Here is a 72089-nt window from a genome sequence, read left to right on the forward strand (position 1 = left end):
CTGCATATGTAAAGTTTCAAATTTAATATATGAACAACTGAAAGGTCCATTTAAGGTCACATGCTAATGGAAAACTATAAACAAATACATAATGAATAGAACATATCTTAATCTACATACATTTTCTTTACATGCTCTCTGGGCCACAAAATTAAAGTGGACCACAAGCCAAATAAAAACCATCTATCTTATGCTCCTCTGTACAACACAATTAACATAATTGCCCTAGCCCTGAGCCAAACAAACTACTATTTGTAGAACATGATCATTGGCCACTAGGAAATAATAATAATTTACATTTATATCAGAATAACAATGATTGCCTTTCATTCACTTTGCCTCCATATGTAGGACAATCCTCCTAAAAGTAGCAAGTAACCACAAAGAATAAACTAGAATGCATATGTAAAGTTTCAGATTTATTACATGAACAACTTAAAGACTTATTTATGGTCACATGCTAATGGAAATCTATCAAAAATGCTTAACAAAGATAAAACATCTTACTTCACATACATTTTCTTTGCATGCTCTCTGGCTCACAAAATTAAACTATGTCCAACAAGCCAAATAAAAAAACATCTTCCTTATGTACTCCTGTGCAACACAATGGAAAAGTGACCTATCAGTGAGCTACACAAACTGCTATATTGGGGACATGATAATTGTCTATTAGGAAAAAAACAAATCTTAATTTTGATAACAACTATGATTGGCTTTCAATAACTTTGGGTTTCAAATGTAGCACAATCCTACTAAAAGTAGCAAGGAAGCCCAAAAATCATCTAGACTGCAGATGTAAAGTTTCAGAATTACTACATCAGCAACTAAAAGACACATTTATTTGTCACAATAGAGAAAAAGAAACAAAATACATTAAATCTGATTGCCACTCTGAAGTTATAGTTAGTGTTCCCAAAGACAGACATTCCTCAGATATTAGCCCCCTAATAACTTTCCACTTGTTTGACAAATTACTGTAAAACAATTCAGACCTATAGCATATTCTACAATTTGAGATGATGTAAATTTTTATGGTGAATCCTTAAAGGAGTGCAAAGATAAAAAGGGGGTCCGGTCCTAAAATGTTTTTTCCACCAATACATTTTCTATAGACTATTGTATTTCATGTAGCGCGAAAACGCCTGAATGGATTTACATGAGAATAGGCAGAATTATACATTATGGTACAGAGGCGATCCTTCTTGGGTACTGCAGTTAAGAAGGGTAAGTATTTTGTAAGGTATGAGGCTTTCCACTCAGAGATATTTGTGACCTCTGTACTTCTACAGAATTCTGCAAACTTTTGTGAAACTACCACGGTACCCGGCTGTAAACTTATTTAAAAGTATATAAAAAATAAAAAATATCCTTACCTATTACCCCTTAGATAAGTGGTAATGGGTACGGACCTCCTGCTTACCTATATCTAGGGCCCTAATGCTGAACACAGACAAATTGTAGAAAAACAAAATGTCTGTCTTTTCATTCTCTAAAAACAGCCTTAGCCAACTATAAACTGGCTTGTGATTGCCATATGCCACGGTATACTGCAAAGTTATCACAGTATACCGTGGCCAAAATGTAGCTAAGGCTTAGCTATATCACTAGATTGCAGTACCCTTGCATCACTCATGGTGTCACATGGGCGAGGCAAAACTTGTGCAAGGACCATCCTTGGCCCTGTGTTGACTGGTAAATCTGGAGAAACCAAAGCAGAACAATTTACTGTTTTGCATTACTCTGCATACCATAATTTACACTGTTGCCAAATTTCACATACATCTGAATGCTATGCCACTGTAGCCACTATACACTATTCCACTCTACACCATTCCACTCTAAGCCTCTCCACTGTATGACGCTCTACTCTATGCCACTCCACTATACGCTATTACACTGTACACAATGCAGTACCTTACTGCAGTCTATCCCACTCCACACTATGCCACTCCACTCTACACCACTACATTGGAAACTAGTCCACTACATACTATTCCACTCTATGCCATTCTACTGTATGCCACTCCACTGTACAACACTCCACTGTACGCTACTCCACTCTACGCCACACTAGTGTATGACATGCAATTCTATATCACTTCATTCTATGCAATTCTATTGGACCGTGCTCCAATGTACATCACTCCACTGTATGCTATTACACTCTACCCCACCCAATGTACACCACTCCAGTCTACACCACTCCTTTATATGCTGCTTTACTGTATGCTACTCCACTATTCACTATTATACTCTATGCCATTCCATTATACAACACACTGTATAACAACACTCCACTACGCTATTATACTGTACACTGTACACAACTCCATTCTACACCGGTCCACCATATATTATTACACTCTATACAACTACATTCTACACCTCTTCAGTGCATGTCAATTCACTGTACACCACTCTGCTATGCACCACTCCAGTGTATGCTATTACACTCTATGCCATTCCACTGTATGCCGCTCCACTCTATGGTAGACCACTCTATGCCACTCCTTTGTACACTACTCCACTCTACGCCACTTCATTCTATGCTATTGCAATGTACACCACTCCTGTGAAATCACACACATTTACAGTTTCTTCAAATCATCAGTCCTCCACCTAATTCGAATCATCACTTTTAATATTGACTAGGCATGAAAGACAATCACCAGAATAATTCCTAGCGCCTGGTCTATATTCTTCCGCAAAACTGAACTCCTGTAGTGATATGATCTATCCTATTATCCGGGCTGAGATTGAGTCAAGTCCCTTCTTCCTGAATACTATTTCCATGGTTTGTGATCAGACCAGAACATGAAGTATGTACCCCACCAAAAATTTCTGAACGTATTCAATGTCAAATAAGTAGCTAGTGCTTCCCTTTCAACTACAGAGTAATTGTTTTCAGAATTTTTCAGACCCCACAAAGCACATGCTATTAGCTTTTCAACTCCCTTTCTTTTCTGAAGTTTAAACCACCCCAAGACATTTTAATCTAGCATCTGTCACTATGCTAGTCACATCATTAGGAACAAATGCTTGTAATCTCCAGCATCTTGTAGATTTTGTTTTCAATCTTTAAACTCCATCTGACAATGAAGACTCCTCTCAAATTCCACCTTCTTGCATTGACATCCGTGTTATAATATTCTATAATCCCTATGAAAAAAATTAACTCCTCTTTGTTTTTTTCATTCTTCTAGTTTCATCATAGAATCTACAAACTCCTTTGTTGGTTGAATTCCCGACCCCGTAATGTGATATCCAATATAATCTACTACTTGTACACCATTTCTTTTCAGGTCAAACCAGACCTCTTAAAATTTTCCAGTACTAAACGCACTCTGTCATTATGTTTAGCCTTATCTTTACCAAATATCAATAGATCGTCTTGATAAAACCTGACTCCATGCAGACCCCTCAAAACATCCAATGTTACTCTTTGAAATACAGAAGTTATGGGTGTTAAGCTAAAGGGCATTCTTTTGAATTTGTGTGCCCCCATTGGTATAATAAATGTTGTTGATTCCTGTGGAGCAATATCTGGTCCTACTTGATAATGTGCTGATGTCATATTAAGCGTTGTGAATATGTTTGTATCAGCCAACATTGTTACCATCTCTTAAATGTTGGGTAGGGGAAATGTATCTACTATAACTTAATGGTTTAGCGTGCTCAAGTTGACACACAGCTGAATCTCACAATTCTGTTTATTATCCGCTACTGTTGGTGCTTGCCACTCCGTAGCCTTAACAGGCTCATTCACTTTCACACAGTTTCTGTAATTCTTCTTTCACACTCTCCTGAATACTCCACAGAATGCTTCTCACCTTAGCTATGAGAGACACAGCATCTCTCTTTAGTTGTATGAGGTGATTGTGCCCTTTTAAACATCTCCACTTTCTTGAAAAAGTTGTTGAAATTCCTCAACAGAACTTGTAGTATTATTTTGACCATCTTGAAAAACAACCTGAGGATCTGAACTGGGTTCTAGTTTAACATCTAATATCTGTTGATGAGGCCACCCAATCAAACTATCACCCTTGAAGGGTACATAAATCTTCCCTTCCCAGAACTAGCCACTCAGTTCCATTTTAGCTACAAAATAACCCAACATTTCAAAGGGTATACCTCCATGCCCTCCTGGATGTATATTTCCCCCTACACAGTTGTGTTTGATTTTAAATTTTCTTCACTAAATACTTCTGTAGTCTGTAGATATGATGGGTAAATGAGAGGAAGAATCAAAACTCATGAACAACTCTCCAGAGTTAACTTTCACTATCGCTGAGGGATGTTCATGTCTGGAATTTCGACATGTACCGCTATAGATCAATGTTTCCTGAATTTGAAATACAATGTCTTGCATGACCTCTTGTACTGCTTCTCCTTTATTTTATTTTCCTTTCCTTTACTCCTACAACATTTTACAAAATGACCCTTCCTACCACACTGGTTTCAAATAACATGTACTGCAGGACACTGGCATTGGCTTTGTGACCTTGTCTGCCACATCTGAATGTCATCTTCTTTTTTTCTCAATTTCACTATCTTTAACAAACACAAAGACTCTTCAGTTTTCACTCTTGTCACTTCTTGTTCGAGCTGCTAACCTTTTCACACAGTTCATCATGTGCTCCATTCTTTTCACTATGATTATGACTTCCTCAAGAGGTGGCTCATCTTTAAGCCATAGCTCTTCTTTAACATGCCACTGCCACAGTTCAACACAAATTGATATCTGATCCTTTCATCCATGGCCCCACCAAACTTTCAGGTTGAAGCAAGTTTCCTTAATATAGTAATGTGTACCTCCAGCAATTCTTTATTACATTGTTCCCTAAGGCCAAAATGATAATCTTCCATTATACTCACTCTTAGGAAGGAATAACTATCTAACTTTGCTATACATATCTCATATTCATTTAAGTTCCTTTCTACCTCAGCACTCAATTCAGATAATGTCTTCAACATCGCTTCACTCTCTCCCCCTAAGCGGTGTAAGAATAATGAATATTATCTTTCTGGACTTCAGTTAATTCCACACACTGTCATACAATTGATAAAAATATTTTTCCCATTTATTCCGCCTTATAGGTGGGTTCTCTGGGTTTTTCAAGAAAAATTGTGGTGGAGTAACATTCTGCATATTTTTACCTCTAAAGAGAATGGAAAATGAGAAAAATAATTTACGGTTATAACCTCGTTATACTAGCTAAAATAGCTGTATCTCTGTATTACAAAACTGTCTATATGAATTTAACTTTAACATTCTATTAAATACTCAACGCAGTCATAAATCATAAGATGGATGTGCCTCATTAACATGCCATGAAATACATAAAACAGTCATGAGATGGTTGTGCCAATCATCGTTGTGTAGGCAACTATCCATTGTCAGATTTGAAGTGTGCCTATCACTGTTGTTGAAGGATGGGTGTGCCAATCACAGATGTGTAGGTACCGATTTAAAGTGTGTATATTACCTTAGTTCAGGCAAATAATACATTCATCTGTGTGCTAAGTGTTCCTGCTTCAGTAACAGCCAGAGAGATGGCACTATCCTAACATAGCCATGGGTGTGCCTGTCACCCAGATGAATGTTAAATAATTCAAATCAAAGCTTTTTATAAAACTCCTTCAGTCAACAGGCTATGTTCTACTCAACCATTATTTTCAATGGAAACCTTCCTAACCCTAAAAAATGGCAGCTGAGTGTGGCGTATGTCAAGTCTTTTTAATGACAAGCCTTTACTTAAGATGGTCACAATGCATGGGTGGTTGGAGAAAACGTCCTCCAAGCTGGCCACTGCCTGTTCAGACCCTTTTTATGCACAAGACTGGCACACTATCCAGGGAGCGCCCACTAGTTTATTGCATTAGCAGCATGCAGGTGTCTCCTTTTCCCTTTCCTTCACAGTTTTTGAGGCTCAAAAATCTGATTTCTCCTGGGCCACTTTTACCAAAATTATTCACCACTGCAATAGTGTATAGCGCGTTTCCTTCTGATCCGCTTGGTACAAAATTCCTTTTCTCAATCAAGCAGCCATTGGGGTGTTTTTATTCAGGGTTCAAAACTTAGCTCATCACCAGGGTGAAATCCATTAACATATATGGATTTAGGTGGAAGAAGACACTTCAACCACAGACGAATAGTAAATACTTTGGCCCTCTTTACAACCTCGGCGGTCTACTGCGGGCGCCAGAATACTGCCATTGCTGCTGGTATTTCTGGCTACGTATTTTGACTTTTCCGCTGGGCCAGCAGACCGTAACAGTGTTACTGTCAGCTGGTCCAGCGGAAAAGTCACATCAACATTGCTGCCAGCTCGTAATAGAGCCAGCGGGCAATGCTGATGTGCACCAGGTGCAGTAGCACCCATTGCGCATTTCACTGTCTGAAATTCAGGCAGTGATATGCGCGATGGGGCTATGCCAGGAGCACCCCAAGTCCACCTTACTGCCAGCCTTTCCATGGCGGTGTTTACCGGTGTGGCCAGGCTGGCTGTTGGGGATTATGACCGCCAGGCAGAAGCCTGGCAGTATAGTGGAGGGGCCAGCTGTATGGCCGTGGCTATTGCGCCATGGTCATAATAGCTGGTGGAACACTGCCAGCCTGTTGGAAGTATTACCGCCAGCTTACCGCCGGCCGCCAGGGTCATAATGAGGCCCTTTATTCTCAACACCCTACCCAGCCACTAGTTCTCTCCAACTGACATTTACAGAATCTTTCCTGCACAACATTCTGTAACCATGGGTTCCATGCAAGGAGCACTTGAAGTAGTAGACCAAACATGGGCAAGCACACAACATCCCAACTCCACTGTATGCTATTACACTCCACCCCACGCTACTGTACACCACTCTAGTCTACACCACTCTATTATATGCCACTCCACTTTACGCTATTCCACTAAACACTATTGCAATCTACCACACTCCACAGTAGAAACTTCATCTCTACACTACTCTACTGTGCACTATTGCACTGCACAAAACTCAACTCTTTGCAGTCCACTATATGCCATTACACTGTATGCAACTCTACTCTATGCCTCTTGGGTGTATGACACTCCACTGTATGCCACTCTGCTATACGCTGCTCCAGTAAATGCTATTCCACTCTACCAAATTCCCCTATATGCCACTCCACTGTACGCCTCTCCACTTTATAACAGTTTCCTCAACTCAATGGCAAACCACTTCAATGTATGCCACTCTACTCTACACTAATGCACTGTACCCTGATCCACTCTATGCCACTCTACTGTACATCACTTCATTCTAAGCTATTCCACTCTGTGCCACTCCCCTCTTGTACACTTCACGTACAGTATTCCAATGTTGGCTATTCCACTGTGTGCTATTCCACTTTACGGTAATTCACTCTATGCCACTACAGTGTACTCCACTCCATTCTATGCTGCCATTTTGCATGACACTCATCTGCACTTTGTGTAACTTTATTCTGTAAAAGTCTACCACAGCCCATGTCACTCTATGACATTCTACTCCACTCTATCCTGGTACACTCCACTGTCCAACTCTGTACTCCACTCTATGTCCACACACTCCAACATATAGCACTCTAATCCACTATACAACACTTTTCTATATGGCACAGCACTCCACTCTACTGCATGAGGCCCCTCTACTATTAATAACAACTCACTACCTACACTACGCAAGTGCACTCAACTCCATGCCACTCCACTCTACGGCACACCAAAATACTCAATTGTACTTTATTCCACACCACGTTACACCACTCCACTTGACTCTACTCCACTGTAGGAGACTGTACCTCATTCTACTCTATTTTACAAAAATCCACTCGACACTGCTCCTCTGTTTCACACACTACTGTACTCTATGCACCTCCAATCTACAACACTCTACTGCACTGTGTGCCCTCTCTGACATTTTACTCTGGTCTGTACCCCTTCATTCCACTTTATAACACTGTACTATCCTATATGCCACTGTACGAAACTCCACTCCACGCTACTGTACCATACCCTAGTCTACTATACAACACTGTACACAACTGTACTCTGACACAGTACCCCACTCTACTGCACTATTCCATTGTACATCACGCTACACCACTCAATGCAATTGTACTCTATAACAATGTATGCCAACCCACTGTACCACACTCCTTAACAGTGTGCTGTAGTGTGCACCTCTCCGCTCGAAAAAAAACCAACTAGACTGTATGTCACTCTACTCTACTGTAGTCTACATCACTTTTCAATGCTGCACAACATCCAACGACACTCTGCTGTACAAAACAGTACTCCACTGACACTTTCCTACACTGTATTAAACACCTCTCCACTCTAAGCACTCCATGCCACTGCAGTCTACAGCAAACCACTCCACTCTACGACACTTTGGTCCATCCTACACTACCCTACTCCAATATACTCTACTCCACTATACTCCACTCTACTCCACTTTATCCTACTCTGACACTGTCCTATACTTGCCTCCATGCCACTCCACTGTCCGACACTCTATTCCACAGTATGCAACTCCACTCTACAACACTGTAAAACACTCTATGCCACTCTACTTCACTCTATTCCCATCCACTCTAGCCAGTGTACTACACTGCTTGACACTTGACAACACACCACTCAACTTCTCTCTACAATATGCCACTCCACTATATAACACAGCATTCCACTCTACGACACGCTCCTCCACCCTACTCTGTGACACTCCACTTTACAATACTCCACTCCACGACCTGCTACTTCACCCTACTCCACTTAAAAAAACTCTACTCCACTCTAAGAAAGTCTATGACATCCTACTCTTCCGTTCGACATGCCATTCCACTGAACAACTCGCTGCTCTTGTCTACGATACTTGACTCCACAATATGAGACACCATGCCACTACACTATGTAACACTTTACTACATTGTATGATACGCTTCTACACTCTAATCTACTCCACTCAATTCCAATCTACAATACTCCAGTTTATGACAATAGACTTTACAAGTCTCTCCTCCACTGTACTGCATGACACTCCACAGAACAACTCTCCACTTGTGACACTGGACTCTTTGATTTGAAACACATTTTTATTAAAAGTTTTAAAAAACATTGAAATTCAATGAGACAGCCAAAGGTTAAAGCTTTGTTATAGCTAGGAAAATGTTTTTCCGTACAGAAACCAAGTTTAAAGTACACAAACTTTAACCATTCCAAAGTTATAGTTATAACTTTCATTTACAATTTAGCCACCTCCTTCAAATTATTATAAGTAGCACAACTTGTTACAAACTATTTTCAGCTCATTTACCAGACAACACTAACATTTGCATATTCACATACCAAGCTGGGCATATTGAAGTTTGGTTAAGCATTGGTTTAAAAAATGAAAGTTGAACATTGAGCTCACAACATCAAGTATTTCCAAGGGGTTTATGAATATGGTCAACTTCACATGAATAAATGACATGTGATCATTTAAAGTCATGCAGGTTTTTTTTTAACATGCTTAAAAATGCTCCCATCAGCAATGAAAATTATATTTTAACTCATTAAGAAATATCTTTACTCTAACTTCTAAAGGTAGGGAGTACTTCAAAGCGTGTTCGGATCCTTGCTTCCAAATAATTGTTTTAGCTCTAGTAAGAATATATAAACCTATACATTTAGGCATTTTAAAATATACTTATCTTTGGCATTAGTGGATGTTGATATCTGGATAGATGTGCCACCTTATGGAAACCATATTTTTGAGTCAAAGAAAGTGATAAGGTTGGATGTGTAAGCAAACATTGAAGAGGGGTAATCTGTTATGTCTAGCATTATAAATTAAAACAATCCAAAATCTATAGTCGTCAGTGTGCCGTTCATTCTCATAAAATTATCCCAGTTGAGTTGCCACATGAGTCAGTGGGCCCAAACTCCAATTCTGAACTACCCTCTTTGTGCAAACAATGGTGCTAATTTGGCACCGTGCAAACCATGTAATTCGGCTCATATTTCCATTTCTGACCAGATGGCGAGTGTCATATTCTCCCCTTCCTTTAGTAACTGTTACCTAGACCATTGTCAAGTCTTTTGAATTATGAAATCTACAGTTAGAGATCCTACAATTAAGAGCTCATGATGATGGTTTGGCACAATTTAGTCTATCTTTCAAGTTATCATTGTCGGGTAGGGTAGCGGGGGATGAGGAGGTAGTGGGTGAATTTAATTGGGTAACTCCAAAGGGGCCTATTTAATGTAGAATATAGGTGGCACGCTAAGGCCCCCATGAGAAATGAGGAATTACCAGGTAAATCTCTAATTTTGACTATTGAAATTCCTTATTCTTCCCTAGAGTTGAAGCCAAAAAAGTGTCTACTTTAAGCAGCTGAAATCACTGGGTGATGCAAAACAGATCGTATGTGTTTTCGCAGGTCTTATAATTCTAATTGTCCAGAAACAGCTGCTAATATCCCCATTGGATTTAAAAGGGAATTCATAATGAGGCATTTTCCAAACGGTTTCTCCAATATGACTTGTAATCAATGCTCGGTATGGTACTAAAAAAAGGGTATAAAATGCAGATCGTATTACCTTTGGAAGGACATTCAATATCTTTTCTGTATAACAGTTCAATGGGCTGCTAGTAATGCTTGCTTTTCTCTTTTCTGTTAAGTATTGATTGAGGCGTTTGCTTGGAGAGATCTAAAATAAACAGCAACACAAACAGCACTTTGGTACACATTTCGGAACTAATTTTATTTTTGTATAGCTAAGTTATTTAATCTTACAATGATAGACATTGTAAAGGCTTCAGTGTTGCTAAGAAGCACATGCTTCACCATTGAATAGGTACATTCCGAAACTGCAGATCAATAAAAGGTATTATTAGGCTATTACGCTCAGAAATTGGTTACTACTATCATAAGTCGTCAGGCAAGTGCAGGGGTTGTCTGTGTATGAAAGTGATATGGTTGTTTAGGAAAACATCCTGAACAACGAGGTCTAAACCACTACTTGCATGAACCACTACTGCTAAACAACTAACAAGCCTCTACAACTAACTACTGAACAACTACTGTCTAAACAGCAATTGCCTGAACAACTAATTTTAAGGTAAGTTTTCTTTTTTGTTTTTTTATGGTTTATTATTTGCTTAGAATTTATATATATACATATATATATATATATTATATATATATATATATATATGTATACATATATATATATATATATATATGTATATATATATATATATGTATACATATATATATATATATATAAATATATATAAGTTATTTAGAATATATATATATATATATATATATATATATATATATATATATATATATATATATATATATATATATATATATATATATATATATAAAAATATATAAGTTGTTTAAAAAACAAAAAGAAAACCTTACCTTAAAATTAGTTGTTCAGGCAATTGTTATTCAGGCACAATTGTTGTTTAGACAGTAGTTGTTCAGTACTTAGTTGTAGAGACTTTTTAGTTGTTTAGCAGTAGTGGTTTAGGCTATAGTTGTTTAGGACCTAGTTGTTCTGTCCCATATTCGGTTGTTTATACACCGCTACCCTGTCCATTGGTATTACATAATGTATTGAAATCTGATATGTAAGATTGCTTACTATTGCACCTCCTGCCCTCCACATACAGGCATAGAATGACAACATCCCAATCATGAGGTCTTGCTCTCTATCCAGCTTAGTAGAAGTACAACTAAGGAAGTAGCAACAATAACATGGTGGGTTAAGACTCAGGCAGATGGTTTCCAGTCATCCAGGTTGGCGAAAATCAGGTCTTCTTCCCCCCCGCCCAATGGTGGTCCACCTAGCGTATTTAGAGAACATTCCTGCTTCTGTGGAAGATAAACTGTAGGCACTGCCGGATGATTTTTGGCCTGCTCAGACTTTCATTTTATTTTTAGAAACAAGATCCCAAGTGATGGTTTGTAGCAAAATAACGCTAATAACAATAACACTGATGCTTAGCAAGTTTTCTCCCAGCATTTTAGGGTCATTGTTTGTTTTCCCTGCTTAAGTTTGTCATTATTCTCATGCAGACAAAGCTAGAGAAATTCTTTGGTGGTAGCCCTATAATAAATAGGACATTGTGACCACTACTGTGAGCAGGCCAGCTTTTGGCGGTCGGACGAACAGGTCAAGGTTTTCCGATGATATAGACAACTGAGCTTCCGCCATAGGGAAAGCAGCATTTCTTCCATCTAAAAGTGAGAAGGGGTAATTGCTCAGTGAGGATGGCTTTCACAGCACATGAGCCCGCTGAAGTTAATTTAAGTTTGTCCCTGGTTTGGAGGGTGAAGAGGCCAAGGAAGTTGATACCCACCAAAAGAAGATGGACTGAGATTAATGCATGATACTCTCAGCCTCATTGCAACAGAGGTATAATTTGTTTGAGGATAGAAAAAACAGATTTCAGAACTACTTTTCTTTAGCAAGTGCTTTCTAATCTGTATAGTTTTCAATGTGTTTACAATACTCTGTTTAACACAGTATTGTAAGCACAGCTCTTGGTAAAGAAACACAGGTCAGATCTGCAGCTCCTGCCCATTCGTGCCACAACAGCCTTGAGATGTGTTTCTTTTCTGTTTGTCAAAGTAACAAACGCAGAAATCTGAGATCTGTTAGTACAGTTTTTTATTAAGACATTTGCCTCAGTAGAGTGTAGGTCTCCCTCCATTGTGACAAGGTGAGCTGATATACTGCAGATGGCAGGAGTTGCTTTCCGCTGCTTCCCTCCCTTAAGCCAATAACGTGACACCCCAGCAGGCAGTCGCCTTTCCCTATTTGTGTCACATCACATTGAGAACCCGCCACCCCAAACTACAACTGGATCTGCTCCCATCAGCCAACATTAATAGCCCCCATGGAGTCCAGACATAGGGTAGGGCTGCTCTCCATAGGTGGCAGTGCCATCCTGATGGGTCAGCACTCTCCCACACTCCCTTCCCTTCACCGTAACTGAGATGTGACTGACAAGCTGGAAGCACACCAAAGAAAGATCATACTTCCAACCTACCTTAAGAGCACTGGTGAATTACTATACATTGGGCCTCCCAACATCTAGTGGCCCCTATAACTGCTGAAGGACATGTGCCCCCTGAAAATAGCACCACTGACCCACTGGGAGACACAACCACCAGTTTGAAGAAATCTGCTGCAAGGCATTAAGTTAAGAAGAGTGCTAATAGTTAAATTCAGGTTTTGTCGGAATCAGTCTGTGTGGTTTTCAAATCACAAGGTCAAGTAAGGGAGCGTTCCAAAGTCTGGGGCCTGGGAGTTCTGCCTCCGTGTCCCATCCTCTTGAATGAAACATGGAGGAAACATTACAATCAGATTTGAAGCAAGCCAGAGTAAGAAGTGTTAAATTTGAATGTACTTTACACAGCAAAATCTGATTCACATCGGAAAGTAGCTAAACTACCGCAAAGTAGTGGTCCGTGCTAATTTGCACCACTTTGCCTATTGGCGGCGTTCCATGGATGGCATATGGTGTTCCCATGCAACCATCTAGGTTTTTGACACTAATATCTATCTACTAAATAAAGGAGACAGGGGGTTGTGTAAAATCTTCAAGACACTCAGAACACGTGTGAATAGGTTTCTTTTCTACAAACATTTCTAATTGTATAGCACACGTACAAACCTTTTGGCTGTGACTAAGGAAAGGCATGTTTTTTACAGGAAGGTACCCTTCTCTGTACAAAAATAAAAGTTATGCTTGACATAATGCAAAAACCTTTGCAATGTTTACCTTGACAGGTGCTGTACTGAGCTTTCCCTTTCATGCTCTGAAGTGCAGCAACTTTAGTTGCGGCGCTGCCATACACCACTTTTCAGAAATCGACCGTACTTTACGCTCATTCGAAAAGTGGTCGGAATAGTAGATCTCGAGGCTTGCGCTTGACTGTTCGATAGGTTGGTGATATGTTGGAGTTCTCAGTTAAAATGGCGCTTAACGTCGGCAAGCGCAGACTTCGACACAGATTTTGACCGGAGACATATTTTATTAACAGTTCTTTTCCAGTAGTTTAACCGACAAACTCAAGGATATTTATTTGCACCGAGGAATGCAGTCACAGTAAGTTAGACAAATAATACATAGTAAATCAAGAATAAAATTCGTAACTCTTGAACGAGTCCATTGTTTTTTCAGAGTATATTATGGCTGTCCACCAAACCTATCCGGGAAGAAAGTACTTAATAATTCAGAATACAAATGTTGGGCCTCTTGCTTTTCAGCTTCTTAGACTGTGGGGTGATATAAATAGGGTGACACCGAAATGCTTAAGTGGGAGCTGGGATGTGGTGACAGATGAAGATTCATTCCTTCTCAATAGCAGCATCTCTTACAAAGGGAGAATGACTGAGAGAGACAAACTTTATTTATTTTGGGGAAGTAGTAAAAGTTTCCTTTTATTTTGCCCAATATGAATGATCTTAGTAGCTATGCAACTACTAACCTATGTTGACACTTGAGGTTTAGACACATGTTTTCAAGGTGCCAGGGCCTACTTGTGTCAGGGAAGGATTTTGGCTCTACTGATTTATGAGGGAAAATAGTTCTGCTCAAACCTAGCCATAAATGCAGTGTGTTTTTGTGCTCTGGAGCTACGAGCCTGGCCCAAGAATATGTTTGCATTCCTTTGCTATGTGAAATGCTGCACCCTGCCACTGAAGCTCCAAATATCTGTCACCCATCCCATTGTGCTTAGAGGTTACATTATATAGAAAAAAAAACAATATGGTGGAGGGAGTTGTCCGTTTTTTCAATGAATTCAAGTGTGCATCACCAAATTTAGATATTTAAATTAGCTCAGCTCATTGTGTTTTTTTTTGCAGTTTTATATAGCGTGCAGTCGACTTGAAGGTGTTCGAACATTTTACATGAGCACCAGTTGCATTACACAAGGAAGACTTCCTGTTTTTTGTAGGCAAAGGAAGATTAAGCGGCAGATTTATCATACTTTCACACAAGCACAACATAGCATGACAACTTGCTGCCCAAGTGAAAGGGCAGGAACGCATGACATTTACCAATATATGGTGCATTACTGCTCTCTGCCTGCGCTGGCACACAATATGCTTTCTGCCTTGTGTCAATGCAAGCCCCCTTGTGCTGTGGCGCAAGGGTGCCTGTGTCGTAGGCAGGATTGTTTTTGTGAGTATCTTCTGCACAAAAACAATCCTAAAGGCCTTTTCCTCTTTCCAAGTGTGCTGCAGAGTGCAGAACACTTGGGGCCAGATTTATTTTCTTGCGCCCATTAGTGCCTCTAACGCCACCATGTGTATCCTGTATCTAAGATATGGCGCAACCTGGCAGTAGTTAGGGAACTAACCTAAAAAACGTTTACGCTAGTTCAGAGCTTTGCATGATTAGCGTAAAAATTGTTAACCCTAATCCGCCAAAACCCATTGAGACCCATTGAAAACAATGGTGTGTCATTAAAAGTGCAGAAAAAAAGGACACAAAGAAATTGCACCATTTTTTGGGCACCCCTAATGGGGGAACGCCCCCTTTGCATACATTATGCCTGGCGCAGGCATAATGTAGCACAAAGGGTTACAAAGTGGCGCCATGCATGCACTGCGCCGCTTTGTAAATTTGGTGCGGTGATTTTGGCATCTTTGGGCCACATTAGCGTAAAAAAACAAATGGACGCTAATGTGGCGCAAAAAGGTGCTAGGGGGTCTTAAATCTGCCACTTAGAAAGAGGAAACAAAGAGGGAAAATAAATATGTTTCTCCTAGTTGCGCCTCTGGTGGGAATGCATACAATTCTGATTCATTCCCAGGTCTACCCAGTGTTGGTAAATCTGGGAGTGCATCAGAATGTATGGGCAGATCTGTGGGAACACCCATGCACCACCATTTAACATTTCCACTACAGATGGCCTTGTATGGGCTTGGTAAATCTGAAAGTGGGTTTTGCATTACCTTGTATCACCTTGCAGGATGCAGCGGTGACACAAAACTATGATGAATCAGGCCCTAAGTGATTTGCTCAGAATCACAGGATGTTGAGCCAATGCTGAGACTACAACCTGGCCCCCCAGTCCAAGGTCAGCAGCTCTGACCTTTACACCACATCCTTCCCTGTCATCTACTCTGCTTCTTATGTAAAACGTGATTGGTAGAATTTAGTTTACTGAGTACCAGGGAGTTGACCAGTGCTTTGCCAGTGTGGAGTGGATTGAAAGAGTGGATCAGTTGTATATTTAGAGCTTGGTAATGATCTGCAGTGGCTCAGATGGTTTCAACAGTTTCCAGAGGCATGAATGGGTTGCAATGAACACCAGCACTTGTGGCTGAGGAGGCAATAGTCAGGGAGTCAGAAGGGAAGTAGGTAGCATTAGGTAAAGGTAGATGAAGAAGTAAAATACAGGACCTCGGCTTTTCAGTATGGGCTGTAGGGATATCCAGTGGTAAACTGCAATGAGACAGTTGGTTATGTATTCCCTGAAGTGGGAGCAAAGATTCCAAATGAGAAAAGGATGTGGATGTCATCAACTTAATAGATGGTAAGTGAAGTCAGACAAGGAGATGATATTACTCAGAGAGACCGTGCAGACATTAAAAATGAGAGGGCCCAGGCCTGGTCCTTGAGGGACTCCAACTGGCACTGATGTGGATTTAGGTTGCTTGGAGACCTGAGCTACTGCGAAGGAGTAGTCAGAGAGGTAAAAGGAGAACCAATTGAGGGCTGAACTGGTAATATCTACTGTGTTGGGGAGATGATGGTGAACAGAATTGGACATTCTCTGACACAGGGTTCATGAAGAGACAATGTCAGCATGTCTTGTTTAAAACCCTATCATTCTTTTGAATAAATAAATATTGTATTACTTGCATCACCATGCAGTACCAGATTCTAGAACAGGCTTTCTGAAGACAGTGCACTCGGTGCAATTCACACAACTATTCGAGGACCACAGGGCAGCTGGTGCACAGAGCAACTGACAAAATGCTGAAACTTGACTTGCAAATGTTGTTTGTGCCCCATATAGTTTTATCAGGAAAATCACGTTTGTGAAAAATTAGTGGCCACATCAATGGAAATGTGTTGTCTATAAATACCACACCGTGCCTCAGTAATATATTTGTCACAGTAAGCTCCAAAATGCACGACCGGCTAAATACCACAACCCTACGACTATCCTGCTGAGTGAGTGTGGCTCATATGTTACTCTTGTTTTTTTGTGCAACACTTTTTTTCAAAATGCATATAACTTCATGTGACATTGATGCCAGCACCTCCATTGAGAAAATTGTTCCAGCACCACGGGCTAGGTATCTGCATTTAAGTTTCTTCATAATTACATAATCCCACTTGACCAACATATACAAAATCAGTTAATTAACTAAACATTCCCTCCATGATAAATAGTGAATGTGCTGACTTGCGATATAAACTTTCTAAAATTGAACTACTTAAGCTATGTTATTTTCTCTGTGACATCACCCAAAGAAGACATGTCTTGCAGGTATCTAGGCCTGGATGTCAAAGTTCAAAGTTGCCACTCAAACTGAGAGCTTTTCCTCATGTGCAGCTTCAGCAAAGAACACCAGGTCCGAAGATGGTTGGGTGAAATGAACCTGGAAGATTAGTAGCTCCAAATTCCTCAGTTTTCATACGGAAATCAATCTCATCCTTTCAGGAAATATTGCATACAGACCCAAGACTACATGACACCAACTCCCTTTGTTTAACACAGTGAAAACTTTCGTGATGGAAGCTGAATTCGTAATGGCGGTTCAAGCCACCATCTAGTCCCACCTTAATGGAAATAAAGTCCCACTCACTAGCATTCCTGAGTCACCTATATTCACTGAAAACTGTTCAGTCTGCTGCTCATCTGATCATAGCACTTCAAAACCTCGACGGTATCACACCTACGCTTCGAGATCTCCCATGCCTACAACTTGTGCAAAGCCATCACAATGATTTTCGACAGAATCTGGATTCAGAAATCTAGACTTTTAAAAATCACCCCACAACAAGAAGAATCGATGCCATGCATTTTCCTACAATGCAGACATTTTCTCAACATAATCCAGTAAATATCTACTACAAATGGAGAAAAGGAGCAATACAAATGTACCCAACATAACATAATGCATTACACATGCCCAATCTTTCAGTTCTGGATAGGAAAGGACACAGTGCATGGACATGTCCTTATGCACTTTCTAAACGATATGTTTTGCTTTAATTCTGATCCATAGTATCTTTTTTAAGTGTGAAATGCACCCAAAGGTTGAGTAATGTAGCTGTCAAATTGGCATCTTTGTATACTGTACATGATATTTGCCTTACTGAATAACATACATACTTGTTCCTGAGCAGTTCTCTTGTCATGTACAGCCAAATGGCCCTGTCATTGGACTTGAAATAGCCCTGAAATAGCCTTTGATACACCAGATTACTTTGCAAACGAATCCTTGTAAGATCACTATTGCTAACCATTGCTCAGATGTGAATCCTTTGTGTCAGTTTAGCCAAGGTTGACAGGAAGTGAATGCAATGGTATGTCAAGATTCAGAGTTGAACAGCTGGATTCTTTACTTTCGTTGTAGTGCTCAGAATAACTGCATGTTTTAGAAGGAAGTGGTGCTTTATCATTTCTTAAACAAAAACATAAGAACGCATGAATACTCCAGGGGAATATATTATAATTCACTATACAACACACCCAAAATAAGATTCAAGCAAACATATGTTTTTTTTTCTTCGTATTTCCGAGTCTAATATGTGCCGAAGTTTCTATCCACTTGTACAGTGTATGTTAAGAATCATCATCAGGGGCAGCGACTTAAAAAAACTCTTGAAGCAGAGTATCATTGAGGAAAGAGATCATATAACATGTTGTAGATGAGGCCTTGAAATTTAATTAAAAGTCTGTGTGCCAACATCTTGTGTCACCAAGTTAGAAAACTGGGCAACATGTTTGTACTTTGAAAATGGCACTACCAGAGAGAGCAGCAGTGTACAGCTGATTGATGTTTGTTCTGTGTCTTTTTTTTGCTTTTCACTTATTTTTGGAAACGTTCTTGCCCCAAGGCCTGAGGTTGTTTGAATGACTGGGACCTCAGCAACCCCCTGCATCTCTAACTTGCTTTAATAGTAAGGCTTCAAACGACTATAACCTAGAGACAAATCCATTGGTGTACAAAGACCCCAAGGTCTGTTATTGATTGAATCCTATTCTAGGGGTAAAAAACAAATATCTGCTGTTAAGATATAAAAGAGATGCCAGAAATATGGATGAAAAACTTCCTTTATTAAGTATGCAGGAACAACCCCTGCCAGGGTTCACAGAAAGCGCCTTTCTCCATCGCCGACTCCGTCTTCTTCCACAGTCACCCTTCAAGTCATAACATTCCAACTCACATTCCTAACAGACCTGGAATGGTTACTAGGATACAACATCTGCATTTCAGGAAACTCCTGGAAAATTAACCTCTTAGACTGGCAATTACATAATAATGCTCAGAGGAGAGTAGCATTTGAAGAAGTTAGAGGTTCTCTCGCAATTAATTAAGCTCTAATTACCACGGACAACTGCTACTTAATATGTATTTCCAATTATAATAACTAGCAAGTTCCAGTGCTCTAAAGAGACTACAAGTGGACTTTGTAGAGAATAACTACAATATGTAAATAAGCAAATAATTAATTCCTAAGCTGGGGGGCCTGACTGAGGAGCTGAACATGGCGGCCGCATTCTGAAACCACTCTGTGCTGTCCCTCTACATTGGCCTGATATTCTGCTGCACCTCGGTGTGAAGGTGCTGAAGTCCTCCTGCCCAGGACCCCCTGACCCACATGAGTGATGCTTGTGCTTTGGGCACCCCTGGCCCTAAGGATTGCCACTGGTCCACTGGATCTGGTACCAGACCTCGCAGGCCACCAATCAGGGGCGCACATCCTGGGCTGTGGCAGGTGGTGACGCTTGCTGCATGCTCAGGGTGTCTGTCGAAGCCTGGTGATCTGCGTTCTGTGATGGGGAGATCCTGGCTCGGAGATCCTCCCTTTCTTACCTGGCCCAAACTGGCATCCATCTGCAAGGCAGTGCATTGACAGCACCCTCTGCGCTCCGGCCCTCCGGCGTGTGTAGAGGGACTGTAAGTGATCAATGCCAGGGCCACTATAGCTACAGCAACATATGCCCAGCCCTGCCCCATGGGCCCTTTCTCCCCGCTCCAGGAGTATGGGTGATGTAACAGTTGGACACATAACATCTAGTTCCTCCTCTAGCTGGTTAGTGGGACCAGGTTTTTTTTTTTACATTTTACTCAGGGTGTGGGCTGGGCGGACCCCTTTTGCCACAGATACCTTACCTCCACCACATACCCTCCCCCAGAGACTTGGGGTGCGGCAAGGGGCCATCTATGGGTCCCACCTTTGATCCCACCCCGGGGGGAGTGTGGTCTTTGTGGACTACAAGGCCCTAGCCATGGTTGCCTTCTGAGGATCCATTAATTGCCTGGGCCCCACTGTGAAAGGGATAGGGCCCTCTCCCTGGGTCCGGAGGCACAGATTCTGCAAGAGGAAGCTCCCCGGCAGCCCCAAGGACTATTCGGAGGGATGGCCCCCACCTCATTGGGCCCGCCATTAGTGTTGATGCTGCAGGCTCCCCCAAGTGCTCCATGTTGCCCTCAGCTGGACTGGTCCCGGGCCTGGACTGTACACAGATACAAGTTGTGTTCTCTTTAATCAACACACTTGTTACCACCATTATATCCAGTTTGCTGGCATAGGTGTTTTAATAAAAATTATTAATGAGTGTTCATGTAATGTATTCTGAATAAGTGATTTGTGTAGAAAATGTAACAAAGTAGAAAAATAATGCACGCATTTGAAAATGTGATTACGAAGAGTGACCGCCAATGTTCACAAAGTGTACTTACTAGTGAATTAATATGAAATGTTGAATATATGTTTGACTAATGTAGTAGAATGTCATATTAAGGGTTATGCAGTAAGCTTTAGCTTTATTAATTGTAGACCTAACCTAACAAATGTCTTGGCCTAGTGTGCCAGGCCTCATGTCAAAACTGTATTTCTTAACATATAATAAAATGGTTGTCCTAGAGAGTTAAACTGTGATTTCTGTTGTATTGCTTAAATGTGCTCATAACGGAAGCTTCTCATAAGAACCGACTGCTAGAAGATGCTGTTCCTGCTAATGTAACATTTTGTTTATAATGTGTGTGAGACAGACTTTCCCAGGAGGAGAACAATGGAGATACTAACTGGAGGGGAAGCTGCAACAACATTGTTACCTGACAAGCCGGATGATGAGGACATTACAGGACAAACTAAATGTGAACGGTGTAATAGTAGAATTCATAGATTTGGAATTTTAGTTTTATTGGAAAAAGTGAGAATATACGATTAACTGACCAATAGGGATTTGGGAAGTAGTTTATTAGTTTCAATTACCGACGTTGCCCTGAGAGACGACAGACCCATTGCCCTTTTGCCTGCTGGCAGTAAGGTCAATATTTCTTGTGCGTCTTGACAAGAGGTGTGCTAATCTTTAATGCTTAGAGACTTTGCATTTTCGGAACTTTGATGCTGAATCCTGATGCCTTGCTGATCGACTGATGTCCTGAGGACGAAGACTGACTCTGCTTGCTGACCACACTGAGGATCGGTATTATAAATGATATTGTTGATTATTATGCAGATTTGCTTTTTGTTTCTAGGTACCATATGCACTGTTTTGATAGAGACATTGGCCCTCATTCCAACATTGACGGGCGACCTTCCCACCATGAAGCCGGCTCGTAATCGAGCTGGCGGAGTGGGAAGGTGCGACGGGTGCTACTGCACCCGTCGCATATTTCACTGTCTGCTATGCAGACAGTGAAATACATTTTGGGGCCCTCTTACGGGGGCCCCTGCAGTGCCCATGCCGTTGGCATGGGCACTGCAGGGGCCCCCAGGGGCCCCGCGACTTCCCCTCCCGCCATCCGGTTCCCGGCGGGAGAACCGACAGGAACTGGATGGCAGGAGGGGGAGTCGGAATCCCCAAGCCGGAGGATTCCTTGGGGGCAGCGGGAAACCGGCGGGAGACCGCCGGTTTCCCTTCTCTGACCGCGGTTAAGCCGCCGCGGTCAGAATGCCCCGCGGGGCACCGCCGACCTGTCGGCGGTGCCACCGCGTCCCGCGGCCCTGGCGGAAGTAATCCGCCAGGGTCGTAATGACCACCATAGTTAGATGTTTTCCATATTTGTGTTACTAAATGTTTTTGCATGAAGTTCCACATGCTGATGCTAATGTGGTGTTAGTTAAGGATCCTCATTAATGAAATCATGCTAATAGGGATTAATGCTAGATGTATTTCTCTGCTAAACTTAATGTATGTGATTACATTGACACAGTTGACTTTGTTACTGATTTGCACCATAACTTTAGAATGTGTTGTAGTTCAAGCTTTGATTAGATTACCTTTCTTTCACCGCTTTGGACAGCCAGTATTGTTTCTCTATGTGTTTCATTTGATTTTGAGATTAATCTACATGACCTTAGTATTGTTAATATAGGGAAATAAATATTCTAACTTTTACTAAAAGGTGTGGTTATTCATGACTGAAAGATCATGGTGCGTGATAACTACTGGCTTCATTGATTATTGATAGTACTGATTGCTAATGATTATTGATTATTGTGTATTGATTATTGATTATTTACTGGAGCTATGGTAAGAACATCTTAATTGCAAGTCAAAAGTTTAATCGGCCTATTCGCGTCCCCTTGTAAGTTTACTTATTAAGGTCAGATGTGCTAACAGACGTGGTAGCAGACTGATGGTTAGTCTCCTCAAGAGCTTATCATAGACGTCTAGTACAGAGTAACAGGTGTTCCCCAGAGATGGTAGCAGTTTGAGGAATTGGACCTTTGAGAGTTCATTATTATTGAGATTTGGATTTTATTTTTCAATGATGTTAATTGGAGAGAAAATGTTCCCTTAAGTCCAGAAATGACTTTTCCAGAATCCTGGATCTTGCTCATGGTTGTTTGAGGATGTTCTCGCTGTTCTAGTGACAGTGTGAATGAAGTAGGTTGCACTTGCGCAGCTTATGCAAATCGGAGGAGAATTGTGAGGTTTGTGAGGGTTTTAGCTAGTTTGCGTACTCCAAATGAAGTTGTAGAAGGAGTGTGCATACTCCGCGGTGTGAGAGTAGGGAAGTCTTCGAACTTCATATGTGTGTGGCGCTTTGTGCTCAAAAATTGTCAACGTGGTTGTTGATGGATGGACCCTGCGTGGTCTAAGAGTCCGGAGTATATTGAAAAGTGTATGAGACATTTGGTTTTATGTTGTAATCTGTTTGGTTTAGTAGGTTGATCGCTCATGGTCGACAAGTCAGAGTGTGAGCAAAGTGAGTGAAAGAAATTTTCAACTGAGATTTGGTGAGTCCTATGTGCACCAGGACAGACCCATTGATCAGTTGAGAGTAAAATTTGTGGGTCGAATTTTGCTTGCGAATATGGGAAACCGAGAAAGAAGGAGTAGCTGTAAGTGCTGGAAGAGCCATCAGTGAAAAATCCATAAGGTTTCTGAAGCGATTGTGTTACCTTTTCCTGTAGTAAACCAGCAGATTTGTTTTTGGTTTTTGGATAAGGGCTTGCAATTTTTTGCAATAGTTCGTGTGAATCAGAGTTTGGGAGGACAAGCCACAAGACTTTGTCAGCCGCAGTACGTCTGAGTGTGATGTCACTGGAGCCTCACTGGGATAGGTTGGTTAGTGAGAAGGGTCGCGCACGGATTGGCAGCCGTCCGTGAGAGGCAATTGGTTGAGAATGTAGGTGAAAGGAATCTTGGGATTAGAAGTCACTTCCTGATTTGATTTTGAATAGCAAAAAGGTCGAAAAATTAAATTTTTCAAAGCTTTACAAAGTGCCCTAAGGGGAGAAACGTATATTACAACAAGTGTAGGCGAGGCTACACCACCAGAATGTATACCAGCTTACATTGTAATAGAAGAGAAGGGTGTCACGCCATGTCTTTGGCTAAAGCAATGGTGCAAATTGACAGAAAAGGATGGGAACTGAGGGCCAGATGTAGCAATTTCCGATTTAGCAAATCGGAAATTGTGAGTCGGTGCGACTCGCAATTTCCGATTCGCAAAATCGGATGCAGTACGGTGTCTCAGACACCGACTGCGAGTTGCTATGGGGTCGCAAAGACCCACCTCATTAATATTGATGAAGAGTGTTGCATTTTGCGACCCCATAGCGAGTCCCTGCACTCACAGGGATGGTGGCCTGCTGAAGTCAGCAGAACTCCATGTCTGTGACTCCTTTTTAAATAAAGCAGTTTTTTTTTTTTTGCAGCCCGTTTTCCTTAAAGGAAAACGAGTTGCAAAGTAAAAAAAATAACGAAACCTTTTGGTTTCGGTTTTTGGGAGTAGGCAGTGGTCCATTGGACCACTGCCTGCTCTGAAAAACCCTTATTGGCAACATTCACAAAGGGGAAGAGGTCCCATGGGGACCCCTTCCCTTTTGCGAATGGGTCACCACCAGTGTGACACTGGTGGTAACTGCGAATTGCTTTGCGGCCGCATTTGTGGTCACAAAGCAATTTAGCATAGCGATGCGAGTCGCAAATAGGAAGGGAACACCCCTTCCTATTTGAGAGTCGCATTCACAATTTGCAAATCGGTACCGACTCGCAAATTGTGAATGTGCATCGCAAAAGGCATTGTGCATGGCGCAAACTGCGATTTTCGCAGTTTGCACTATGCAAAATGCTTTCTACATCTGACCCTTAGAGTGCTCTACAAATGAGACATTCAACTTGAGGGTTTTGGAGCATTTAATATATGAATAAAAGCCCCTTCTTAGACCAGCACAGTTTGAGGCATTAGCGATTTGGGAGCTAGTAGCCAGACAGCAACAGAAATTCGAGAGGAGTATGAGAAAGGCAGAAAAGACTCTAGCAAAGGCTACACAGGACAGTGTTCTGAGAGTTTGGAGTATGGAGACTTTGTACAGAATTATGTTGTTTCCGGCAATTACGCAGGACAATGAGAAGGAAGGAAGAAAAGCTGCTAGGAAGACTAACAGGAGTCCATCTGAGTGTAAGGATGCTAGAAAGTTTTCAACAGTGGAGGAGGAATTAGAGGATGATGAGTTTATTACACAGATATTGAGAGATCGCCTACCAGCATATACAGTACATGAGAGTGGTCCAAGTACCACTGCTGATCCGACAGCCCCAACACAGGTTATTGGGACAATGAGTCCAATGCAGATTGATGCTAGCCTGACACAGAAAGTGATGCAGAGAGGTCCTAATTTGCCTACCACTCCTGTAGTACAAAACCAGATGATCAGCCACAGGTTCAGAACATTTATCCTGATGTGCCCATTATGGAAACAACTTCGAACTTAATGGTGCCTATGAATCAGGTTTTGATATCTGTTCCGACAGAACCAACTCCAATTTTACTGCCCCAAATGTAGCCGCAGGGAATGCCAAAATTTACTCCAGTAACAGGGACCCAGTCAGATATGACTCTGATGATGAACCAGAATATGGGAGTTACTCTCCCACAGAACGTAAGTGCCAGAACAGCCCCATATGCTATACTACCTATTACTGTTGGTCCAGAGGTACCGTTACTTGCACAGAAGAAACTCACTATGGATGTACAGGGAGCAATGTCCCAGAATATAATGAGGGGAGGACATAATGAAAATGTTCAAGTAGTCTCTCCTGTGGGACAGTCTTTTGATGGATCAAGATCTTTGTTAGACCTTAGTCCATTTGTGGCACTTCCAGATTCTATGGCATGGTCAAACGTTAGCCAGAGTTTGAAATTATTGACACCGCAGACCCCAAATGTAGTTGCACAGCAGATGCCAGCATTTCAAGAAAGTAACATTTTGTTACAAGGTTTGAAAGCTCAGCAGTTGACTGAATGGTTAGACAAGCTGAATACCCCACAGAGAGCTCTTAGGGGAGACGAGTATTTGAATTTAGCTAGGCTAAGCATGGAAGAGAGTGAACTCATCGAGGGAACTATGGGGGTTAATATGTTAGAAGCTGACACAGAGGCAGAATTGAGATATTTATGCCCGAAGATTACGAGAGAGGTGAGCAATGTGCATCAGAAATTAGCAGACCTGGCAGAGAAGTACGGCATAGAAATAGAGAAAACAAAGGATTTGAAAAGGAGTTACAGATTAGATTTTGAGGCTAAAGATTTTGAACACATGAGATCTGCAGGAATGAAGGCACACCTTAAGGAATTGCTTCAGCGTCCTCAGACCTGGGCAGCATTAGACAAATGGGAAGGCAGATGGGTAAAGAAACGAGAGAAGAGAAAAAGGGATTCTTTGGAACTGACTGCAAATGTGCAGCAGGATAAAGATCCAGTGAACATTTTACCAATGAGAGAGATTCCAGGGGGGAATTTGCTCATGTCCCATGGAGCAGAAGTGACATTCTGTTGTTTACAAATGATTATCCAAAATTGAGAGAGAAGCCAGTAGAGTGGTATCAGCAGACAGACAGGTTTGTGAAGCTTGCAAAGTGCGTATGGGAGGACTTGAACACATGACTAGAGATAGTGGTTCCAGCTGATCTGTGGATCGAGTGTAAGAGGATTTTAGATTGGCCAACAAGCTAACCGGATACAGACAACAACACAGGTGCACCATCTGCTGAGGTAATGAAATATTATTATAAGGTGATTGAGTTTTGAAAACGAGAATTTCGCTAAAGACTATTGATTGGCAGAGGATTGACAGGCCAGCTCAGGAAGCAAAGAAGTCAATACATGCGTATTATGAAAGATTGTTGCAGGCATTCAAGCATCACAGTGGTACAGAGACAATTGAAGCGAAAGACATACTCCATTTTGTGTTCAGATTTGTGGAAGGATTGAGACCTGAAATTAGCCAGATGATTAAGAGACATTTGATTTGTGGCAAGCAAAGCTGATTGATGAGGTGTTGCAGTATGCAAAATACTGTAGTGATGAGATTGGGATGAAGCAGAAAAAGCGGAAAGAGAAGGCGATAGTGATGCAGATTAAAGCAGCTCAAACAGAGGTGCAAAGGAATTTTCCACAGCAGTTACAACAGCAGCAGCAGGGAAACATGATGTTTCACCCCAGATGAGAGGTAGGGGACGTGGATGAAATATGAATCGTGTTCCAGACTTAGGTACTGTAGTGGTTCAGTATGGTGTGCAGGGACTAAAGAAGTTATTGCCATGTCATCTTTGCGGAGCCATTGGGTGTTGGAAACAGGAGTGTCCAATGATGGTGCAGGAAGGTGTCGTTAAGCAGAGTAATGACATCAATTCTTTTCAGAATGTGAGAGTACTGAGAGTGAGGGGTCCTAATCCAAATGTTCAGAATAATGTGAATCAAGTGTAACATTTTCAGCCCATACAGCAGGTGCAAATGCCACGCGCACAAATGTCACAGTTGCAGCCAATGCAACAGCAGGTTCCCGTGGTATCTAGACAGCAAATTAAAATACCTAAAGCACCGATGGAACAGCAATAGATGATGCTTTCTCAACAGTTCACAGGTCAGAGGCATAACCAAAGTAGTAACACAGTGCACCAATTCCTATTACTCAGTAAGAATGAAATAAATGAAGACTGGACGAGTGACAGTTCAGATGAGGAGCCATGTGTGCTTGCAAACCTCCTTAGAAGTAGACCAAAGAGGTCCCTATGTGAAGGGAAAGGTTATGGGTCACAGAGTTTCATTCTTGTTTGACACAGAAGCTACACGCTCTAAAGTGAGTTCCAAATTTGCCCCCTTCAGGTTGAACAGTTCAGGTTGTGAGAGTAGCAAACCAGCATTTGACAAACCCGATTACAGATCCAGTTCAAGTTGAGAATGGCAACTTTCAGAGATTGCACAAATTTGTAGTCTGCGATTCAAGTCCGGTAACCCTACTGGGAAAAGACTTGCTGTGTTAAGCGAAGCGTTCAATAACTTGTTCAAATGAGGGAATTGAGATCCAGATGAATAGTGATGATGAAGTTGACCAAGCCCCAGAGATAGAGTGTGAAACTACAAATGAAGAATACCCACTGATTGAATTTTTCCCGATGTTCACAGTGAAAGAGCTTCCTCCTCATTTGCAGGGAACAGTTAAAGAGAAAATGTGGGATCTGATAGGAAAAGAAGTAGGTTTATTAAAGGGAGTTGAGACAGTTAAAGTTACTGTGAAGCCGAATGCAGTTTTCCCTCAAATTCCACAGTACCACATGCCGCAAGATGTCTCTATGAAAGTAACCCAGATAATTGTAGACTTTGTAAAGCAAGGGGTTCTGAAGGAAGTATTGAGCAGTCCATGTAATTCACTGATAATGGGTTTGAAAAAGCCCTGTGGGAAAGTTAAAATTGTTCAGGATTTGAGAAAAATAAATGAGATTGTGGTCAAATGTTGTCCCGTGGTGCCACATCCAGCTGTGATATTGTTTCAGATTCCATGTGATGCCGAATAGTTCGCTATCATCGATTTGTCACAAGCTTTCTTTTCTGTGCCTCTTCATGAGGATAGTCAATTTCACATTTGTTTTAAATTCCTGTATCGAGTTTATTGCTGGTGCCAAATTCCTCAGTGGTTTTCAGAGTCACCTTCCATATTCAATCAGATCTTGAAAAATAATTTGGAGTCGTTGGAATTGCCTTTCCAATCAACCTTGGTGCAGTACATTGATGGCTTTCTGATTGTGTCCAAAACAAGGGACGAGTGCAAGTATGATATGATTGCCCTGTTGAACCATTTGGGAAAGAATGGTCATAAAGTGTCTCCACTTAAATTGCAGTACTGTCAGAAGGTAGTGAAGTACTTGGGTCATCAGACTGGGTTTAAGAAAGATATCCAGAGAAAGTATTACAACCATATTGCAGATAAATCCCCCGACCACACAGAGAGATAACAGGATGTTTTTAGGGATGGTAGGCTATTGTCGCCAATGGATTCCAAGTTTTTCAGTCATTTCAAGACCATTGCAGAAGCTAACTCATAAGGAAGTCACTGATCCCATAGTGTTAGACCCGGCTGAAATGAAAGCATTCACTGAATTGAGAGAGAGTCTGTGCAGGGCTCAAGCGTTGGGTATGCCTGATAACACAAAACCTTTCACATTGTTTTGTCATGAGCGTAATGCATGTTCTTTGTCTTGACCCAAGTACATGGAGGAGTAAACCACCCACTAGCATATTTTTCAGCTACTTTAGACCCAGTTGCAGCAGCCTTACCGTGTTGTTTGCGTGCAGTCGCAGTAGCTGGTCAGAGCCTTACACAGTGTGAAGGCATTGTAATGGGACATCCCCAGACTGTAATGGTCCTCACTCTACTTACAAGGACGAAAACCCAATATTTGACTGGTGCGAGCTTGACCAGATATGAAACAAGTATTCTAGGGTTACCAAATGTGTCATTGAAAAGATGTACAGTGCTGAACCTGGCAACATTACTTCCAAATGAAAATGTCGTGATTGAAAAGGTGGAAGATGTTGAGCATGATTGTCTTGAAATAACTGACGTGTGCACAAAACCGAGACCTGACATTAGAGATACCCGATTAGAAGAAAATGACCAAATTATCTTTGTCAATGGTTCTTGTCTAAGAGACAATACAGAGACACTGAGAGCAGGATATGCTGTGGGCACCATTACTGGTACTTTGGAAGTTTCTTGGCTTCAAGGAGTGTATTCTGCCCAAGTAGCGGAACTGGTAGCCCTTACTAGAGCTTGCCATGTTTCTGCTCAGCTTAAAGTTACCATCTGTACAGATAGCCAGTATGGATTTGGAATAGTCCATGATTTTGGCCAGTTGTGGTCACAGAGAGGTTTCATGACCTCTTCTGGTTCACAAGTGAGAAATGGTGAGATAATTAAAGAATTGTTGCATGCTATTCAAATGCCTGAAAAGATTGCTGTGGTGAAATGCAGTGCACATCTAATGTCGCAGGACTTTGTGTCATTGGGAAATGGATATGTCGATAAAGTCGCAAGGTTTTGCACATTGAGCTGTATATCATTCAAAGACAAGTGGGAACTGTTACGTGAAGAAGGTGAAACTTGTACAAGTTATGCATTGAAAATAATTGATACTTTGGAAGAATTTAAAACATTGCAGAATAATGTTGACAGGGAGGAAAAGCGTTCATGGAGGAAAATGAAATGTGTGCAAAGACAAGATGAATTGTGGGTTTCAGAAGACAGTCAGTTGGTTTTGCCAAATAGCCTGTTATCCCAAATGGCAAGGTACTATCATGGTCAAGCACATATTGGGAGGGATGCAAAGATTAGTTTGTTCAAATATGATTGGCTCCACCCAAAGTTTAGACAAGTTGCTGAAACAGTTTGCCATCGTTGTCTAATTTGCCAACAACTAAACACGAGATTAGGGACAGTGGTTAATTTGAGCAACATTGGAAGAGCGGGCGGTCCATTCAGCAGAATGCAGATGGATTTTATTGAGATGCCTGTGTGTGGAGGTTTGAGGTATGTGTTGGTGATTATCTGCATCTTTAGTCACTGGATTGAAGCTTACCCCACACAAAGAAATGATAGTCTCACAGTAGCAAAACTACTGCTTAGGGAATGTATACCGCGTTTCGGGTTTCCAATCTCTTTAGAATCAGATAGGGGAAGTCACTTCAACAATGAAGTAATTAAATGACTGTGTGCAGCATTGAACATTGAGCAGAAGTTGCATTGTAGTTATCGCCCTGAAGCATCAGGACTAGTGGAACAGATGAATGGTACCTTGAAGTCAAGAGTTGCAAAGATGTGTGAGTCCACAAATTTGAAATGGCCTGACGTATTGCCGTTAGTGGTGATGTCAATGAGAAACACACACGACAGGAAGACAGGATTATCACCGCATGACATCCTCATGGGCAGAGAAATGAGGTTACCAGCGGTGCCTGCAAATGCACTCGTCAACATTACAGATGATATGGTGTTGGACTACTGCAGAGGTCTGGCTGATGTGGTTCGCTCTTTTTCTCAGCAGGTGGAAGCCACCACACTACCACCGATCCATGACCCAGGGCACAATCTGAGAGCTGGAGACTGGGTTGTGGTCCGGAAGCACGTGAGGAAAACGTGTTTGGAGCCTCGTTGGAAGGGACCTTATCAGGTAGTTTTGACAACTACCACAGCTGTGAAGTGTGCTGAAATTCCGAACTGGATTCATGGAAGTCACATGAAGTAAGTGGCATGTTCACTGGATCATGAGGAAGAAGACTTGTTGAGAGTACCAACAACAGTGAAACAAGTCTCAGGGTCGGAAAAAGAAAAAAGGGAACTGAGACCAGGCCCATTGGGGACGGTTCAGTCACTCATGTGAGATAAAGGAAAAGACCTCCAGGTGGGTGAGAGAGAGCCTATCTCAAATGAGGCAATAAGAGAGCCTAGTCAGAGGTGGGCTTTCCCTCAAGCAGACGAGCCTGAGAGACAAACAGAGCGATTGCCAGACCCAGAGGGGAACGAAAGTCACTGTGATCTGACGCCTCCTAAACCGATTGCAGGTCCACCAAGAGAAAACACCGCAGAACAAGGAGAAGGTTCAAGTCTACTCTGAAGAGAACCCTGACAAAAGCTCCACTGAAAGGAGATAAGTGGCGGAGTCACAAGTAGAAAGAAGAAAAGAAGTGGTTGCCGAAACCACAATAGAGGAAGAAGTAGATACTACAAGGACAGAAGATCTGAGTGAAGGAGAACTGAATGGTGATCGAAAATTGAAAAGAAATAGAATAGCGAGTCAAAGATATGCAGGTCCTGAATGGGCATATGCAACTACAAATGAATGTCAGCAAGAGTTTTTGTATTTTTGTTTTGATAGAGACATTCTGGGTCAGTATTTTGGCACTTGCAGGAAGCTGATGAACTGAACTGTTGAAACAATCTGAGAAAATGTTTGAGAAAGAGACCGTTGAAAGTAACCGCAAGAGACATTGATAACCTGATTTGACTTTCGAAAACTGATTTTGATAAAGCTCCTAACCGATTTTGATGAGGGCTCCTGGAAGTGAGACTGAAAGCTTTAAATAATCACTGAAAGAAGAGTTGTCTATTTTTGATTTTTGCTGCAAGTTTTCTAAAGTTTCTTCTGCTTTCTGATTCTTTACAGATCATGAGTAACAACAGGGTAGAAATGCTAGGCGCTGTAAATAGATGAGTATTGGTTTGGCGATTATGTGTGGGATATTGTTTGTGGTGTTGATTGTGGGTATGTCTGTTCTTGATAAGAGTGAAGCCAACCATACTTCTGCTTTTGAGATGACTACTGCACTAAGGCAATACAGAAGTTTAGGTTAGATGAGAAATATTTGCAAAGCAATACTAATGAGCTAGGAAAAGTTTCTTTTAATGTTTTCTATCACTTGAGTGAGTATGTTGAGACCATGGGTGCGAAGAATTGTTATGTGTGTGAGCAGGTTCCTTCATCAGTCGAGAAAGGAGTTACCTATCATAACCTACGGAATAAGTTGTAGTCTGCTGCACGATTTTATAACCAGGAGTACATACAGTACTTTTACTCGAATTATGATGTTGTGTTTTTGTTTGTTCCTATAATTAGGTGTTGGAGTAGAGTAGTTAAGGATAATGACTGACATAGTAATAGTTAAAGGTTTCTTTGAAACTACATTGACGTTTGGCACAGCTTATGCACACCACAATAATCTGACATGCTTGCTTACACCTTTAGAGAAAAGATTTGAAGAAGTTTCCAAAAGTGAATGAATTACATCATGAGACATAGAGGAGGGAGTCTCTTCTGGTATAGTGGGAGATAAATTTGGAGCAGTGATTCCTTCAGTGGGATTCATTTTGAGTTCGATAAAGATTCGAAAGTTGTCTACTATTGTGGATAACATGCTGACAAATTTTTCAGGGGCCATACTCCTGATAGATACTGAGTTAGCTGCTGATAGAGCTATGACTCTTCAAAATCATCTTGCTTTAGACATTCTTTTAGAAAAGGGTGGTGGAGTCTGTAGAATGATTAATTCTAGGCATTGTTGTTCGTGTTTATTCATGATAATAGTAAAGAAATCAGAGGCTTAATTACTAATTTAACTAATTAAAGTGCTAATTTGAAAGAATTGAAAGAACCAGGTGTTTGGGAAAAGGTTGGCAAAGGCTTTGCTTCAGTGGGAAATTGGCTCAGCAACATTTGAAATGGGATACTACTGAAAATCTTGCAGGGAAAATTGGTTATTGTGGTTTGTCTAATTGGAATATGGGGATTGTCTACATTATGCAAAAAGATTATATCGAAAAGGTCAAAGACTAATCAGAGGAGGGAAGAAAAGAAAAGGGAACAATTGTATAGAGAAAATTCAAAGAGGAAACAAAAATATGAGGAGATTGAATGGACAGAATTTTAGCTGATGCAAAACTTTGTGGGAGGTAGTTAGTGTGATGACACATTTAGTCATCAGAGGAGGGATTTCTAGCGCAGGTGTTTTAATAAAAATTATTAATGAGTATTCACGTATTCTGAATAAGTGACTTGTGTAGAAAATGTAGTAACGTAGAAAAATAATGCACACACTTGAAAATGTGATTACCAAGAGTGGCCGCCAATGTTCACAAAGTGTACTTACTAGTGAATTAACCCCTTCCCCGCCACGGACGTAATGGTTACGTCCATGGCAGCGCCCGTGTGGCGCCATGGACGTAACCATTACGTCCTGCATGCTGCCCTCGGGAGAAGTGCTAGCGCTCCCCCCGAGGGCCGAAGGTCAGGGCAGAAAGGGGAATCCCTTCCCCTTCAACCCCTGACCCCCCGACCCCCCTGTGACGTCAGCGCGCAAGCACGCGCTGACAATCACACAACCTCCCCCATCGCGCTGGAAGCAGAGCTTCCAGCGCGATCGAAAGAGAAATTCTCAGCATTTCTCTTTCGATCACGTGGGGGAGGCAAGGAGAGGCTTCAAAGGGAAGGAAATGTATTTCCTTCCCTTTGAAGTCTCTCCCAGGGTTTCAAAAGCCGGATTGCTTGCAATCCGGCTTTTGACACCCCACTAGACACCAGGGATTTATTTATTTTTTGTTTGAAAGTGACATAAGGGAGCGACCCCTTGGGCAAGGGTCGCTCCAAGGGGGGCATTTTTTTGAAGGCCTTTTCTGCCCCCAGGCAGAAACCTCTAGGCACCAGGGATCTTTTTTTTTTTTTCTTTTTGTTATTTTTTTTTTTTGGGTGGAGAGCGACCCATTAGGCAAGGGTCGCTCCCCTAGTGGGCAAATTGTATTTAGACCATTTCTACCCCCCTTGGGGGCAGATTGGCCGATTGTAGGTCAATCTGCCCCCAAGGGGGGCAGAAACCACTAGGCACCAGGGAGCTTTTTTTTGCGCCGTCACGCAAGGGGAGAGACCTTGTAGGCAAGGGTCGCTCCCCGGGGGGGTGGGGGGGGGGGTAAATTTATTTTAGGCCAGAAACCTCTAGGCGGCAGGGCAATTATTTGTTTGTGTTTTTTTTATTTTTTTTTAGAGGTGGGGAGCAACCCATTAGGCAAGGGTCACTCCCCTGGGGGGCAAATTGTATTTAGACCATTTCTACCCCCCTTGGGGGCAGATTGGCCGATTGTAGGTCAATCTGCCCCCAAGGGGGCAGAAACCACAAGGCACCGGGGATTTTTTTTGGGGCGCCAATGTCACGCAGGGGGAGCGACCCCATAGGCAAGGGTCGCTCCCAGGGGGTTAGGGGGGTTGGGAGGTCGGGGACAAATTTATTTTAGGCCATTTCTGACCCCCCTGGGGCCGGCTGAGCTAGAGGCCAAAATCCACAGGTAGGCACTGTTTTCTGTTTTTCTACGAAAAAATGTGATGTGTCCACGTTGTGTTTTGGGCCATTTCCTGTCACGGGCGCTAGGCCGCGACAGGAAGGCATCTTGGATTCCCCTGGGTTTCTAGTTTTCAAAAATGCGCTGGTTTGCTAGGTTTCCCCAGGTGCCGGCTGAGCTAGAGGCCAAAATCCACAGGTAGGCACTGTTTTCTATGAAAAAATGTGATGTGTCCACGTTGTGTTTTGGGCCATTTCCTGTCGCGGGCGCTAGGCCTACCCACACAAGTGAGGTATCATTTTTATCCGGAGACTTGGGGGAACGCTGGGTGGAAGGAAATTTGTGGCTCCTCTTAGATTCCAGAACTTTCTGTCACCGAAATGTGAGGAAAATGTGTTTTTTTAGCCAAAATTTGAGGTTTGCAAAGGATTCTGGGTAACAGAACCTGGTCAGAGCCCCACAAGTCACCCCATCTTGGATTCCCCTAGGTCTCTAGTTTTCCGAAATGCACAGGTTTGGTAGGTTTCCCTAGGTGCCGGCTGAGCTAGAGGCCAAAATCTACAGGTAGGCACTTTGCAAAAAACAGCTCTGTTTTCTTTCAAAAAAAGGGATGTGTCCACGTTGCGTTTTGGGGCATTTCCTGTCGCGGGCGGTAGGCCTACCCACACAAGTGAGGTATAATTTTTATCGGGAGACTTGGGGGAACGCTGGGTGGAAGGAAATTTGTGGCTCCTCTCAGATTCCAGAACTTTCTGTCACCGAAATGTGAGGAAAATGTGTTTTTTTAGCCAAAATTTGAGGTTTGCAAAGGATTCTGGGTATCAGAACCTGGTCAGAGCCCCACAAGTCACCCCATCTTGGATTCCCCTAGGTCTCTAGTTTTCAAAAATGCACAGGTTTGGTAGGTTTCCCTAGGTGCCGGCTGAGCTAGAGGTCAAAACCTACAGGTAGGCACTTTGCAAAAAACAGCTCTGTTTTCTTTAAAAAAAAGGGATGAGTCCACGTTGCGTTTTGGGGCATTTCCTGTCGCGGGCGCTAGGCCTACCCACACAAGTGAGGTATCATTTTTATCGGGAGACTTGGGGGAATGCTGGGTGGAAGGAAATTTGTGGCTCCTCTCAGATTCCAGAACTTTCTGTCACTGAAATGTGAGGAAAATGTGTTTTTTTAGCCAAATCTTGAGGTTTGCAAAGGATTCTGGGTAACAGAACCTGATCAGAGCCCCACAAGTCACCCCATCTTGGATTCCCCTAGGTCTCTAGTTTTCAAAAATGCACAGGTTTGGTAGGTTTCCCTAGGTGCTGGCTGAGCTAGAGGCCAAAACCTACAGGTAGGCACTTTGCAAAAAACAGCTCTGTTTTCTTTAAAAAAAAGGGATGTGTCCACGTTGCATTGTGGGGCATTTCCTGTCGCGGGAGCTAGGCCTACCCACACAAGTGAGGTATCATTTTTATCGGGAGACTTGGGGGAACGCTGAGGGGAAGGAAATTTGTGGCTCTTCTCAGATTCCAGAACTTTCTGTCACCGAAATGTGAGGAAAATGTGTTTTTTTAGCCAAATTTTGAGATTTGCAAAGGATTCTGGGTAACAGAACCTGGTCAGAGCCCCACAAGTCACCCCATCTTGGATTCCCCTAGGTCTCTAGTTTAAAAAAATGCACAGGTTTGGTAGGTTTGCCCAGGTGCCGGCTGAGCTAGAGGTCAAAATCTACAGGTAGGCACTTTGCAAAAAACAGCTCTGTTTTCTTTCAAAAAAAGGGATGTGTCCACGTTGCGTTTTGGGGCATTTCCTGTCACGGGCGGTAGGCCTACCCACACAAGTGAGGTATCATTTTTATCGGGAGACTTGGGGGAACGCTGGGTGGAAGGAAATTTGTGCCTCCACTCAGATTCCAGAACTTTCTGTCACAGAAATGTGAGGAACATGTGTTTTTTTTGCCAAATTGTGAGGTTTGCAAAGGATTCTGGGTAACAGACCCTGGTCAGACCCCCACAAGTCACCCCATCTTGGATTCCCCTAGGTCTCTAGTTTTCAAAAATGCACAGGTTTGGTAGGTTTCCCTAGGTGCCGGCTGAGCTAGAGGTCAAAACCTACAGGTAGGCACTTTGCAAAAAACAGCTCTGTTTTCTTTAAAAAAAAGGGATGAGTCCACGTTGCGTTTTGGGGCATTTCCTGTCGCGGGCGCTAGGCCTACCCACACAAGTGAGGTATCATTTTTATCGGGAGACTTGGGGGAATGCTGGGTGGAAGGAAATTTGTGGCTCCTCTCAGATTCCAGAACTTTCTGTCACTGAAATGTGAGGAAAATGTGTTTTTTTAGCCAAATCTTGAGGTTTGCAAAGGATTCTGGGTAACAGAACCTGATCAGAGCCCCACAAGTCACCCCATCTTGGATTCCCCTAGGTCTCTAGTTTAAAAAAATGCACAGGTTTGGTAGGTTTGCCCAGGTGCCGGCTGAGCTAGAGGTCAAAATCTACAGGTAGGCACTTTGCAAAAAACAGCTCTGTTTTCTTTCAAAAAAAGGGATGTGTCCACGTTGCATTGTGGGGCATTTCCTGTCGCGGGAGCTAGGCCTACCCACACAAGTGAGGTATCATTTTTATCGGGAGACTTGGGGGAACGCTGAGGGGAAGGAAATTTGTGGCTCTTCTCAGATTCCAGAACTTTCTGTCACCGAAATGTGAGGAAAATGTGTTTTTTTAGCCAAATTTTGAGATTTGCAAAGGATTCTGGGTAACAGAACCTGGTCAGAGCCCCACAAGTCACCCCATCTTGGATTCCCCTAGGTCTCTAGTTTAAAAAAATGCACAGGTTTGGTAGGTTTGCCCAGGTGCCGGCTGAGCTAGAGGTCAAAATCTACAGGTAGGCACTTTGCAAAAAACAGCTCTGTTTTCTTTCAAAAAAAGGGATGTGTCCACGTTGCGTTTTGGGGCATTTCCTGTCACGGGCGGTAGGCCTACCCACACAAGTGAGGTATAATTTTTATCGGGAGACTTGGGGGAACGCTGGGTGGAAGGAAATTTGTGCCTCCACTCAGATTCCAGAACTTTCTGTCACAGAAATGTGAGGAACATGTGTTTTTTTTGCCAAATTTTGAGGTTTGCAAAGGATTCTGGGTAACAGACCCTGGTCAGACCCCCACAAGTCACCCCATCTTGGATTCCCCTAGGTCTCTAGTTTAAAAAAATGCACAGGTTTGGTAGGTTTCCCTAGGTGCCGGCTGAGCTAGAGGCCAAAATCTACAGGTAGGCACTTTGCAAAAAACAGCACTGTTTTCTGTGATGTGTCCACGTTGTGTTTTGGGGCATATCCTGTCACGGGCGCTAGGTTTACCCACACAAGTGAGGTATAATTTTTATCGGGAGACTTGGGGGAACATAGAATAGCAAAACAAGTGTTATTGCCCCTTGTCTTTCTCTACATTTTTCCCTTCCAAATGTAAGACAGTGTGTGAAAAAGACGTCTATTTGAGAAATGCCCTGTAATTCACATGCTAGTATGGGCACCCCGGAATTCAGAGATGTGCAAATAACCACTGCTTCTCAACACCTTATCTTGTGCCCATTTTGGAAATACAAAGGTTTTCTTGATAGCTATTTTTTACTCTTTATATTTCAGCAAATGAATTGCTGTATACCCTGTATAGAATGAAAACCCACTGCAGGGTGCAGGTCATTTATTGGCTCTGGGTACCTAGAGTTCTTGATGAACCTACAAGCCCTATATATCCCTGCAAGCAGAAGAGTCCAGCAGACGTAACGGTATATTGCTTTCGAAAATCTGACATTGCAGGAAAAAGTTACAGAGTAAAACGTAGAGAAAAATATTTGTTTTTTCCACCTCAATTTCAATATTTTTCTTTTTCAGTTGTTATTTTCTGTAGGAAACCCTTGTAGGATCTACACAAATTACCCCTTGCTGAATTCAGAATTTTGTCTACTTTTCAGAAATGTTGCGGGGATCCAGCGTTTGTTTCATGCCCATTTCTGTCACTGACTGGAAGGAGGCTGAAAGCACAAAAAATCGTAAAAATGGGGTATGTCCCAGTAAAATGCCAAAATTGTGTTGAAAAATTGGGTTTTCTGATTCAAGTCTGCCTGTTCCTGAAAGCTGGGAAGCTGGTGATTTTAGCACCACAAACCCTTTGTTGATGCCCTTTTCAGGGAAAAAAACACAAGCCTTCTTCTGCAGCCCCTTTTTCCCATTTTTTTAAAAAAACCAAAATTTTCACCATATTTTGGCTAATTTCTTGGCCTCCTTCTGGGGAACCCACAAGGTCTGGGTACCTATAGAATCCCTAGGATGTTGGAAACAAAGGACGCAAATTTGGCTTGGCTAGCTTATGTGGACAAAAAGTTATGAGGGCCTAAGCGCGAACTGCCCCAAATAGCCAAAAAAAGGCTTGACACCTGAGGGGGAAAAGGCCTGGCAGCGAAGGGGTTAATATTATGAAATGTTGAATATGTTTGACTAATGTAGGAGTATGTCATATTATGGGTGATGCAGTAAGCTTTAGCTTTACCAATTGTAGGCCTAACTTAGCAAATGTCTTGGTGTAGTTTACAAGGCCTCATGTTAAAACAGTATTTCTTAACGTTTAATAAAATGGCTGTCCAAGAGAGTTAAACTGTGATTTCTGTTGTATTGTTTAAATGTGCTCATAACGGCAGCTTCTCATAAGAACCAACTGTTAGAAGATGCTGTTCCTGCTAATATAACATTTTGTAGGTAATGTGTGTGAGCCTGACTTTCTCAGGAGGAGAACAATGGAGATTCTGACTGGAGTGGAAGCTGCAACAATATTGTTACCTGACAAGCCGGATGATGAGGACATTACAGGACAAACCAATAAACAACATGTGAACGGTGTAATAGTAGAATTCATAAATTTGGAATTTTAGTTTTATTGGACAAAGTGGGAACATACGATTAACTGACCAAGAGGGATTTGGGAAGTAGTTTTAATTTAACAATGTTGCCCTGAGAGAAGACAGACCCATTGCCTATTTGTTTGCTTGCCGTGAGGGCAATATTTCTTGTGCGTCTTGACAAGACCCATGCTAATCTTTAATGCTTAGAGACTGCATTTTCCGAACTTTGATGCTGAATCCTGATGCCTTGCTGATCAACTGATGTCCTGAGGACGAAGACTGACTCTGCTTGCACTTCCACACTGAGGATAGGTATTGTAAATGAGATTGATGATTATTATGCATATTTGCTTTTTCTTTCTAGGCACCAACTGCACTGATAGAGCCATAGTTAGATGTTTTCCAAATTTGTGTTACTGAATCTTTTTGCCTGAAGTCCAACATGCTGATGCTAATGTGGTGTTAGTTAAGGATCCTCACTAATGAAATCATGCTAATAGGGTTTAATGCTTGACGTATTTCTCTGCTAAACTTAATGTATGTGATTACGTTGACACAGTTGACTTTTTTACTGATTTGCACCATAACTTTAGAATGTGTTGTAGTTCAAGCTTTGATTAGATTATGTTTCTTCCGCCGCTTTGGACAGCCAGTATTGTTTCTGTATGTGTTTCATTTTGTTTTGCGATTAATCTACATGACCTTAGTATTGTTAATATAGGGAAATAAATATTCTAACTTTTACTAAAAGGTGTGGTTATTCATGACTGAAAGATCATGGTGCGTGATAACTGCTGACTCCGTTGATTATTGATATTACTGATTGCTAATGATTATTGATTATTGTGTATTGGTTATTGATTATGTACTGGAGCTATGGTAAGAACATCTTAATTGCGAGTCAAAAGGTTCATCAACCTATTTGAATCCCCTGGTAAGTTTACTTATTAAGGTCAGATGCGCTAACAGGTTGCAGCCCAACACCCGATTCATCAGCGGGGAGCTCCCCTTTGGGTGTTGTGCTGAGGGATGGGCACCCCAGTGGCAGAAACAGCAAGACCGGGTGCCAGTGCAGTTGGCAGTGGGGACCCTCTCCGTCTCCGCTAATACACTCGTTCATTAACTCCAGGACAGCAGAGAAACACCTGTTCACTCAAAGTCCATTGGGGATATCCAATAATAACTGCTTGTACCACCCCCTGCTGGGAACAGCGGAGGAGGTGTGGTGGGCACCAAAGTACTCTTGACAAATTTACCCAGCCTTGGGGGACCTCTCTACTCCCAGAGGTGGGCAGCTCCGATGACTGTACACCAGACTATGTGGCCCTCCCAGCAGCTATTACACAGTTGCTGGACATGCTTGACACCAAAATAGGGGCAGTGGGCACCGAGGTTACCCTGCTCCATCAAGATCTCTGTAATGCTGTGGGCCGGATTACAGAAGCCTAAACTAGGGTTTCTGGCTTGGAGGACTCTGTTACTTCCCTACAGCAAACACTGACCAAACTCACAGCTGTCACTAAGGAGTTGGCGGCCCGGTTTGAGCAGGCAGAGGGCAGGGGCAGCCACAATAACCTGCAGTTCGTTGGTTTTCTGGAGGGGTGCGAAGGCTCCTCAATTCAACAATTTGTGGATCAGTGGCTCTGCACTTTGATGCCCCCTGAGGCCCTTACCCCATACTTTGTGATCTAGCAGGCCCATGGGACCCTAGTGTGACCCTCCTCCTCCCGGGGCTAAGCTTAGACCGGTAATCGCCAAACTCCTCAACTATATAGACAGAGATGCCATCCTTAAGCACACCAGACTCCAAGACAAAATCATCTACCAATCACAAGCTATCCTGATCTTCCCAAACTACACAAGGATGGTCAAGCAAAAATGACTATCCTTTCAGGCAGTCAAGCAACGTCTTCAAGAACTTAACATATGGTACATGCTTCCGGTGAAACTGAAAGTTCTGTACCAGTCCCAGACCCTTTTCTCTGAAACACCCCGGAGGTCTGTAAGTGCACTGATGAGTAAGTCTCAGCAAAGCCGCATACTCCTCCATGAATTGTCTCAGATTTGCCCCAGGAAGACAGGTACAGCTGACCTTAGAAGGCCCTAGGGAAGAGTAGTAATCAGTCTCTTTCCTCGTGGAGGATCCCCCGGTGCTTTGATGACCACTTGGTGACTGGTGGCAGCTCTCAATCCTCACAGGCATCGATATGAAAACCTTTTTTGTATTACTGTGCCTTTTTCCCATTTTTGCTTATCCAGGTCGTGCCTCCTCTAGACTCCAAGGTATATTTGCTGATGAGTGATCCTAAGATATTTGGAGTAGTTCTTCGCTTTCTCTACTTGTCCTTGTTTTATTCCTTTTGGTATGGGGAGTCATTGGATCAGGCCTGACAGGGTTCCCTGTTGGGGCCCAGAGTGGGTCAGCTCTGTGACAGATACACCCTGTTCTCGATATATGGGGGGTAAGTTCTGAAATGTATGGTCCATGTACTGCTTGCCTATATGTAACTGGTATATACTTTTTGGTTTTATATTCATATTATCTGTCTGTCGCACTTCAATCCCCTCGCGTACCCAAAAATATGCTTTCCACAAACGCCCCTGACATGAGTAACCCCTCGTCAGACAGTACACTAGACCACCTGCGAGTGATATCATGGAATGTGAATGGCATACTGGACAAAGTTAAGAGAGGTGCAGTCTCTTCCTTCTGCTACTTGCTCTCACCATAAAACCCCTAGCAGTCTGGGCACATCTGGATGCTCAACTACATGAATTTGAATGGGGAACGGGGCTCTCAGACAGAATTGCATTACACGCCAACAACGTTCCTTTTTTCCTCATGTTCATGGATGAATCTGGACCCTGGATGCTGCAAATCCTGCCTATGTTTGGAGAGACCTTGGATCTCTGGGTCAATAAATTCAAATCCACTTTCTTCATGGCCAGTGCCAGTCCACAGATCTCTGCTGGCATTGGACATGCAGGTAGCCTTGCCTGGATTAAAGTATCTGGGTGTATTCGTAATTCCAGACAAAAGCTTGATGTGGTTTAACAATTGAAATCTTGTCCTAACTTGCATACAGGAGGATATCAAAATCTAGTTTGTCCGGCCGCTTTCCCTAACTGGAAGGTGAGCCATCTTTAAAATAGTGTCCCTGCTCCACCTTCTTTAACAGCTACAGAATTTTCCTTAAGAGGTCCCATGTTGGTGGATCCCCAGACTAAACTCCATTCTTACCACCTTTCTTTGGTGTGGAGGTGCTCCCCGTATATCTCTCAACAAATGCTTTCAGTCCACACACTGTGGGGTTTTGACGTCAAAAACATTGAATAATATTACTGTGGTGCACATCTCCTTGTAATCAATGATTGGTGGTATGGTCTCTGGGACAACCCCACGTATGTGTTGGAGCAGTGGGCAATTGTAGATATCTCTGTTTTCTCCTATCTTTACAGGGACGGCGATGGGGGTTCTCTGCCCCCAGAGGTGAGGGTTGTATTTCACCTCTGGCATTCCTCTCTTCAAGGATGGGGTGGAGGGCAGGCTGACGGAATGGACACAGTTGTGGGAGGGCCACGTAGTCACCCAACTGGTGGCATTAGAGAGCTTTCGTAAATGGGATTCCATTGGGATCTCTCCCCTGGGAGATGCTTTGCAGGGTATGGTATTGGAATCACTCCAGGCCTTGCAGTTGGAATCTCAGCTTCACTGCATCCAGTTTCATAGATATATCCAGCTTTGCCATATTCTTACATCATATTTTCTGCTTCAACAGACCTCCCTAAATTTAATCCCTTGGAAGGTAAGGTTCTTCTGGGTGATCTGAGAGAATTTAAAGTTACTACGATCTACCAAACACTTATTTCAAACCAGCCAGACACCTTTGTAGCCTTTGGAGCAGCATAGGAGGCAGATGAGGGAACTCTGGAGAATGAAGATTGGATGGACGTAGGGTAGTCGCTATAGCTGCCGACTTGCACTCACCCAATTTAAATACCTTCACAGGGTTTATCTCACGTGTCATAGACTCTAACATATAGGGTTGATTGTCACCCAACTTTCTGATGCAGCGTGGATGAGGGCACCTTTATTCCCACAGTGTGGGGCTGTCTGAAGCTGCCAGGGTTCTGGTGAAGAGTGATGGCCTGCTTAGGAGAAGTTCTCTCCTGGTCGATTCCAATGGACCCTAAATTGACACTTCTTCATCTCACTGACAACTTGGGCGGTAACAGGTATGGACAATCCCTACTATTTTTGGGCCTAACTTTGGCCAAGCGTGATATAGCACGAGAGTGGCGGTCTGAGGCCTCACCATTCCTGGAAGCTTGGAAGAAGGGACTGGATAATTGTACGGGATTGGAATAGCAGAATTCAAGACCACGGGGTGCCCCCAGAAACACCATAAAGTGTGGCAGACGTGGACAGACCAAAGGGGTACAGTGCTGGAGCCCCCACACTATTCAGGATGAAATCTAGACTTTTGAAGGATGGGAGTGGTTGGCTGGTTTGTGTCAGGAATTTTCTGTGTTATGATTGACAGTGGGGGTGTCGTAGGACGGGATATTTATGTGCAGGTTCCTACCTTTTCTTTGTATACAAGGTCATTGATCATTGGTTTATTGTGTTTGGCCTAAAAAATAATTCCTAATCTAGCTTTATGTTGATGTGTAATAAAGGCACTTTCCTTAAGGGCACTTATTTGGAGGTGTGCATTATTTCCCTAGTGCAAATGTGATTTTGCTGCAATTGTGTACATTTTGTTTATGGGGAGTGTGTGGTCAGCTTGTTTAGCTCATGTAGAGCTTCTGAGACATCCACTGAAGGGTGCTTTGAAAATTACTTCCTCCGTATGGTAAATCTTGGTGCTGACTGGTCTAGCTGCTGGTGAAAGCCACTCATGTTGCCCCTCCCCCTAATATTCACATGATTCCAAGAGTAGTTCTCCATTGCATAGTATTATTGGTAATTTCTAATTTGGGAGTTCACAGTCCTAATTCCCACAACAGAGACAGGAACCTTCAGGGAACAGTCTCTATCACAGGGGTCTCCAACCAGTAGCTCAGGAGCTACTGGTACTTCCCAGCTCGCTGGAAGTCACTCATCGGAGGATAGCTCACCTCAGTAGATCACAGGGAGCGTCTGGTCACATTGAAGGAGGTAATGAAGCTCATTTTCAGATCCTTAGAGTAGCAGTCAGCCAAACCAATAGCATGTCTCCACATTACCAAATAAACACACAATGTGACAGCCTGCTGCAATTAGTCAGCCTGCAACAAGGCTGACTATTTCCTCTTGCAGACTAGTAAAATTGCATGGAGATTGATGATTTTGCAGGTCTCGTTCTATCAATCACACTGTGTAAAAGAATACTCAGCTATAAAAAAAATGACCAATGGAATAAGAGTAGAGTGACTTGAATGTTAGGTTGCAAGAGGTGATCATTATTGGTAACCCTATAAGTGGAAAAATAATTAGGCCCATATTTATACTTTTTTAGTGCCGCATTTGTGTCATTTTTTTATGTAAAATCTGCACAAACGTACAAAATCCAATTGTATTTTGTAAGTTAGCACCAATTTTGCATCAAAAAACGACGCAAATGCAGTGCTAAAAAAAGTATAAATATGGGCCTTAGAATCCTAATGGATGTGGTCATATTGTAACAGTGATCATTTTCATGAGTAGCTAAGGATGATATTCACTGATCAGAAGTAGCTTCCATTATAGAAAGGGTTGGAGATCTCTGCTCTAGCCTATATACTTTGCATAGCCATAGGTAGGGTTCAAAACAGACAGGCTCTGTACCCAAAGGAGTCACTGATGCAACCCCTGTCTTTTCTTTTCTTTTAGACACCACATTTACCAGACAAAAGTGCACTCTTGGAATCTGAGAAGCAGGAAGACATAGCGCCTAGACAATCTACCCCATCTTACCTCTAAGTAGGAAAACCTTGTTTTCTATTGGTGAGATTGTTAAGTGTGAGTTTTAAATGTGCCATCCTAAACTTTCTCTAATCTTACATGAGCCCAGAATTACCACTGGGTGACATACAAATTGGCTTAGATATTTGATTGAGAACTGGCCAATCATGTGGCTAAAGACTTTTGTGCAAGATGTCTGTCCTCTGAAAACTCTGTCTTCAAGTGTCCTTGTGTCCTCATGAAATAATATTGCCCTTCATCTTTTCGAGTACAAGAACATGTCTTAACCTCTTCATTGCTTTGAAAGTTCTGACTCAGAAATTATGTCTGTGCCAATTCAATAGACTCTAATAGACTATCTGAGATTAAGGGGGTCATTCTGAGCTCGGCGGTAAAAGGCTCTTACCGCCGGTCAGAAGACAGCCATTCTACCGCCGAGGCTGCGGTAAACCGCCACGGTCATTCTGACCCACAACTGCCAAGCTGCCAAAAACCCGACATCCACGGAAGGCCGCCTCATCAGCGGTCAGCAATAAACTGGAGATGACCAAACCTCCACCGTCACGCCAACACAAACACGCCCATGCCATTACGACCCACGAATCCACGTGGCGGTCTTTCAACCACGGTATTCCATTGGCGGTACACACCGCCGCGGTCAAAATACACACCCAGCTCCAAAACACAGCCACATTGGACAATTTGAAATACACACACCTGATACACATACAAACACCACTCCCACACATCCAATATACTATAAAACACACACCCACATCACCCACAAACCCCACTACTAGAAATTCAGAGAGAAGGCGAGAGAGAGAGAGAGAGAGCACAGCTATTGAAAACCCCAACACACACAGGAACATAACATCATCACCCACACTACATCCACGCACAAAACACCACACACCACCACACACACCACACTCATCACCACAAACACCACCCCACACCACCCCATGGCACCCCAAAGACACCCCAGGTTCTCGGACCAAGAACTCAGGGTCATGGTGGAGGAAATAATTAGGGTAGAGCCCCAGCTATTCGGCACACAGGTGCAGCACACCACAATAGCCAGGAAGGCGGAGCTATGGCAAAGGATCGTCGACAGGGTCAACGCTGTGGGACAGCATCCCAGAAACCGGGAAGACATCCGAAAGCGCTGGAACGACCTACGGGGGAAGGTGCGGTCGATGGTGTCAAGACACAACATCGCTGTGCAGAAGACTGGCGGCGGACCCCCACCCACTCCTCCCGAATTCACAGCATGGGAGCAAGAGGTCTTGAACATCCTGCATCCTGAGGGCCTCGCTGGAGTAGGCGGAGGAATGGACTCTGGTAAGTCTAATCTCAACTACCTTACCCCCCCCAACCACCAGCATGCCAACCCACACCCCCACCCTCTCCCCCAACCCCCCAGCACACATCCTCCCTGCCAATGTCTCACCAGCACAACCCACCCAACACAACACCAATCCCTGAATGCCAACACAAACCATGGACACCCATCACCTAAGCAAGACCACTGCACATACCCATCCCCCCCCACAAACCACCCTCACAACTCCTCCCACAAGTGAATGCCAGCACTGGGGGACAAGGGCACCCCCAAATCACACGCCATGGCACACACAGAAGCAATAACCATACTCTTTTACCCCTGCAGGGCCCGAACGCCAACACACCGGCCAGGAGGGTCCAGATTTGTCCATGCCGCCCCCAGAACAGGCCCCCAGTGATGACAGCAGCTCTGTCGACCTAGAACCTGATGACCAGCCCGGACCATCGGGGACCTCTGGACAGTCGGTTCCCCACACACAGACACAGGCCACAGCAGACCCAACCCCCTCTGGGAATACCAGCACAGCTCCCACCCAGCGGGCCCATGCCTCTGTCTCCAGGACGTGTCAATCAGCGGTGTGTCCGCCACTACAGGGCACCCAGGCTGACCCACCACCCCAACAACAACAGGGACCTGGGGCAGTGGTAGTGGGCACACCGTCCAGGGGACAGAGGCCCGGGGAAACAGGGGAACTGGGAGGGCTGCAGTGCGAGAGGGGGTGGACCGGCCCAGGGAACCCACTCTCCAAGAGGCCCTCACCACCATCATGGGAGCATACCACCACTCCCAGGAGACGATGGCGACGGTACTGGCCAGGTTCCAGGAGATCCAGGCACAGCAGGAGGAACGGTACATGGGGTTCAGAGACGAACTCAGGAACATAGGTTCCGCAATGGGGACCATCGTCCTGGCCCTCAACCAGATAGTCACCACATTGCGGGACCATGTGGCACCCCAAAGGGCCCCTGTCACTAGCCGGGACCACGAACAGCCTACCACCTCTGCCGGCGCTAGTGGACAGGAGGCCCCCACACAACGACAGGCCACCAGAACCCCACCTCCTGCTGAAGATCAACCACCCCGCAAGCGGAACCTGAGATCACACAAGAAGACAGAGTAGGATGCCAAGACCCCCGCCAGCATAAGATCCCCCCTGATGTCATCCCACTGTCCCACATTGTCACCCTGTCCAACCTTGAACTGCCCCTGCTCCATCCTTCCACAGACATATGGACAATGCACCTGTGCGACTGAGAACTGGACTCTGCCATGGACATTACTCCACCCCCACCCATCACCGTTTTACTATCATGGACCCATATGCAGCACTTAAAATAAATCACCAATTGCACTTCAAAAATCAGGAGTCTGCTTGTATTCTTTACAAATGTATTACACATAATGGTGCAATAATGTTCAGTCACATTGTGATGACAACATACCAATGTCTATAAGCATTAGTCCATGGGCAAACAAAGCAGCAGTCACGCTGTGGGTCATACAGCTCTGAAAAGGGAAAGGAAAGTCAAAAATCAGTTAAAAGGAACTGGGGGGAAACACAGAAAGTAGAGATGCAGGAGGGCAGAAGTAAATGTAAAAAGGCGTGGGTGATTCTTACCTGTGTGCTACTGAAAATACTGTTGTATAACTGTGTCCCTGTTGTCCGTTACGTCCCCGTCATCTTCCTCCTCTTCACTCTCCACAGGCTCCACAACTGCTACAACACCACCATCTGGACCATCCTCCTGCAGGAAAGGCACCTGGCGTCGCAATGCAAGATTGTGAAGCATACAGCAGGCCACGATGATATGACACACCTTCTTTGGTGAGTACATTAGGGATCCACCTGTCATATGCAGGCACCTAAACCTGGCCTTCAGGAGGCCGAAGGTTCTTTCTATAATCCTCCTAGTTCGCCCATGGGCCTCATTGTAGCGTTCCTCTGCCCTGGCCCGGGGATTCGTCACTGGGGTCAATAGCCAAGGCAGGTTGGGGTAACCAGAGTCACCTATTAGCCACACACGGTGTCTCTGTAGCTGTTCCATCACATAAGGGATGCTGCTATTTCGCATGACATACGCGTCATGCACTGATCCAGGGAACTTGGCATTTAGATGGGAGATGTACTGGTCAGCCAAACAGACCACCTGGACATTCATCGAATGGTAATTTTTTCGATTTCTGTACACCTGCTCATCGTCTTTTGGGGGTACTAAAGCCACATGGGTCCCATCAATGGCACCAATGATGTTGGGGATATGTCCAAGGGCATAGAAATCACCCTTCACAGTGGCCAAATCACCCTCCTCAGGGAAAACAATGTATCTCCGCATGTATTTCATCAGGGCAGACAACACTCTGGACAAAACCTTAGAAAACATAGGCTGAGACATCCCTGATGACATGGCCACTGTTGTCTGAAAAGACCCACTTGCCAAAAAATGGAGTACTGACAGAACCTGCACCAGAGGGGGAATCCCTGTGGGTTGGCGGATGGGGGATATCAGGTCAGGCTCCAGCTGGGCACACAGTTCATGTATAGTGGCTCGGTCAAGTCGGTATCGAAGTATAATATGTCGTTCTTCCATTGTCGACAGGTCCACCAGCGGTCGGTACACGGGAGGATTCATCCTTCTCCTCGCAAGTCCCAGCGGACGGTGCCTAGGAAGGACAACATGGAGCACAGAGTCAAGCAACCCACAGGTACGTTCACCCAGCTTGCACAGTACACGCATTGCTATGCATTGAAAGGCTTGTATGAGTGGCAATGAAAGGCCTAGGCCTGTGTGACGCAGTAGCAATTAAGCCATGTGGGCTCTTGTAATGGCGGCTGCCTGACCTGAGAAGTGTGACAGTGGGATATGAGGTAAACGCGCTGGCGTGGCACACCGTGGCGGTAGGCGGTCGAAGACCACAGTGCGAAGGCGCATTGGTTAACATTGAACCCTATGGGTCTCAGGAGCCAATGATGATGTGCGCCGGCGGTCGCGGTATGCACCGCGGCGGTACGCACCGCCGCGGGCGTGACCGCCATTTTCTATCTGCTTAACCACTCGAGACCTGACCATCCACAGGAGAGGACCTATATTGCAAGTGCTGCTGTGACCTCGGTCTGGAAGAGACAATGGCTGCTGCGACTGGGGAAAGGGCCCCTGCCTTCACTTCAGAAGAGTTGGAGAAACTTGTGGATGGGGTCCTGCCCCAGTATGCGCTACTCTACGGTCCTCCAGACCAACAGGTAAGTACACTGGGTGCACGTTGAATGGGCTATGCCTGGGTTGTGTATGGTGGATGTAAGATGGTGGGGTGGGGAGCGAATGAGGAGTGCAAGGCACGACAGATGAGAGCATGTGCCACATGGCAGGGTTGGGGAGGGGGGGGCAATCACATCTAACATGCAGAAAAATGATGAAAATTACTTTCCCACCCTGTACATGTCGATTAGGTCAGCGCCCATCAGAAAGTCGACATTTGGCGTGCCATCGCCAAGGAAGTCCGGGCCCTGGGGGTCCACAACAGACGGGGCACCCACTGCCGAAAGAGGTGGGAGGACATCCGCCGCGGGACCAGGAAGACCGCCGGGTCACTGCTGGGGATGGCCTCCCAACGTAGGAGGGGTGCCAGTCTTACCTTGACCCCCCCTGATGTCCCGGATCCTGGCGGTGGCCTACCCCGATTTGGATGGGCGCGTGAGGACATCACAGCAGACACAAGGGGGTGAGTACCAGCACATTCTGCTATCTTTACACGCAGTGGAGGCGTCTGGGTGGAGGAGGAGGGCTGTGGGTAACATTAGGCCAGGGCGCTTTCTGTAGTGTAGTCCCCTCCTTTAGGCATGGCCCTGTGCCCCCGCCCCCCACCTCTGTAGGGTGCCAAGTACAGCAATCGATGGTCCAGCATCACCCATGTGCGCATTTGTTGTCCATAGACCTGTTGGCCTAGTCACAAGTACTGAGTAGTGTACCCCGATTGCGCGGCGTAGTGCATGAGGCTCCTGTGTCTGTCCTCTCCGCCAACGGTGTTGACAATGCATGCACTCAACCTGTTTTTATTTCTCCCCCCACCCTTTTTCTTTATCTTCTTGTGCATGTGTGCATTAGCATCATCAGGCGGAGGAGAATTGGCATCGGAGCACGAGGGAGCTGCAACTCACAAGGCCCCGGTGGGCCATGGTACAGACACCGAGGTCACCAGTGATACGGAGGGCGAGGGGAGCACCACAACGGGGACCCGTGGTGACACCAGCGACACCGACACGTCCTCGGAAGGGAGCTCCCTAGCGGTGGCGGCAACATCCGGGCCCCCCGCCTCTACAGGTACAGCCGCCACCCAGCCCACCAGCTCCGCCCTCCCAGCAGCCCCTCAGCCTTCGCTCCGTGTCCGCTTGCCCAAGAAGGCGGGCATCTCCTTCGCCCCAGGCACCTCAGGCCCTGCCCTTGTTACCCCTGCTGCCCTCAGTGAGGAGGTCATTGACCTCCTACAGACCATCATTGTTGGGCAGTCTACCCTTTTGAATGCCATCCAGGGGGTAGAGAGGGAGGTGCATCGGAGCAATGCATACCTGGAGGGCATTCATTCGGGTCAGGCTGGCCATCAACGATCGTTCAATGCTCTGGCCTCAGCACTGACGGCAGCCATTGTCCCTGTTTCCAGCCTCCCTCTTCCAACTGCCTCCACCCTGTCTCTGTCTCCTGTTCCTCAGCCTATCCCATCCACACCATCAGACCAGCCTGCACACACCTCAACACCCAAGGGCAGCTCATCCAGACATAAGCACCACAGATCACACAAGCATTCACCCAAGCAACACCCAGATGCAGACATGCCAACAGTCACTACCACCTCTGTGTCCCCCTCCTCCTCGTCTCCCTCCTCCCTCCCTGTGACGTCTCCACTCACACCTGCATGCACACCACCATCAGCCAGTACTTCCATCACCAGCACACCCTCCAGTACAGTCCGCACACGTGCAGTCACCACCCCCACTGCCATTTACACGTCCCCTGTGTCCTCTCCCACTGTGTCTGTCACCCCCTCTTCCAAGACACACAAACGCAGGCAGCCACCCACCCAACAGCCAACCACCTCACGACAGCCTACGTCACAAGCACCTGCACCCAAAGACAGCACACCTGACTCTCCTACAACCACATCCTCTTCCTCCACTCCCATACCCACTACACCTACCCTTTACATTGGTCCTAAAAAAACTTTACCTCTCCAAACTTAACCTCTTTGACCCACCTGACACACCCCTTCCATCTGCTAAGAGTCCCAAGAGCACCTCAGCCACCACCAGCCCTGCTTCAAGTGTCACCATTGTGCACAGGTTTTGGAGTCCACCCTTTCCCAGCACTGATACATCGGCCAGCAGCAAGGGGACAGCCAGCCCCCCCCCTGGAAAGAGGACCCGTAAAATCAAGGGCCGCCGCGAGAAGACTGACACGGCTGCCCCCAAGGAGCAAAGTCCTGGGCCGTCACCTGCCACAACATCCAGGGGAGGCAAGGGCCAGAGAGCCTCATCGAAGGAGGGCAAGGGCAGCAGGGCGGAGAAGTCAGCCAGCAGGGGCGCGGACCAGGAGGGCCCCACAAGCCCCATCCCGGGTGTAAGGGAGGACACCCACGGGCCCAGGACTCCATCACAGAAGGCTCCAGCAACTGCACGGTCGGAGGGCGACTAAGCAGGGAGTCCTGGCCAGGTCTGGCTCCCTTGAATTCCTGGACAAGCACCGCTGAAGAGGGCCCGCCGTGCAGAAAGGCACCGCTGAAGAGGGCCCCGCCGTGCAGAAAGGCACCGCTGAAGAGGGCCCCGCCGTGCAGAAAGGCACCGCTGAAGAGGGCCCCGCCGTGCAGAAAGGCACCGCTCTGCTGGGCCCCGCCGTCTCAAGCACCGCTCCGCTGGGCCCTTCCTGTCAGGCACCGCTCCGCTGGGCCCTTCCCGCTGGGCCCCGCCGTCTCAAGCACCGCTCCGCTGGGCCCTTCCTGACAAGCACCGCTCCGCTGGGCCCCGCCGTCTCAAGCACCGCTCCGCTGGGCCCTTCCTGACAAGCACCGCTCCGCTGGGCCCTTCCTGTCAAGCACCGCTCCGCTGGGCCCTTCCTGTCAAGCACCGCTCCGCTGGGCCCCGCCGTCTCAAGCACCGCTCCGCTGGGCCCTTCCTGTCAAGCACCGCTCTGCTGGGCCCCGCCGTCTCAAGCACCGCTCCGCTGGGCCCTTCCTGACAAGCACCGCTCCGCTGGGCCCTTTCTGTCAAGCACCGCTCCGCTGGGCCCTTCCTGTCAAGCACTGCTCCGCTGGGCCCTTCCTGTCAAGCACCGCTCCGCTGGGCCCCGCCGTCTCAAGCACCGCTCCGCTGGGCCCCGCCGTCTCAAGCACTGCTCCGCTGGGCCCTTCCTGACAAGCACCGCTCCGCTGGGCCCCGCCGTCTCAAGCACCGCTCCGCTGGGCCCTTCCTGACAAGCACTGCTCCGCTGGGCCCTTCCTGTCAAGCACCGCTCCGCTGGGCCCTTCCTGTCAAGCACCGCTCCGCTGGGCCCCGCCGTCTCAAGCACCGCTCCGCTGGGCCCTTCCTGTCAAGCACCGCTCCGCTGGGCCCTTCCTGTCAAGCACCGCTGGCCCATTGACAGTGCTGGTTCTGTGTCGAGCTAGTGTTCACGCTGCACTCGGGGCACCCTGCCTCCTCCATTACCTGTGGAGTCTGTAATCCACCTGATGGCCTGTGTCTCTGCACTCCCCAGGATGGCACAGTGGGCAGACCACCCACTGTAGAGACTTGTGAGACTGTGGCTTTGCACTCCCCAGGATGGCACAGTGGGCATGGTGGACCCTTCGTGGATCTGGCGTCGTGGACTCATGTGGCTGAGGTGCCCCCCCTTCCCTTCCCCCTGAGGTGCCTGTAGTTTTGTCATCTGATACCCCAGCAGTGTTCTCTCCAACGGACTCAGGTCTCCTGTGTGGGCTTTGCCCATGTGTTGATACACTTTGGCCCACGGACAGTGGAAATTTAAGTGACTGTGCAAGGACTTATTGCCTATGTTTATCGGTTTCGCAATGTTCTTACTTGATTTTTTACAATTCATATTGCTATTTTACCATGACTTCAAAGAACCTCTTTTATACATAAATTTTGTTTCTCACTTTAATTATGTCTTTGCATTATTCCGGGGGGTTTGGGTGGTGTCACTGTGACTTGGTGCTCTGCATTGGTGTGTAGATGGTTGGGGGGGGGGTCACATATGTGTGTGCCCGTAAGCTTTCCTCCTCCTCCCTCCCCTGTGTCGTAGGTGCAGTACTCACCGTTGTCGTCTGCGCCGGCGTTCGTACTCGTGGTAGATGAGCAGGTAGACAATAGCTGGTAGGATGTTTAATTCGGGTTCCATGCTGTTCTCCGTCCTCGTGGAGTGTGTATAGGTGAGCGTTTTCCCGTTCGTAGTCTGTTTCCGCCGTGTTTTTATCGGCGGGGCTCCCGCCCCGGAAAAGGTGGCAGATTGGTGAGTTGTGATAGTGTGGGCGGTACATTGTCTGCCGCCTGCCTGTTGGCGGTGACCGCCGCGCTGTTTGTGTGTCCCGCCGTGGCGGTCGGAGTGTTAAGGTGGCGGGCTGTGTTGGCGGTTCCCGCCAGGGTCAGAATTCCCTTTTTTTGACCGCCAGCCTGTTGGCGGGTTGGCCGCCGCTTTAACACTGACCGCCAGGGTCAGAATGACCCCCTAAGACTCTATGGCCTCTTGGTCCTCAGGAAGATGTTGAATCCAAATTTTCAAAAAGCCTTTGATGGAATCCTTTCTCTGTTATTACATGTCTTCATGCTATTTTATGTCAAACTACTTTAAGTTCAAAATTATTTTTAATCTTGTCTGAATCCCCAGGGCTCTACCAAGACATTAGAAATCAGTTCCTCTGTTATGTGATGCAACTAGCTGACAAAGATGACAAATTTTTATCATTTGATCGTACACCTGTACACTGAGGGCCATATTTATGAGCAGCAGCGGCGCAAACCACTCAACCATATCTATAGGCCACGCAAAGCCATTTTGCATGGCTTTGAATGGCTTCATAGATACAGAGTAAGGCAAGGCAGCGCAAGTTGCTGTCCTGCTGCAACATTTTGTAAATTTGGCCCACAGTGTGCTACTAGGGCCAGGGTACCTACCACGTGCTTGATTTTCAAGATAGCATCATCAGATGAGTTTACAGCCAATAAATGTATGTGGCATTTATTTACTTAATCAGTGGTTATCCAGCAAAATCTGTTATGGATCAACCACTTTTGGCCCTATTTTAGACTCCTCTGAAGGGCAGGCACCATATATAATTTACACAGTTCCAACTGCGAAAAACCCGTAGGGGCTCTTAGGAACACCATGAAACTCACACTGTTTCGGCTGAGATTGGTTTTGCTTGATCTTTAGCACACCACGACCATTGGCGGCTGATGTAAAGAGCCACTCTTTCGCCATCATTCCTACATCTTGATCTTTGGAGGGAAGCATTAAGTCAAAACTTTTGAGAAGCAGCCAACGCAGTGGGTCACCACAAAAAGCCCAGTGTTTCGTCTGGGAATTAATCATGTTTCTGAATCTTTGGGTATGTTCCTCCGTGCCGTGTGCTGGTCTTTGAACACTTCTCACAGGACGAAGCACATTGGGGAAGAAGGACACCGCACAGGCTTGTTGTGTGTAAAAGGCCGCTTTATTGGAAACAGGTGCACTCACATTCACTTATACCCTAGGCCTTCCGCCTCACAAAACTAAAGCCTCACTAGACATCAAATTTCCTACTACCTCTCTCCCCCCACCCCAACCCCTCCCACCCCCCTCCCCTTATTTGAACCGCATGTCCTATTAACCTTCCGACTGTAAATCCCCTTGTCATAATCCAAACGTTCCTAGTCTCCTAAATTCCAACTATCTGTCCCAATTGTCCTGCTGTCTTCCAATCCCTTTCCACCTGCAAGTATGTTGTCGGCCCTGCCGTCCTTCCCTGTTGTCATATTCCTGCGATTTGGCCCAATCCCCCGCCACCAGGAAAAGGCGCACTCCCGCCTTTTCCTGCCCCCCTCACCGCTTACACCTCACGGAACAGAGCCTTCGCGTTTCCTTCAACTGCAGTAGGTAGAGCTCCATGCCCATGAAGGACAAGTGCACACCGTCATCCCTGAAAAACTCTTTGTCCTCAAACTTCAAGTCACCGTGCTCCACGCACGTGATACTCTGAGTAGCGCAAAAAACTCTCATCTCTTTGTTGATTTTTCTCTGTGCCTTCTCTATGGCCCCTGGCCTCCGAGCCCCTCTCCGAGCCTCTCTCCAAACCCTACGGGGTATAAACGCCGTCCACACCAAATGGCATCCATGCCAGCATCGTTTTATCTCCAATAAGTCACCCTTCATGTCCTTGATGACGTCCAGCCCAGTCTGCTGCACCAAATCATTTTCCCCTAAATATAAGAGCAAAACATCAGGACAAAACCCCTGACCCTTCAAGTTCTTCAAGGTCACCAACAATTGTCCCCATCGCATCCCCCTTTACCTGACCACCACACTCTATATCTGTCTCTATCCAGCCCTAAGTTGTCCCCTATTGCTGTAGCCCAAGCTTGACGTTGCGCCCACTTCACAAAGGAGTGTACAACAACTCATACTTGTAGAGACTTTACCTCCGGGCCCGGCACAGAACCTGTGATAAAACGGGGAAAACATGTTACTAACAAACAGACAAACCCGGCCCCCCCTTTTCTAACGTAACGCCTATACGCATCCGACCTCCATCTCCCCAAAGCCAACCGGCCACTGTGTCGCTCCATACAAAATGGTGCCTAAATTGGCAGGGTTAAATACCTGCCGCCAACATAGCCCAAAAAGCGCCCAACGGTGCCCGTGGACTATGCCACTTCCCCAAACCTCCCGGGGGGGAGACCTCATTCTTCGGCAATCCCCCCCGGGGCCTCCTTCCCCTGTCAGGACTTTCAAAGTGACGTTTATATTTTTGTACTGATATAACTAGAGCTCGCCCATACCCGCCGAATTTTCAGCGCCACTGGAACAGATCAAACAATTTTGCCTAGTAAAAGGAACTTATTTCCTGAAATTTTTGCACTGGGTGGCTTTAGAAGAAGATACCTGGCTTTTTAGTGCAGGGTTCATAACCTTTTCATGGGCAGAAGGAAGTTGAGATTTTCAGAAGACTGTCGTCCACTTGTTTAACACTGGTCCAATCAAAATTATGCTTACTACACCTTTTATGGCCATGTTCTGCAAACCTTATGTTCTTTTGTTTTTCGTATTTTTGGTGATTTATTTAAACTTGACCAAAAAATCATTAATATCATTACTGCATAAATTATTCTATGTATTACCGCAATGACAGCTTTATGCGAGTAATACAATGCACAAATAGCATTAATTCATGTTTTCATCATTTGAGTGAGCCCCAGCATTTCTCTGTAACTAACAGGTGCAGCTTCCCCATTTGTGAGATAGGCATTTCAGACCTGTAAGGCGACAATACCACTTTACATGAAATCGAAAAAGTCATATTGAGTTTGCTGTAACTGTTGACCACACATGTATGATGACTTTTGCACATTCCTCTTTACAAGGTTTGTTTTATGGGGGGGCACCAGCCAATTAACTTCCGACTTGAAATGTCCCTTTTAGTACTTGCCAAGGGCAGGGCACAATTTGGTTTCCGGGCTTGAATGGGAGTGAATAAGATGGATTTCTCCACTAGGGAATTTTTTTCTTGCCATTAAGGAACAAAAAAAGGTACACAGTGCAAATACACTTCTGCATTACATGTCCTCATGCAGAAATGCAGATCTGAACATGTTCATGTGTGTATACGATTGTACATGTGAATGCTCCTGTGTGTAATAGTCACAAATTCCTATGAGGGCTCACAGGAAATTTTACAAAAAGACAAGTATGCAAATACTAGACTTTTCGCAAGCTTTTTTCTGTAACAAGTACATTTTGACATTTTCATCTTGCAAAACGTAATTTTAGTACGTAGGTCCAACTTCTCCAACTTTGCAGATCCTGGGGATATTTATGCTTGTTGGCACCGACTTGAAAACGTTTTGGTTGATATGTCTGTGACATGAACAATTCAGAAGTGCATATATAATTTGACCATGAACGGCATTTATGCATTGTTTTTTTCTGTTCGCAGACATGCTGATACAGCAATTCACCTTCCATTAAATATAATCCAATAATTCTGGAACCTCACTCAGCCCCAGCAAACAATGATTAACAAGTATACAAATAGATTGTACACATGGATTTTTATTAATATCACTCCGTTTCGGTAGATATAGAAACCTTCATTTTAAGAACATCTATATGAAACAAAAATAACTCAGTGTATCACAACTTAGCAAAAGTTGAGTTAAAATAGATTTTTTTTAATGTTTGTGGTTAAATCTGCCCTTAGTTGAGTGGCTAGTTTTTCTCTGTCGCAATCAAAGTGCCTATAACAATGTTTTTTGCCTGTCACCATCTTAGGGTGTTTCCTAAATTGCTACAACACAGAGATGGGATGTGGAATATGTTGGGTAATTTTTTGTCAAACCTGCAACATATGTGTTACGAATACACTTTTCACTTTAAAGGTTCTTCATAAACCTTTATTACGTTTGTAGCATGTTTATCCAACCTCCTCAGGCAGCGAATCAATCGTAACTGACCATAATTCAAATCTCCCCCAGAAGCTTGACACTGCGTGGAATGTTGTGACCTCAACGTGATTGTCACCGCTTTCCAGCCAAGCAATCGAGTGCAAACCACAACACATCTCCCTCCTTTATAATATCAAATCAGACTAAAACAGTTAAATATCAATATTAAAATATTAAGCTTCTAATGAAACAAATTACATCATGGAAATCATATGTGTACAAAAAGAAAACGAAACATAATATATACATATATATATGTACATTCACTTTATTTAAAACAGTAGAAGGTCCCCTTATTTAATAAAATTCTTCCATTCATGACTAAGGGGGTCATTCTGACCCTGGCGGTCATCGACCGCCAGGGTCGACGACCACGGAAGCACCGCCAACAGGCTGGCGGGGCTTCCTTTTGTATTCCGACCGCGGCTGTGAAGCCGCGGTCGCCCAGCCGGGTCCGGCGGTTTCCCGCCGGATTACCCCCAGCTGGGAGAATCCTCCATGGCGGCGCTGCTTGCAGCGCCGCCATGGGGATTCCGACCCCCTTCCCGCCAGCCTGTTTCTGGTGGTTTTCACCGCCAGAACCAGGATGGCGGGAACGGGTGTCGTGGGGCCCCCTAACAGGGCCCCAGAAAGATTTTCACTGTCTGCATTTCAGACAGTGAAAATCGCGATGGGTGCAACTGCACCCGTCGCACCCCTGCAACTCCGCCGGCTCCATTCGGAGCCGGCTTCATTGTTTCAGGGCCTTTCCTGCTGGGCCGGCGGGCGCTCCTTTGGCGGGTGCCCACCAGCCCAGCGGGAAAGCCAGAATGGCCTCCGCGGTCTTTTGACGGCGAAGCGGCCAAGTGGCGGTTTCCGTTTGGCTGGCGGCTACCGCCACCAGCCAAACTCGGAATGAGGGCCTAAGTCTGTAGTTTGTACCTTTCCCCATTACGTAGTCTTTGTGCCAAGTAGGTTTATATCTCTCAATCCTTAACAAAAACTCTTTACCATCATTCTAATCCCTACCCCATGGCTCTCTTTTAGCATAGATCATGAACCAACCTCATTTAGTTTTGTTAATCTAGATATACTCCAGACATCCCATGAGTCTAAAATTGCAACATTCCTGAATTTATCACAAAAGGACCCATCAATTTTGAACTTATGATATTAGGTCTTTTCACTAAAACTCTTTCACCTGAAACTTTGATTCATGCGCACAATTGTTAGCATCATAGTGAGTTTTAAGTTTATTTTGGTGTTCCCTCCTACGCAGAACAAGCTCATTGTATTAAACAGGAAATCGGCTCTTGAAATTTAGTAGGTAAGATACGAAATGCTTTTATTGCAGTTGGAGGGGACGCCTCACCCATTCACCGCAACCACCATCCACCAATCTTATTCAAACGCTACCATGGCAATCAAATCCATATCACCATGCCAACCGCACGTAAACACCTCTTTCCACTCACGCGCCAGCATCTCCCTTTATGTGCACTATGGAGATTACCAAACACATCATTTGGAAAGTCCACATTTTGTTCCTCACTTATTTTTAGCTACACAGGATTGAGTTTACAATCCTTCCTGCCTATTAGTGAAACAATAGAAATATAGATTTTCCACTATTAGGAATGACACAGTGTGCCCACCAGGTTTCTCTCAAAATTTCGTTTAGGGCTGTCTCATTGAAGAGCGCACGCTGTGCACAATTGTTTATTATCTTGCTCATACTCTCTGCTAAACCATTGGCTTGAGGTGAATAGAGGGCTGTCTTAAAATGAGTTATTGACAATTCTTTAAGAACGTTTTTCATTTCCTGGGATGCAAACTGTACCCCATTACCAGTTAGAAGAGTTTTCGGAAAACCCTCCATGGAAAATTCTTCTTTTAAAAATTAGATGACTGTTTTAGTGTTTACCATAACCACACACTTCGTGATCTCCCACTTAGACATATAGGGGCATATTTATACTCTGTTTTCGCCGGATTTGCGTCATTTTGTATGCAAATCTTGCCCAAACTTAACTCCATATTTATATTTTGACACTAGACATATCTAGCACCAACATTTTGGAGTTAAAGTCATTTTTGCCTGCGGAAAACTACCTTGCATCAATGAGATACAAGGTAGCCTGGGTCAGGGCAGGAGTCAGGGGACCTGTGGTCCTTTTTCCATGGTCAGAGACCATGGAAACAGCCCACAGGTGCCCTTCTCTGGCCCCAGGGACACCCCCACCCACTGCAACCACACCTGGAGGACATCTAAGGATGGGGGGACCCATCCCAGGTAAGTCCAGGTAAGTGTTTTTGATTTTTTTTTATAGTGCCATAGGGGGGCCTAACTTGGGCCTTATTACATGGCAATGTGTCCAGTGGGCATGGCCATTGGGCTGGAGGGCAGGACTCGTGTCTTTAGTAAGACAGGAGTCATGTCCATGCCGATTGTGCGCCATAAAAATAACTCTAGTCAGGTTAGAGTCATTTCTTTGTACTCTAACCTGACTAGCGCCAGTTTTACCTATGCCTCCCAGGCCATGTATTTTGACGCTAACCGGGCGTTAGCGCCGGCTTGTGCCATTCCTTAAATATGGCTCCCGGCTACCGTCCTGGAATGGTGGTAGCCCGGGCATATTTTTTTACGCAAACCTGCGCTAATGCAGGTTTGCGTCAAAAAGTATAAACATGGGCCATACTCTACCAGAAGCATAACATATTGTTCATCATTTGCTAGAAGATCAAATGGCTCTTCTATATCTAGACCTAGCTTAGTCCATGGCTCCACTGGAACCTTAAGAGGTGACAGAGGAACTGTGTGAGTTTTCTTTGTTTTGTCATTATTCGCACAATGCCAACAATTCTTTACCACCACTTCAACCTCTTGATCCATTTTTGGCCACCAGTACCATTAGCGCAAACAAGCCTTGGTCAAATTTCTCCCTAAATGTCCTCCATGAGCCAAGTTAATTAACTTCTTTCTCAAAACATCAGAAGGTACCACCCGTTCTCCCTTAATATTTTCCCATCACTAATGCCAGGTTTGTATTTTACGCAAAGAAATCCTTCCACAGTAGTTGGTATATCTTTGTTGTTTGGCCAACCATTTACAATGAGTTCCTTTAATGTAGATAATTCTAAGCTATTTGAAATAGCATTATACCACTCACTTTCCTCCAGGGCTGATTCACATAACCATTCTACAGCTACTTCTTCACACACATCTATACTCTGGTTGATCGGCAGTCTAGAGAGACAGTCTGTCATTGCATTCCCTGCTCCAGCTATATATTTAACTGTAAAATTATAACTGGTCAATCCATCTGACCCCCCTGATCCTAGCGGATATATTCTCCATCTCCTTACATAAGAACATACAAGTAAGAGGTTGATGATCCGATCTGACCACAAATGGTATTCCCCATTTAAAAAAAACTTAAAGTGTATAATTGCCCAATAGACAGCTAAGGCCTCTCATTTAATAACTGAATAACACTCTTCAGCATCTTTTAATGAGCGAGTAGCAAAAGCTATCACCTTAATTTCACCATTCATCATTTGGACTAAAACTGGACCCAAACCCTTCAGACTGGCATTATCAATAAAATTGTTTTCTTGTGAGCATCAAAATGTCCCAAAGTTGGTAATTTACCAATGCTGCATTTTATACTGCTGAAAGACTGATCACATTCTTCAGTCCAGTTGAACTGGGCACCCTTCTTTAGTAGCAACCACAATGGCTGAGAAACACTAGCAAACGTTTGGATGCATTGTGAACAAAGTTCTGCCAAACCAAGAAATTATCGTACTTGATCTTTATTTTCTGGTTTGGGAGCTTCCACAATACTGTTTGCCAAATCAATTTTTAGACTTATACCTTCACCTGAGAGTGTGCCCCAAATAAGCCACAGTAAATACTCTCAACTTGCACTTTTCCCTTTTTATCACCAAGCCTGCATTCTGTAATCGCTTCAACACATTCCACAAAATTTCATCCTGTTCATATTGGCTTCGTCCATAGACCAAAATATCATCTTGGAAAAATAAAACTTTGTACAACCCACCTAACTCTTTCTTCATGACCCTCTGAAAGCATGCCGCTGCAGAAGCCAGTCCAAAAGGCATCCAGATGAATTTAAATGCTTCCAAAGGGATTACAAATTATGTTAATTGCCTAGAATCAGGATGGAGTATAACCGGGTGGTAAGCAGAAGACAAATCCATCACACTGAATAATCTTTAATTAAAGCCAGAGTTTCAGAAATATTCGGTAATGGTTGACAATCAACCCAGATGTGTTTATTTAATCCTCTCAAGTCATCACACATACAGATCTCTTTACCACAATCCTTTGGTGCTAGAACTATGGGGGCCAACCACTCTGAGCACTCAATTTCTCCAATTACTCCTCTTTATATTCATTTTTTAAATTCTTGTTTGAGTGGTGCTAACATCATAAGACGAACTTTCCTTACTTAAGACACACATAGCATTGAACCATTCTTGAGAACAATTCTATGTCCAAAATTCTTTAGTAACCCTAAATCATCTCGAAATACTTTAGGAAACCTAAAAACTATCTCATCTGAGAATCGGTCAATCGCCATTTTTAACACTTTCTGTTTGGAATTTGGATTTAACCCCTTCGCTGCCAGGCCCTTTCCCCTCCTGTGCCGAGCTTTTTTTGTCTATTTGGGGCAGTTCGCGCTTAGGCCCTCATAACGTTTTGTTCACATAAGCTACCAACGCCAAATTTGCTTCCTTTTTTTCCAACATCCTAGGGATTCTAGCGGTACTCAGACTTTGTGGGTTCCCCTGAAGGAGACCAAGAAATTGGCCAAAATACAGCAAAACTTTGTTTTTAAAAAATAAATTGGAAAAAAGGGATGCAGAAGAAGACTCGTTGTTTTTTCCCTGAAAATGGCATCAACAAAGGGTTTGCGGTGGTAAAATCACCATCTTCCCAGCTTTCAGGAACAGGCAGACTTGAATTAGAAAACCCCATTTTTCAACACAATGTTGACATTTTACTGGGACATACTTACTATTTTTTGTGCTTTCAGCCTCCTTCCAGTTAGTGACAGAAATGGGTAGGAAACCAATGCTGGATCCCAGAAAGCTAAACATTTCTGAAAAGTAGGCAACATTCTGAATTCAGCAAGGGGTCATTTATGTAGATCCTACAAGTGTTTCCTATAGAAAATAACAGCTGAAATAAAAGAATATTGTTTTACTCTGTAACTTTTTCCTGGAATGTCAGATTTTTTAAAGTAATATACCGTTACATCAGCTGGACTCTTCTGGTTGCGGGGATATATAGGCCTTGTAGGTTCATCAAGAACCCTAGGTACCCAGAGCCAATAAATGAGCTGCACCTTGCAATGGGTTTTCATTCTATACCGGGCATACAGCAATTCATTTGCTGAAATAAAAAAAGTGAAAAATAGGTATCAAGAAAACCTTTGCATTTCCAAAATGGCCACAAACTAAGGTGTTGAGAAGCAGTGGTTATTTGCACATCTCTGAATTCCGGGGTGCCCGTACTAGCATGTGAATTACAGGGCATTTCTCAAATCATCGTCTTTGTTACACACTGTCTTACATTTGAAAGGGAAAAATGTAGAGAAAGACAAGGGGTAAATAACACTTGTTTTGCTATTCTGTGTTCCTTCATGTCTCCCGATAAAAATGGTACCTCACTTGCGTGGGCCTACCACCCGCGACAAGAACTGCCCCAAAACACAACGTGGACACATCACATTTTCACAAAGAAAGCAGAGCTGGTTTTTGCAAAGTGCCTAGCTGTTGATTTTGGCCTCTAGCTCAGCCGGCACCTAGGGAAACCTAGCAAACCTGCACAGTTTTGAAAACTAGACACCTGGGGAATCCAAGATGGGGTGACTTGTGGGGCTCTGACCAGGTTCTGTTACCCAGAATACTTTGCAAACCTAAAAATGTGTCCAAAAAAACACTTTTTTCTCTCATTTCGGTGACAGAAAGCTCTGTAATCAGAGAGGAGCCACAAATTTCATTCCACCCAGCGTTTCCCCAAGTCTCCCGATAAAAATGGTACCTCACTTGTGGGGGTAGGCCTAGCGCCCGTGACAGCAAAAGCCCCAAAACACAACGTGGACACACCACATTTTCACAAAGAAAACAGAGCTGTTTTTTGCAAAATGCCTAACTGTGGATTTTGGCCTCTAGCTCAGCCGGGCACCGAGGGAAACCTAGCAAACCTGCGCAGTTTTGAAAACTAGACACCTAGGGGAATCCAAGATGGGGTGACTTGTCAGGCTCTGGCCAGGTTCTGTTACCCAGAATCCTTTGCAAACCTCAAAATTTGGCCAAAAAAACACTTTTTCCTCTCATTTCGGTGACATAAAGTTCTGGAATCAGAGGGGAGCCACAAATTTCCTTCCACCCAGCGTTTCCCCAAGTCTCCTGATAAAAATGGTACCTCACTTGTGGGGGTAGGCCTAGCGCCCGCGACAGCGAAAAGCCCCAAAACACAATGTGGACACATCACATTTTCATAAAGAAAACAGAGCTGTTTTTTGCAAAGTGCCTAGCTGGGGATTTTGGCCTCTAGCTCAGCCGGCACCTAGGGAAACCTAGCAAACCTGCGAAGTTTTGAAAACTAGACACCTGGGGAATCCAAGATGGGGTGACTTGTGGGGCTCTGACCAGGTTTTGTAACCCAGAATCCTTGGCAAACCTCAAAATTTAGCCCAAAAACACTTTTTTCTCTCATTTTGGTGACAGAAAGTTCTGGAATCAGAGAAGTACCACAAATTTCCTTCCACCCAGCGTTCCCCCAAGTCTCCCGATAAAAATGGTACCTCACTTTTGTGGGTGGGCCTACTCCCCGCGAAAGGAAATGCCCCAAAACACTATCTGGACACATCAAAATTATCAAATACAAAACTTCCTGTTTTTGCGGGGGCACCTGCGTTTTTGGTCCTGGGCTCAGCAGCCTTCTAGGGAAACCTACGAACCCCAGACATTTCTGAAAACTAGACACCCGAGGGAGCCCAGTGAGGTGTGACTTGCGTGGATCCCCCAATGTTTTCTTACCCAGAATCCTCAGCAAACCTCAAATTTAGCTAAAAAAATCACATTATGTGGGATCACCTCATTAGGACAAATTTCATACCACCCAATGTTCCCCTCAGTCTCCTGGTAAAAATGATCCCTCATTTGTGTAGGTGGGCCAAGTGCTTGTGAAAGGGAAGAGCCAAAAACATGTTGATATTGAGGGGGAACCAAAGGGGGTCCAAAAGGGCAGTTTGCAAAAAAACATTTTTAGGCTTACAAGTGCAGCAGAATTTTTATCGGTATAGATGAGACAATGCTGGGTGGTAGGAATTTTATGGATTCCTGCAGATTCCAGAAGGTTCCATCACAAAAACGTGGGAAAAATGTGTGATTTCCAGCAAAGTTTGAGGTTTGCATGGCATTGTGGGTACACAAATGGTGCGGGTGCATGTGAAACACTACCCTGGAATCACCCAGATGTTTAGTTTTCAGATGTGTCTAGGTCTTGTGGACTTTTTTACATGGCAGCGTCCCAAAGTCCATACAGTGCAGCCCTCACCATTCCAAGTGGGACGATTTTGAGAGTTAGCCAAGCTCTCATGGCACAAATGTAAAACCAAAACCCAAAATAATCAAATGCCCCTTTAGTTGACGTGGGGGCATAACCAGGCCCATACTGGTTGGTAGCCACCACCCCAATATTTATATATATATATATATTTTTAATTCCCTGGCATCTAGTAGACAGAACAACTTTGGCCCCATTTATTTGGGGTGGGGGTATGGCCATACCCCCACCCTCTTATTTTGGAAAACAAAACTTGCCTGGTCTCTGGTGGGCTTTCTGCCCCCCCTTGGGGGCAGATGGGCCTTCCAAAAATAGGCCCATCTGCCCCCCAAGTTGAGCAGATATGGCCAACCGTAATACGCCCCCATGGGGAGCGACCCTTACCCAAACGGCTGCCCCTAAAGAAAACACACGCATACACACACACCAATCCCTGGTGCCTAAGTGGTTTCTGCCACCCCTGGGAGCAGATCGGCCTAATAACAATAGGCTGATCTGCCCCCAAGGGGGGCAGAAATGGCCTAAATATAATTTCCCCCCTAGGGAGCAACCCTTGCCTAAGGGGTCGCCCCCAAACTAAAAAAAAAACACAAAAAAAACAAACAAAAAAAAAAGATCCCTGGAAGGCCTTGAAAAATATTGCCCCCCTGGGAAGCAACCCTTGCCCAAGGGGTCGCTCCCCTCATGACAGTTTCCATACAAAAATAAATCCCTGGTGTCTAGTGGGCATTTCAAAAGCCGGATCGCTTTACAATCCGGCTTTTGAAATGCTCTGAGAGACTTCAAAGGGAAGGAAATTCCTTTCCTTCCCTTTGAAGCCTCTCAGGCCCCCATCACATGATCAGAAGAGAAATGCTTTGCATTTCTCTTCCGATTGCTGGAAGTGGCCTCTGATGAGGTCAGTGTGCAAATGCGCGCTGACATCATCAGACGTCACTGGCGGGGTGAGGGGGGTCAGGGGTAGAAGGGGAAGGGCTTCCTCTTCCATCCCTGCCTTGGGGGGGTGGGAGGGAAGACCACGGAGGGAGCGCTTCCTCCGAGCTCGAGGCCGAGGACTAATGGTTACGTCCTCGGCACAGGAGCACTGTGCTGCGGGACGTAACCATTACGTCTGCGGCACAGAAGGGGTTAATAGCATCCCCATGTCCCTTTTATGTCTCCAACCTAAAAGGTTATCACCCCTTTTCCCTACATACACTTTCCCAGTTGTTTCACGCTCATCAAATTGAATTCTCATCACAGAATACCCCAACACATCTATTTTCTTGCCTCCGTACCCAACAGTATTCATATCTGGTGATATTAATTCAATTTCTCCAAACCAAATATTAAGGCCCTCCCTTATGACATTGGCGGTGACTGATAAAGTGGCGGTAATACCACCAACAGGCCGGCAGCAATTACCGCCAAATTATGACCAGGGCAGTGATCCCTTCCGTAGACAGCCAATGTACCACACCAACCGCCAGGGCGTTAACACCACTGACCATGGCGGTAGCCAACAACAGTCAGGCCGGAGACAAGGTACTGCCCACCATATTAAGACAGCAAACCAACATGATTTCCGGGGTGGTACTAACACCATCAAAAGCCTGGCGGAAACACTGCATAGAAAATGGAAGACTCACCAACAGGTACACAGAGGACTCCACCGCCGCCATGGAACCGGAACTTCAAGTCTTCCCGATGCTCTTCTATGCCATGGAACTCCGATGACGACATACAGCCGCCTAGCAAACAAGGGAGGGAGGGAGGGAGGAAAAGGAGAGTGACACACACAACACACACCATTCACACACACACCATACACACAACCAGCTACGGAGTAAAACCAATGTCACAGGACCCACGTCTAAGCGAAACAAGGACCACATTGAGGTTTAAGTGACACTGTTATTTTATGCCAACAGCCAACATATTGTCCATGCGAAAATAAAAGCATCTGTCAATGTTCAGAAAGAACCTGTGGCCAGTCCAACGTCCAAAAGGCCCACATGGCCACAGGGCACGGGCCAAGGCCTAACTTGACTCCTGACTATCCGGACTCCACTGTGCAGGGGCATCATGTTGGAAATGGGCAGGCAGCTCAGGGGGAAGGGGATGCAGGGCACCTCAGCTGAAGTGGGTAACATACCCACTGGTTCTGGAGGGGGCTCCATGCCCAATTGTCCCTGGTGGGGAGTGCAAGGCCACCGTCTCTGAAGTGAGGAACGTGCTCACTGGTTTCTGGAGGGGGCTCCATACCCAATTGTCTCTGGTGGGTGGCCTACATACCCTCTGCTGGAGGTGAGGGCTGCTTGCCCACTGCTGGTGGAGGTGTTACCCTGGCTACCTCTGCTGGAGGTGAGGGCTCCTTGCCCTCTGCTGGTGGAGGTGGCCTCTTGCCTCTCTTTGCTGGTGGAGTGGGAACCTTCCCTTTCTTTGGTGGTGGAGTGGTAACCTTCCCTTTCTTGGGTGGTGGAGTGGGTACCTTCCCTTTCTTGGGTGGTGGAGTGGGAACTTTCCCTTTCTTGCCTCCAGGACTAGTAGGTGCCTCCACTGTCCCTGTCTCCTGTCCCTTGGTTTTCACTACCCTAGTCCTCCCTTTCTGAGGTGGAGGTGTGCTCACAGTAGGAGTGGCAGCCGTCACACTCTGGGGCCCTTGTGCCAGCAGCTGAGGATTTGGTGACAGACCTTTTTGGCTGAGGTGCTGTGCTGGGTTGTTGGGACCCTGCTCTTATGGACAGGACTGGGGTGGAGAGGAAGGGAAGAGGTCAAGATGGGCAAGAAAAAGCTTCTTAGGGATGTTAAGGCTGAATGTGGGAGAAGGGATGAGAGTGTAGGTTGAGGGAATGGTTTTGGAGGTGTATGTCTGCTGGACTTGGGTGCAGGTGCATGGACAGTGTGAGTGTGTGAGGTGGATGGCTGTTGGAAGTCTGAGTGCATGTGTTTGTGTCTCTTAGGAGGGGGCAGACAGGGTGGGTGAGGACAAAGGGAACGGGTGCATGGATGTTGTGGAGGTGTCTGCAAGTGAGGTGTGTGTGCTGCATGATGTGGTGATGGTGATGGTGGCTGTTGATGCAATGCATGCAGGTGTGAGTGCGGATGTGAGTGTGAGGGAGGAGGAGGAGGGGGAGACAGTGGAGGCAGAGGATGTTGTTGTATGTGCAACTGTCTGTTGTTTGTATGAGTGCTTGTGACCTGAAGTGTGCTGCCTGTGTTTGACCGTGCTACTCTTGTCTGATGTTTTGTGTGCATGCTTCTCTGTATGTGTGCATGGGATGTGTTGCGGTTGAGGAGACTGGGACTAGGAAGTGGTAGTTGGAGGGGGGGTGGTAGGAACAGGGACACTGGCTGCCATCAGATAGGAGGCCAGAACCTGAAACGATCTCTGTAGGGCCACCAACCCACCGTGGATGCCCTCTAGGAATGCATTGCATTGCTGCATCTGTAATGCCAGCTCCTGGATGGCATTCACTATGGTTGACTGCCCTACAGAGATGGATCTCAGGAGGTCAATAGCCTCCTCACTGAGGGCAAAAGGGCTCACTGGGGCAGGGCCTGAGGTTCCTGGGGCGAAGGAGATGCCCACCCTCTTGGGTGAGCAGGCATGGGCAACTCGGTGAGGGGCTACTGGCAGGGTGGTGCTGGTACGGGGGTGGCGGCTGTACCTGTAGCTGTGATGGTTCCAGACGTGTCCGCCTCCACGAAGGAGCTCCCATCGGACGAGGTATAGTCAGTGTTGTCACCTCCTGTCTCCGCTGTAGTGTTCCCCTCGCCCTCCGTCCCACTGATCCCCTCGGCGTCGGTGAACTCTGCCTCCTGGGTCCTGTGGGATACAGCTCCCTCAGTCGCCAGTGCCCCTGCTCCTCTGCCAGATGTTGCTAATGCACACATGGACAGGATGACAGAAGAAAATGGGGGTGGAGAAAGGGAGCACTGGGTCAGTTACAGCACCAACACCACAGATGGCATACACATTACCATCACACACAGGGATCAGGATTGCATTGCACTGGCATTCATTGACTAGGTACCACAGCAAGATGAGAGCCAACCACCGCCAACTGCACCCCTCCTGGGACCCCTAAGCCCTGCCTGGAATGCCACCTAGCTGGAATACAAGATTTTGCTATAAACTCATTTACCTTATGCTGGACCACGCAGCAATGTCTGAGCTGACATTAAGGGGCACCCACTTACTGAAACCCACCACCAGGATCCCATGCTAGCCAACAAAAATGGTTGTCACACTCACTGTACTCACCCCTTGTGGCTGCTGTGCTGCCCTCAAGCACCCATTCAGCTCTGGGTAGGCCACCGCCAGTATGCGGGCCATCAGGGGGGTCAGGTTTCGACGGGCACCCCGCCCTCATTGGGAGGCCATCCCCAGCTGGGCTTCTGCGGTCTTCTGGGCCCATCGTCTCAGGTCCTCCCACCTTTTCTTGCAGTGGGTGCTCCGCCTGCTATAGACCGGCAGGGTCCGCACGCCCTTGGCGATGGCACGCCACAATCCCTTCTTCTGATGGGCGCTGACTTGCAGAGGTAATACAGACAGGAGGACACCATTAACCATATAATCCGGTCTTTGACACATATGGCTCACAAATTACATTTCCATCTTCATTGGCTCACACATCACCCGGAGCCCTGCATGTACACTACCACCAGATATACCCCATACCTTGTTGCATGCATCGTCTCGATGGTGTAGTCACCTGTCTGGTGGCCCATATAGCTGTTCAGACATGGGTAGGACCCCATCCACCAGGTGCTCTAACTCCTCCGAAGTGAAGGCAGGGGCCCTTTCACCGGTCACTCTGGCCATGGCAGGATCCAGACACAGGTCACAGCAGCACATGCAGTGTAGGTGTTGTCCTGTGGAATGTCAGGAATCAAGTGAGGTTATAGATAGAAAATAGCTGTCACGTCCCCGGCGGTGTACACCGTCACTGTCTCCGGTGATCCACATTGGATGCAGTACTCCATAGAGCCCCATGTTAGCCAACGAGGAATAGCACGGCGGTGCAAGACTGCCTTCTGCCATGACACCCAATGCCGGCGGAATTACTACTATTACGTCATTGCTGTGAATTGTTCATACATTGCCTTTCACATCGTCCGATTACATACATGCCCAGTTGCACTGGGGTGGTGGTCCTTTGTTCAGTTTGTGACACCCTTCTCACTCTTGTGTCCCTTCGATACCTACCGCTGCGGAGGAACAGGAGGAGGAGGGAAACCCGGTGTACAGACCCCGTGTGGACTTGACTACACTGGAGAAGAGGCATATAATACTGACCTATAGACTGGACAGAGTCACAGTCACAGAGCTGTGTACTTAATTGGAGCCTGATCTGCTATCAGCTATCCGTAATCCCACTGGACCACCCTCTTGTGCAAATTCTATCAGTGCTCCATTTCCTGGCAACTGGTTCTTTCCAAGTGACAGTGGGCTTGGCAGCAGGAATGTCACAGCCAAAGTTCTCAATAGTGCTGGCAAGGGTTTTGTCTGCCTCGGTCAAACACATGTGCAGCTACATCACTTTCCCCCAAGTGGAAGATTGGCCACTGTGAAGGCTTGATTCTATGCAATGGGACATATTCCTAATATTATTGGTGCGATTGACGGTACACATATTGCATTTGTCCCCCGCCACAATGAACATGTATCCAGGAATCAGAAGAGTTTCCACTCACTCAATGTGGAAATGGTGTGCCTGGTGGACCAGTACATCTCCCACGTCACTGCCAAGTATCCTGGGTCGGTACATGACGCCTTCATCCTGAGGAATAGCAGCATCCCAAATGTGATGGCACAAATACAGAGGCACAGGGTGTGGCTCATAAGTGAGTCTGAGTCCCCACCCAAA

The sequence above is a fragment of the Pleurodeles waltl genome, chromosome 9 (assembly GCF_031143425.1).
Source record: "Pleurodeles waltl isolate 20211129_DDA chromosome 9, aPleWal1.hap1.20221129, whole genome shotgun sequence".
Lineage (NCBI taxonomy): Eukaryota > Metazoa > Chordata > Amphibia > Caudata > Salamandridae > Pleurodeles > Pleurodeles waltl.